The sequence below is a fragment of the Oryctolagus cuniculus genome, chromosome 18 (genome assembly GCF_964237555.1).
Source record: "Oryctolagus cuniculus chromosome 18, mOryCun1.1, whole genome shotgun sequence".
NCBI lineage: Eukaryota > Metazoa > Chordata > Mammalia > Lagomorpha > Leporidae > Oryctolagus > Oryctolagus cuniculus.
Window position 1 is genome coordinate 46,167,537 of NC_091449.1, and position 72,089 is coordinate 46,239,625.

Genomic DNA, 72,089 nt, shown 5'->3' on the forward strand with positions numbered 1-72,089 from the left:
ATCAGTTTAGTATATATTAAGTAAAGATTTCAACAGTTTGCACCCCCATAGAAACACAAAGTGAAATATATTGTTTGAATACTCGTTATAGCATTAAATCTCAATACACAGCACATTAAGGACAGAGATCCTACATGAGGAGTAAGTGCACAGTGACTCCTGTTGTTGACTTTACCAATTGACACTCCTGTCTATGGCATCAGTAGTCTCCCTATGCTGCAGTCATGAGTTTCCAAGGCTATGGAAGCCCTCTGAGTTCTCCGATTCTTATCTTGTTTAGACAAGGTCATAGTCAAAGTGGAGGTTCTCTCCTCCCTTCAGAGAAAGGTACCTCCTTCTTTGAAGACCTGTTCTTTCCACTGGGATCTCACTCGCAGAGATCTTTTGCCAGAGTGTCTTGGCTTTCCATGCCTGAAATACTCTCATGGGCTTTTCAGCCAGATCCGAATGCCTTTAGGGCTGATTCTGAGGCCAGAGTGCTATTTAGGACATCTGCCATTCTATGAGTCTGCTGAGTATCTCACTTCCCATGTTGGATCACTCTCCCCCTTATTTATTCTATCGGTTAGTGGTAGCAGGTACTGGACTTGTTTATGTGCTCCGTTTGACTCTTAGTCCTTTCATTATGATCAATTGTGAACTGAAATTGATCACTTGGAATAGTGAGCTGGCATTGGTACATGCCACCTTGATGGGATTGAATTGGAATCCCCTGGTATGTTTCTAAATCTACCATTTGGGGCAAGTCAGCTTGAGCATGTCCCAAATTATACATCTCTTCCCTCTCCCATTCCCACTCTTATGTTTAACAGGGATCACATTTCAGTTAATTTTTAACACTTAAGAATAACTGTGTATTAATTACAGAATTAAACCAGTCATATTAAGTAGAACAGACAAAAAAACTACTAAGAGGGATAATGTATTAAGTTGTTCATTAACAGTCAGGGCTATGCTGATCAAGTCACCGTTTCCCATAGTGTCCATTTCACTTCAGGAGGTTTCCTTTTTGGTGTTCAGTCAGTTGTCACCGATCAGGGAGAACATATGGTATTTGTCCCTTTGGGACTGGCTTATTTCACTCAGCATGATGTGTTCCAGATTCCTCCATTTTGTTGCAAATGACTGGATTTCGTTGTTTCTTACTGCGGTATAGTATTCTAAAGAGTACATATCCCATAATTTCTTTATCCAGTCTACCGTTGATGGGCATTTAGGTTGGTTCCAGGTCTTAGCTATTGTGAATTGAGCTGCAATAAACATTAGGGTGCAGACCGCTTTTTTGTTTGCCAATTTAAATTCCTTTGGGTAAATTCCAAGGAGTGGGATGGCTGGGTCGAATGGTAGGGTTATCTTCAGGTTTCTGAGGAATCTCCAGACTGACTTCCATAGTGGCTTGACCAGTTTGCATTCCCACCAACAGTGGGTTAGTGTCCATTATATGTCTTAAAAGTTATACAATCTACTTTCTTTCTTAGAACCTGGGGCTAGCTGTGTTGAGTGTTTTTCTGTCATGTCCAGTTTTTCACTGGAAGAGTGGGATTGCTATGATTTTGTATTCCCTATTTGAATATAACTGTCTTATATTGCCAATGTTTTTTCTTAGCTCTTCTTTTGAATAATAATAACTATTTCAAAATAGCAGTAGTATCATCTATGAAACTATTGTTATGTTCAAGACTTGGGCTTTGTGTTGTATTCATTCTCTTATGCAATCCTCACAACAATGTTGGAAGTTGTTATAAATATTTACAGATGAGTAAACTGGTTCTTAAAGAGATGCAAGAGGATCTTGGTATGGATTCAGTGGGAGTTTGCTCTTTCTCCCACCTGTTTGCTTCATGCTATTTGTTTCTTGCCTATAGCATTATGTCCTTTAAAACTATTGTTCAAATGGAAATTTCTATATTGAGAAAAGGCAAAACTAAAACTGTCTCTAGTGCTTATACTAGAATGAGAGGCATGGCAAACCAGCTGCAGCTGGATGAGTAGAGATGTTTTGCCCTGTCTAATTATCCCTTAAAATATAGATAAAAAGGGATAGACCTCAAGGTGACAGTGGTTTTCCCCTTTTCATATTTCACTGAAACTTGACTTTATGACTTTGCTTCCTTTCCCCTTGTATTTTAATAGGAACATACTCAATTCTTTTCCACGAGTATACTATATTTTCTTTTCATTTCATGTTGCAGAGCCTACATCCTTGCCTACATTTTTATTTCCTTAAACAAGGAAGAGAATAGGCCTGAGATAGGATTTGGTATTTCAGTGTGCTCTGCTTTCTGTTAGAGTTGAAGTCCACAGTTTCAGTACTCACAGGAGTCTGCCAGGAGTTTTACGTTGTTTTTGTTGTGTTTACCTCACTGGTTATTTTTGCAAAGTTGTAAGCATTTAGCCTTGACTTTTTCCCCAAGACTATTTAATCCCTCCACAAGTGGTAAAGCCTTCAACATGCTCAGAGGCTGGAGACTTGCTCCACAGGAAGCACCACATATTTGCACAGTCCCTTCACTGACAGGCTTAAAGATTCATTATCAGGTCAGTCTCTCCTTTGCCACTGGCAGATCCTGTGCTAACACACTGGACAGAATTGCTCCCAGCTGACTCTCTCAGTGTCTCCGAGAGTAAGGAACTTTTCTTTATAAATGTAGGGTTTTTCCTGTTATTGGTGTTTTGATTCTTTAAAGCAATAGATTGGGAGCATTTGAAAACACAGGCACAGGCAATTCTTGAAGATGATTTTTATCAGTATTGCTAGTAAGTCTTTTATGACAAGATAGGATTTCACACAATTAAAACAAAAGTACTGCTCTTTTTCCAAGAACATCTCTCCAGAAAATCATAGCAACAATAATCTAATTTCATTAACCTAATTTTCCTAATCAACCCATACTCTTAGTATGCCAGTTATTGTGTTAAGTATTTAACTGCTTTATCTACCTTATGGGAATTCTCAAAATTAGGGGCTCCTATCATCCCTATTTTATAAAAGAAGGCTGGAAAAGGTGAAATAATTTTCCATGGCAACAGGTCTAACAAGTAGCAGAACAAATGCTCTATGGAGTAAGTGAATTTAGTTCACAGTGTGTTTTTTGGTGCATACATGGTTTTTAATCTGAAGCCAGCTTTTATGTTGAATGTGCTGTCCTGACATCTCTGCTTAGCAGACAAAACCCATAAATTTTATGACCACTCTGCACTTGTATATCATCTAAATACTATCAGTTGAGTTTTAGTGTATGCTTTTATTAAGTATTCTTTCAGAAGTTCTCAGGGTTATGAGTGCAGTGCACATGACAGCATAAGTGAAATGCATTTTTAAAAGGTCATGCTCGGGGCCAGAATTGTTCATAGTGGATAAAGCCACCACCCATGATGCTGGCTTCCCATGTGGGCATGGGTCCGTGTCCTAGCTGTTCCACTTCTGATCCAACTCCCTGCTAACGCACCTGGATGATGGCCCAAGTGCATGGCCCCTGCACCAACAATGGAGACTTAGAAGAAGCTCCAGGCTCCTTACTTTGGCCTGGCCTACCCTTGACCATTTGAAGAGTGAACCAGCAGATGGAAGATCTCAATCTCTCTCTCTTCCTTCCTCCTCCCTCCCTCCCTCCCCCTTTCTCCCTCCCTCTTCCCTTCCCTCTCTCCCTCTCCTCTTTGTCTTTCAAATAAATAAAATATTTATTCTAAAAATAAGTCATACTAAGAGGATCTTTCACAGTGTTGTACAGAATATGCCATGGACTCAAGTTTATGCATAATGAAGGATCTCTCTTCTAGTATGCCCTTGATGGCTACTTATTATCAGAAGAGAACAACGGAAAACTTCCCCCTCCCATTAGGGAGAATGTTGCAGATCAGAGATGGCTCTGGTTAGGAAATACTGAGCTGGCATCGAAAAACTAGGAAGAACTTTTTTCCTAGCAGATTAGCATGTTGCTGTGTTTTGAAGAAGGTAACGCTATCAGATATAGGATTAACATTTCTAATATTTCTAATAAAAGGCTGTGTTGGAGGTGAGTATCAAGCAAGTTATATGTCAAATGTAATTGTGTTTTTGAATTAAAAGAAAATCCCTGAAGCTAGTGAAGTTCATCTCAATTCAGGACACGCTCCGTGAAGAGTGTCAGTGATAGAGAAAATGACTATTGAACTCTTATAACACAAAAAAAAAGTTTTTCTACTTTGTCATGTGTGCTAATTAATTTTCATCTATCATTTTGTATGAGAAAATGACAAGATCATATCATAACCACAAATACTACTGCATCTACTTCCTAAAAGTATTTTTATAGGTTTATATATAGAACCAAATGTTTATATTTTTTTTCTTTTGTAGCTTGATGTTGTCAGTGTCAACCAATTAAGTTTTATTCTTTTTCTAAAGATTTATTTATTTATTTGAAAGGCAGAGTTGCAGAGAGAAAGAAAGAGAGAGAGAGAGAGAGATACAGAGAGAGAAAAATGTCTTCCTTCCACTGGTTCACTCCCCAGATGACCTCAATGGCTGGAGCTGGGCCAATCTGAAGCCAGGAGCCAGGAGATTCTTCCGGGTCTCCCATGTGGGTGTGGAGGCACAAGGACTTGGGCCATCTTCTACTGCTTTCCCAGCCTATAGCAGAGAGCTGGCTCAGAAATGGAGCAACCAGGACTTGAACTGGTGCCCATATGTGATGCCAGACCACAAGCGGCAGCTTTAAAATCTTATTCATATTGATTATAAATTGATAGCTGGGAGACTAGTCCCACTCTTTTGAAGTATTATAATCAAGATCCAAATACCCAGATTGGGTAAAATCAGTTTTGTTTTTTCAACATTGTTCATCCTTATGTAATCTGTATTTTTAATGTCTACCATTCCTGTTTTTTTGTTTGTTTGTTTTTTTACAGACAGTGAGAGAGAGAGAGAGAGAGAGAGAGAGAGAAAGGTCTTCCTTCCATTGGTTCACCCCCAAATGGCCGCCATGGTCGGTGCACTGCGGCCGGCGTGCTGCACCAATCCGAAGCCAGGAGCCAGGTGCCTCCTCCTGGTCTCCCATGGGGGTGCAGGGCCCAAGCACTTGGGCCATCCTCCACTGCCTTCCAGGCCACAGCAGAGAGCTGGACTGGAAGAGGAGCAACCAGGACAGAATCCAGTGCCCCAACAGGGACTAGAACCTGGGTGCTGGCGCCGCAGGTGGAGTATTAGCCTAGTGATCCTCGGCGCCAGCCCGTGCTTGGTTTTGACGTGCATTATAAAATTGTAGTTTTCTTTGTTATTAGCATTATAGTAACAATATATAAACATATAATAACAATGTTTATTTATAATATAACAACATCCCATTCTGCCATTGGGCCTATATTGGAGATCCATCGTCATGATCACCAGCATTATAACTTACCACCCAGAAGTCAATGCATGGGCAATGAAGAGAACCAATTTGTTAGGATTGGAACAACCTGTGAATTACTCACTTAGAAGCCAGTGATTTACCTATTTGAAACTTTCATCACATTCTATTGCTTAATTGGAAAACTTTCAGAACTTGAAATTGTTTTTCTGTATATTCTTTTTAGTACCTACAACATGATACTTTAAGAATTCTGAATTTATGTTAGTATTTTCTTTTATATTTTATTCTTCATAAGCACACTGCTGGAGAATCTAGGAAAAATGCTAAAATGCCTCAGTAAATTTTAGTTAGTGTTATTTTAATGAAGAAAATTATTTCATTACTTGTACACTTTTTACACTGTTCTGTCCGCTTTATGACATTGTCAGGGTAATTAGTTTAACATGATGGCTTTTTATTTATTTTTTTTTTTTTTAAATTTTTTTTGACAGGCAGAGTGGACAGTAAGAGAGAGAGACAGAGAGAAAGGTCTTCCTTTGCCGTTGGTTCACCCTCCAATGGCACCATGCTGATCCGAAGGCAGGAGCCAGGTGCTTCTCCTGGTCTCCCATGGGGTGCAGGACCCAAGCACTTGGGCCATCCTCCACTGCACTCCCTGGCCACAGCAGAGAGCTGGCCTGGAAGAGGGGCAACCGGGACAGAATCCGGTGCCCCGACCGGGACTAGAACCCGGTGTGCCGGGACCGTTAGGCAGAGGATTAGCCTAGCGAGCCGTGGCGCCGGCCCACATGATGGCTTTTAAAGACATTTATCCATCACATAAGAAGGATTATTTTGTATTTTCAAATGAAAGAGTTTTCTCTCTAACCCAAACCATACAAGAGGCTTCAAAATATCTATGGGAAATTTCTATTATATTTGAATATTATTTTTACATAAATTTTTTTTGGAGCCCCTTAATATATAAGTCCAGAAACTCCAATAGGCTCATGCCAACCTGTGAGTCTTCATTTAATTTTCCTAAGAGCTGTTTCTTTTTTTCTTTTTCTTTTTTTTTTCTTTTTTTTTTTTTTTTTTTTTTTGACAGGCAGAGTGGACAGTGAGAGAGAGAGACAGAGAGAAAGGTCTTCCTTTGCCGTTGGTTCACCCTCCAATGGCACCGCGCTGATCCGAAGGCAGGAACCAGGTGCTTCTCCTGGTCTCCCATGGGGTGCAGGGCCCAAGGACTTGGGCCCTCCTCCACTGCACTCCTGGGCCACAGCAGAGAGAAGAGCTGTTTCTTAACCCAACATTTCTTTAGCCTTTTTCATACCACAGAGGAAGCACCTTCTTCACTTTTCTCTCATGTTGTACACAAATATTTGAATTATATAACTTTACATATTTTGCTTAGAAAGATCATAAGATTGAGTCTATTAATGAAAACTCTTTGGATAGGGAAAAAGAAACTGTTCTGGAGTTGCTAATGAATAGGCAAGCCTTTTATGACAATATTTCCCACATGAGAAATTGTGGTGCAAGTTATTTCTGCAATTTAGAAAGTTAGTTAGTAGAAAACTACAGATTTGTTCTAATTAAACAAACAAGTGACACCTTAATACACAAACAAATGCCCATGTTATTCTCTATTCTCTCATAGCATTTCCATTTTTTTTTTTTTAAAAACAAACCTGTTGTCAGGTTTAAATTAGCTTTCTTGGTTGAAATCAGCAGTCTTAATTTGCAATTGAAATCCATCCAATTAAACAATAGATTGCCTGGAATTAATGGTAATTGAACAATCTAAATTAAATGGGAGAAATTGTGGACAAGTGAAGAGGAAAATAAACATGGCACAATTTAATCTTGGAAAATCACATACATTAACAAGACCCTGGAACCATGTTTCATGAGATGCCATTTGCCTTCAGATACATCTATAAAAGTCCCTACACTGACCAAAGAAATGAGTACCTTGGCAGACATTGAGACAACTAGAATTGAAGTAGCTCGGCATCCTTATGTTTTCAAAAAATTTACTTTCTCTTGGTTAATAGAACATGGCAAAATATCCCTGTGTTACCATCAACCACATAAATGTGACAAAAAAGAAATTTTCCACTGCATATACTGTAATATAGCTCTACCAAAGGGTCTAAGGCACCTTTCTCAGGCATGATGCAATAGTTAAAACTGGAAACAAGTGTGGTGGTCAGGCACATATTGCTTTGCTGGCAGAGAGACAGAATTATAGAAAGGCAATCTGGTTTTTGCATAGGCACTGCTAAGGATCTGAAAAGCTACCTCAAAAATAGTGGCTTTTGAAAAATGAGTCTCTTAACTGGCTAATAAGAAGCAGTATGTGCAAAATCAAGGCAGCTGATACCTAAATATAATGTATTTATTATTTACAGAAGATGACTGATCACCACTCAAATTTGGTTGGGAAACATTGATGATGCCACAAACACATCAGGAAGGTCTGAAGAGTTTTATTACTTCAATAATCGAGATCTCTGGAAAAACTAATACAAGTCTCTTGAGACAGTCAGAATTGCTTGAGAGAGCAAGGGAAGACTGGAGTGAGTTTTAACTGTGGCTAGGTGTAGAGGCTGTGGGGAGGGTTCTGTAATGTGAGCAGAACCTTCAAGATTTGAACCTTCTCCAGATGCCAAAGGAGTAGCCAGGATTTCCTATCATCTTACCTATATATGAGGAATGGGAAAAGAAGGGTTAGGTTTATGAGCTCTTATCAATCAAGTTTTTTTAAAGTGTTTAAACATTAATTAATTTGTTTGAGAGACATAGAGAGAGAGAGCCATAGTCTGTTGGTTCACTCCCCAAATACAACGGCTGGGAATCAAGAACTTAATCCAGGTTTCCCATGTGAATGGCAGGGATGCAATTACTGGAGCCACACTGCTGTCTCCCAGGATCTGTATCAGCAGGAAGATTGAGTCAGTAGCCAGAATCAGGTATTGAACCTAAGTGCTCCAGTGTGGGACATGGGCATCCTAGCCAAAGCCTTACCCACTGGACCAGATACCAACCCATGATCAATACAAGACTGAACACTGGAAATGAGCATTGTCAAATGAGCACACCTCCTCATCCGCTGTTAATCTTGGAAACTAACCTGACCTAGTGTCATGTTTCATGCCTCCTTGTCCAAGAGGTAAACACCTAATAGTTCCAAGCAAACATTCATAGGGTCCCCAGACATTTGTTTCTTCCAACTCTGACCCAGCTGTCTCATTTCTCTTGAGTTCTCCTGTTTTCCCTGAATCCAGATTTTACACAGCATTTGTAATAGAAACATTATGGAAAGCTAAGTTTGACAACATTCCAAAATCAGTTTCTGCTGTGTATGTCTATTTTATTTCAAAATAGTCATCTGTGCCTATCAAATTCAGCCGTAGTGTTGCCACATTTACTCCACAATTTTTTCCTCTGGTGAAGATTTCCCACTCTATCCACATGGTATGTGGAACATTTCGACCAAGATAGACTCTTCGTTACCCACTATGCTACTTTACTGCAATGGTTTGAATATGTTCCTTATGCTTTAACACTGTTCTACCACTTTGTAAAATAAGACATTTCTTTATTTGAAAGAGTTATGCAGAGAGGGGAAGAGATAGAGAGAGCAAGATCTTCCATCTGCTGGTTCAGTCCCCAGATGGCTACAATAGCCAGAGCTGGGACAGTCCAAAGCCGGGAGTCAGGAGTTTCTTCTGGGTCTCCCATGTGGTTTGCAACGGCCCAGGCATTTGGACTATCTTCTGCTGCTTTTCCCAGGCCATTAGCAGAGAGCTGGATAGGAAATGGAGCAGCCGGGACACAAACTGGTGTCCATATTAGATGCTGTCACTGCAGAGAGCAGCTTTACCTACTAAGGCACAAGGCCAGGCCTTGTTCTACCACTTTAATTCTCTTGTCCCTGGCTTTTTTTGAAAATCCCCAAATAAATAATTCATGTTCCAGTTTCCAGAAAATCTGTCTACCTAATTTGTTTACTCATACAGCAGTTTTAAAGAGGAGTGTCTCAGAAACACTGGGTTCAAAATTGAATTCAGTCATCACCCATTCCAGACATGCGCTTATCCACAAATTCATCCCAATAAATAGAGTCAATATTCTCATAGTTGTCTGAGCCAGAGATGTAGCTGCTTTGTTATTTTTTGTCTAAACTTTTTTTGAAGTATAACTGATGTACAAATAACTGGACCTACTTAGTTTATACAGTTTGTAGAGTTTTGACACCCACGCCTACACCCATGATACCATCACCCCAGTCTTAGTAATAGACATGTCTGGTACCTTTCATCATGTCCATGTGTCCCTTTGTGTTTTGTTTTGTTCTTCTGTTAATAACTCTTAACAAGCTAGCAACTTTCTTAAAAGATTTTAAAGTGCAGGATACCATTTTATTAACTATCTGTAATATATCATACATATCTATAGAATTTACTCATCTAGCATAAATTAAACTGTATAGCCATTGAACAACTTCATATCTACCCTATTGCATAGTCCCTGGCAATCACTATTGCAATCAATGAGTTTGACTAATTCATACATCTCATATAAGTAGAATGATGAAAATATATCCTTCTGTGACTAGAATATTTCACTAAGCATTATATCCTCAATGCTGTCATATATTGCAGTTTCCTTCATTTTAGGCCTGGGTAATAATCCATTCTATATATTTATGGATATGTATTTATATGTGTGTATATATATGTATGTGTATATATTATTTTACCTATTCATTCATTTGCTGATGCACACTATGGTTATTTCCATATATGGCTTCTGTTAAAAATGCTGCAATGATTATCAAAGAGTGAATAATAGAGAAATAGTAGCCACCACAACATTTTGTTGAAATAAAAAAATGAAAAAAATCCATATAAAAAGGCAAATGGAGCCCTATCTTACACTCAAAATGGAATTTGCCTATAAAATAAGACCAGAAACTCTAAAAGACTAGAATAAAACCTAGAGGGAAATCTTAGTGACATTGATCTTGACAATGCTTTCTTGAATAATCACCAAATGCACAGGCAATGGAAGCAAAAATAGACAAGTGAAATCACATCAAAACTAAACAGTTTCAGTCTAGCAAGGAAGACAACAACAGAGTAAAAAGGAAAACTTATAATGGGAGAAATATTTTTAAACCATTTGTGAAAATAGGGGATTTCTAAAATATATGAATATACTTCAAAAAGTTCATAAGAATGTAAGTACAAGATACAAAAATAATTGAAATGCACTCATAGTTTTCTTCATAATATACATTTCCACAAATGTTTTGAAGATACACTTATAAGGAACTGTAACTAATCAATAGGAAAAAAGCTCAAATTGCCCAATATTTGGCGTGGATATTAACTCCTGGGTTTGTTAGAGGCTCAGTTCCTAACTTCAGTTCCCTACCAATTCCCACCCTGGGAACCACAGGTGATAGCAGAGTTGGATCTCTGATACTCACTTGGGAGATACAGGTGGAATTCCTGGCTGACAGATTTGGCCTGGCCTGGTCCAGCCCTGGCCTTCCCAGGCATTTGGGGAGCAAAACTGAGAATGGAAGAACTTTATCTGTCTCACTATTTTACTCTCTCTTTCTCTGTATCTCACTGTCTTTCAAATCAATTAATAATCAATTAGAAAAATAAAGGCAAATGACTTGAACCAAGATTTCTAAAAAACAAAGCAAAAAACCCCAATAGACCTCAATAGACATTTTTCCAAAAGAGGAAATCCAAATGGCCAACAGACACATGAAAAAATGTTCAAGATCACTAGCAATCAGGGAAATGCAAATAAAAACCACAATGAGGTTTCAACTCACCCCAGTTAGAATGGCTCACATTCAGAAATCTACCAACAATAGATGCTGCAGAGGATATGGGGAAAAAGGAACACTAACCCACTGTTGGTGGGAATGCAAATTGGTTAAGACACTATAGAAGTCAGTCCGGAGATTCCTCAGAAACCTGAATATAACCCTACCATTCAACCCAGCCATCCCACTCCTTGGAATTTACCCAAAGGAAATTAAATTGGCAAACAAACAAGCTGTCTGCACATTAATGTTTATTGCAGCTCAATTCACAATAGCTAAGACCTGGAACCAACCCAAATGCCCATCAACAGTAGACTGGATAAAGAAATTATGGGACATGTATACTCTATCGAATACTATACAGCAGTCAAAAACAACGAAACCTGGTCATTTGCAACAAGATGGAGGAATTTGGAAAACATCATGCTGAGTGAATTAAGCCAGTCCCAAAGGGACAAATATCATATGTTCTCCCTGATCGGCAACAACTAACTGAGCACCAAAGGGGAAACTTGTTGAAGTGAAATGGACACTATGAGAAACAGTGACTTGATCAGCTCTTGTCATGACAGTTGATGTACAATGTAATACTTTATCCATTTTAGTATTTTTTTTTGTTCTAGTACCATTGATTGAACTCTGTAATTAACACACAATTATTCTTAGGTGTTTTCATTTTAACTGAAAAGTGATCCCTGTTAGGGATTTGGAAAGCATTATGCTCAGTGAAATAAGCCAATCCCAAAGGGACAAATACCATTTGTTCTCCCTGATAGGTGACAACTAACTGAGTACCAAAAAGGAAACCTGTTAAAGTGAAATGAACACTATGAGAAACGGTGACTTAATCAGCCCTCACCTTGACTGTTGATGAGCAACTTGATATGTTATCCCTCTTAGTATTTTTTTGTTTGTTCTACTTAATACTTTTGGTTGAATACTGTAATCAATACACAACTCTTCTTAAGTGCTGAAACTTAACTTAAAAGTGATCGCTGTTAAATATAAGAGTGGAATAAGAGAGGGAAGAGATGTGCAATTCGGGACATACTCAAGCTGACTTACCTCAAATGGTAGAGTTAGAAACATACCAGGGGATTCCAATTCAATCCCATCAAGGTGGCATATACCAATGCCATCTCACTAGTCCAAGTGATCAATTTCTGTTCACAATTGATCATAATGATAGGACTAAGAACCAAAGGGATCACATAAACAAGAATAGTGTCTGCAAATACTAGCTGATAGAATAAAAAAGGGAGAGAATGATCCAACATGGGAAGCGAGATACACAGCAGACCCATAGAATGGCAGATGTCCTAAACAGCACTCTGGCCTCAGAATCAGCCCTTAAGGCATGCGGATCCAGCTGAAAATGCCATGAGAGTATTTCAGGCATGGAAAGCCAAGACACTCTGGGAAAAAAAAAGCCAAAAAACCCCATAAATGGCAAACAAGTATATAAAAAGATTTTGAACACCAATAATCATGAAAAGACAAATCATAACAAGGAGATATCAATTCATAGTTGTTAAGAGGACTATTATTTAAAAGGCAATATATTATACCATTTAGACATTAAAATATTGGACACATCCATAGGAGTGTTTAATGACTATAGATTTTTTTAAAATTTTATTTTATTTATTTGAAAGACAGAGTTAGAGCGAGAGGTAGAGACAGAGATAGAGAGGTCTTCTATCCTCTGGTTCACTCCTCAATTGGCTACAACAGCCAGGAGCCAGGAACTTCTAGATCTCCCATGTCGGTGTCGGGGTCCAAGGACTTGGGCCATCCTCCACTGCTTTCTCATGCACATAAGCAGGAAATGGAGTATCCAGGACTCAAACTGGCGCCCACATGGGATGTTGGCGCTGTAGACCATGGCTGCTGTGCTGCTGGTCACAGCACAGGCCCCATTTCTTTTTTTTAAGTTCACATGTTCTTGGATACTTCGAAGTTCAAATAATCAACATTATTGACCTACACTCTTAAATACATTAGCCTTGTTATTGTGTCCATATAGTATATTCAAAGTGACTGGTTCTAAAACAGACTCAGCTTTTCTCTCTCCACATTTATTTGATTTAAAGGAAGTCAACTTCTCTGAATCCCAATTTTATCCTCAGTAAAAGGTAAGACTTGTCTAGGTAATTTTAGGTTTGACATCTATATCAGTGTAAAACAGATAGTAGATGTTTCTATCATTATTTAGAAGAGAAATTATTCCTGTATGGAACAGGCTATAGCATGAACTTTGTCTCAGATTATTCATCAAAAAAATGAGTTAGGGGGCCATCTCTAAATGTTCTTACTGCTATTTCTAATGTATAAAAAGACATTGTATCAGTTAAGACATAAACAATAAACACATGATTAACTCAAGAGGGACATTGACAAAACTTTAGTAAATGGACTATTTCTAAAGTGTGGAGAGTTTGGGTAATATCAATAAGAGATGGTGAAGTATCCTAGCGTTAATAATTGGGGAGAAGTTGTTTCCATTAATACAGAGTCAAAGAGGTAATGGATAGATAGTCAAACCTGGAGACAGAATTATATGGACAAAAGATGCCTGACAGAACTATAGCCTTAAAGAAATGAATCAGCCAGTCCACAGTAAACCAGTAAGGGGAAATCAAGTGAGTACTCCCCTCATCTCAATACTTCAGCTGCTGTCTAGTGTCCTAATTGAACATCACAGTGACCTAACTGTAAACTAACTAAAACCAAAGAGCATGGAGTCCACTGATACTGGCTGGCCACAGAGCTCACCCTGGAAGTCACAGTGCAAAGTAAGCATATGGAAGTACTTAGCCTGCACTTTAATGGTAACCATTCTCATGAATGTCTGACATTAAGAAATAATTTAGAAAGGAAAAAAAAGTCAGAAAATGCTAATTACCTTTTACAGGATGCAGTTTTTGATGAACTACAAACTAAATGTTTATAGACAAACTACAAAACTATTTCATAATTTGTCTCCCTACATAGAGATAGAAAGAGTTTAATTTAAGGGGCTGGCACTGTGGCTCTCTGCTATGGCCTGGGTAAGCAGTAGAAGATGGCCCAAATCCTTGGGCCCCTGCACCCATGTGGGAGACCTGGAAGAAGCTCCTGGCTCCTGGCTTTGGATCGGCGCAGCTCTGGCTGTTGTGGCCATCTGGGGAGTAAAACAGCAGATGGAAGACTCTCTCTCTCTCTGCCTCTCCTTCTCTTTCTGTGTAACTGTGACTTTCAAGTAAAAATAAATAAATCTTTTTTAAAAAAGAGTTTAATTGGGAACTGATTACTTTTACATATACAGTATATTCTGACTTCACACTCCAGCTTGCTCTTTAATACGAAGTTTCATGAATCAGAGAAAAGATAATGTTTAATCTGGGTCAGCTACAGCTGAAGGTGAATCAATAAATGAATTTAATTATGTAGAGTTGTGTTGATGGATTCCATTGCATTAGTAATTATATTCCAGTAATGAATATTAGATATTTATTTCTGTTAGGGAAACATCACAATTCTGTTAAATTGAGTCCCAGGAAAATGAAGCATTACATTTTTTTCTGTTTTAATATTTTCAATAGAAGTTCATGTTGGCCTTTTACTCATATTCCTAAGGCACTGAAAATGTAGTCTCACTTATTTAGAGTATCTTGTTTTGAAAGACACACCACAGAGTAAGTGCCAACTGACAAGTGCCATGCATTAGTTTTAATAACATTTTCCTTTGTCATGAGTTCAAAAAGGTCCTATATCTGATTTATGTTTACTTACCATGTCATTTTAAGTTGACAACTATTTTGGTTGGAGTTCTTGGTGAAAACATTGACAGTAGAATTGCATTTGGATTATAGATTACAAGAAGCTATAGTTGAACTTATTTGGATAGATGAAGCAATGAAAAACTATGTACATGGGGCTGGCACTCGGGCAGAGTGGTTTTAGCTGCAGTCTGTGGCGCCAGCATCCCTTATGGGAGCTGGTTTGAGTTTTGGCTGCCCCACTTCTGATCCACCTCCCCGCTAATGCACCTGGGAAAGCAGTGGACGATGGCCAAAGTTCTTGGGCCCCTGCAGCCACATGAGTGACCCAGAAGAAGCTCCTCGTTCCTGTCTCCCGGCTTCAGCCTGGCCCTGCCCAGTCATTGCAGCCATTTGGGGAGTCTTTCAAATAAATGAATAAAAGAAATCTTCAAAAAAATCTATGTAAATATGGCAAGAAAGATGTATTACTCTGAGGATTACCACTAAATGCATGATAGTGATATTATTGTTAGAACTATGTGCACTCACACATGGAATACATTTGAATACAGTTTGGTCTAAAGCAACACATTCTCTGTTGTGTTCATATGCTAAGTATAGTTCTATTGGGGGTGCGGAGTTTCCAAGCTGAATATCCAAAATTTCCTCTCAGGTCCAATGACTGGTTTAGCTCAAAGGAACCTAATAACAAACAGCACAAAAATATTATGGGAACATTTAGAAAAAATAAATTAAGAATTTTTGTGTGTATCCTTCTGAATAAGAAAGGTTAACAGAAGCTGCATTTATTGTAATTCCTTCAATAAAAGTGCAAAAAATAAAAATACATTTATAAGAGTTTTATAAATATTGGACACTAAGCAATAAAGCACTATGATCTTTGAGAAAGAGAGCGAAGGTGAAAAATAAGTTAACACGGTCCTGTCATATCTTACTATCTTGAGAGAACTTCGAGGGTATGGATCAGAAAGGAAGGCTCAAAGCAAGTAAAGAAACCAGAGTTTTTTGAGATGAGATGGAAAGATTGGAGACACTAAAGGCAGCTAGAGTTTGCAAGGTAGAGAAATATACATTGAGAAAAGCCTGTAGACCTATGGAAGATTTCTTTTGAGTATTCAGCAGAATATTGATCAGTGCATGAGTATGAGAAAACAGTCCAAAATTTGGCAAATAATTACCTAAAGGATTGGAGGGGTTGTTACATATCGACCAAACAAGTTTGTAAATATATGCTGTACTTAGTAGCAAGACAAGGACATAGCAAAATAGACAGAGTGGTCAAAGGACTCTTGATGCTCTACTGGCAAAAAAAAAAAAAAAAATAGTTTTGATTAAACATTACGCTTGTTCTATCAACCAAGTCTTAAAGTATATGCCAAAAAAATGAAACTTAATTGTTTCTCAGGAAAAAACTCATTAATATTTGTCAGATTACAAAAATCCCCAACTCACAAGAAGATAAAATTTACAACATCAAACATCAGTGAGAACTATGTATGCTAAACAGAAAAAGATACTACCCTTAGTGCTGAGAAAAACTGTCAACAAAATCAAATTAGAAATTCAACAAATGTTAGAATCCACTTAGAAGAATAGTAGCAGAGTTATTACAACTATATTCTATGTTCAAAAAGTTAAAGAAAATAGTTAAAATATTGACTAGGAACATGGAAAATATATAAAGGACCCAAAATGAACATCTGAATTCAATATCTGAGTTTCAAAAAAAAAAAAAAAAGAGAGAGAGAGAGAGAGAGAAATTGCAGTGTTACCGTATCAGAAGAAAAGATTAATGGACTTGAAGATGCATAAAAACAGATTATTCAAATCCAAAGAAAAGACCTCAGAAATAAGAGAGCATCGATGGTAAATATGAAAATGTCCAGTGGTTCTGTTACCAGAGAAATTGCAGGGTTCTTGTCTTCGCGCAAGAAAGAATTCAGGTGTGAGACAGAGAGTAGTGAGAGGTAAAATAGCAAGGTTTATTAGGGAAGGGACATCCCTAAGGATGGATGGGCACCTCTCCAGATAGAGCCTGAGAGACTGGAGGGGGGGGTGGGGTGGAAGTTACAAGGTTGAGTGGAGAGATTACACCTGGCCAGACCAGGCAGGCGTCTCAGCAGAGAGGCAGAGGGCTGAGCGCACAGTCCGATTGAGGCTGGGGGTTTTTAAGGAGTTGGGTCTTGCTTCCCCACCTCTGCTCCTCTTGGAACAAAGGGCTTTTTGGATGTAAATAGAATCCGGAGCAGGGTGTTTGAAATGCAGATACTGGGCTGCCCCTGGGAGATTATGGAAGATTGTCAGGCAGAAGGGGCAGGAGACCTCCACCTGGCAGGTTATCAGGTAGAAGGGGGCAGGGCAGGATGCGAATACTGGGTTGCCCCTGAAACATTGTCAGGATGACTTTGAGATGCAGATGCATATGCTGGACATAGATGTCTTCTCTTTAAGCCTTTATGTCACACACACATAAGCTCATAATTGACTTCCTACCTAACAGTTCAATATATTGATATTTAGCATATCTGAAGAAAAGTAGACATAAGACACAGAAAGAAGGAAATGGTTGAAAAATGTTCAATTTTATTATAACTACAAACCTATGATACAAGAATCTTAATGAACAGTGAAAACTGCTCTTAGGCAGGGTGAAATCAATTAACACCATTATTAAGGAGAAACAAACACACATCTGGAGGAAAAAAAAAATACCTGATAAATTACTACAAAGACAAGATTGATAGAAAATAGAAAAGTTCTCTAGAAGCCATGTAAATGAAGAAAAACTTCTTTTAAATTAAAAAAAAATAAGCCATACCTAGAATTGTATAACCACAAAAATGTCTTTCAAAAACTAAGGCGCAATGCATTTTCAGACACGTACAAGCTGAAATGATTTGCTACCAGCAGGTCTTCAGCACTGCAACAACTTGTAAAGAAAGTTCCTCAGGCAGAAAGAAAACCACACAAGAAGGAAATATGGATCTACACAAAGAGAAAAAGAGTGTGGGAAATAAAAGCTATAGGTAACTATAGAAGAATTTTTAAAAATTATTTGAATATTTTTAAAAGGTAACTAATAGCTTAAACAAAACAAAACAATGCAATGCCAATAGCAAAATAATATATATATAATATATATACATATAATATAATATATATAATTATATATAATATATAATACATAAATATAAATGAAATATAATATATAATTATATATAATTATATAATATTATATATATAATATAATGTAATATATTGTATATATATATTACAACAATAGCACAAAAACCAGGAAAGGAGTAATAAAAGTTTATTATAATAAAGTTCCTATATTTTGTATAGAGCAGTAAAATATCACTAGAAATAGACTCTGGTAAGTTAGAGATGTATAAAATAAACCTAAATTAGCTACACAAATAACACAACAAAGGATTAGAGCTAGTAAGACATTAACTAAATAAAGGAATTTCTTGGGATGGGTGTTTTGCCTAGTGGTTAAGCCACTTGTAGAGACACCTGCATTCCACATCTCAATGCCTGGTTCCAGGTCCTGGGAGCACCCCCAAACCCAGCTTCCTGCTAATGCACTTCCTGAAATTCAGCAAGAGACACCGCATGTTACAGGATCCCTGCCACCCAGATTGGTGACTTGAATTGAGTTCCTGGTTTCAAGCATTTAGAGAATGAACTAGTACAAAGGCGATATCTCTCTCTCCCTCTCTCTCCACTCTCTTTCTCTCCCACCCCATCTCTTTCTGCTTATCTGTCTCTCAAATAAATAAAATTAAAAAGAAATTAGAGAATTTATTCATAAAAGATCTTAGTTTATCATAGAGAGTTTATAGAATTTAAAAGTAACAAAAAAAAAAAAGAAAACAAATCACAAGTTAATAGATATAAACCTAATTGTACCACTAGTCATACTAAATATAAACAATATGATCACCAATTTAAAGAAAGGGTATCTGGTTGAACTAAACAAGGGCAATCCATCTACATGCTGCCCAAAAGAAATCAATTTTATAAAGATAGAAATAGGGTAAAATAATTAAAGGATGTGGTCTATGCTAAATGCTACTTAAAACAAAGTTCAAATAGCTATATTAGTATCAGACAAAGTATATTTCATAGCAAAAAGATATTTCTATGTAAATAACAATCCATCTTACATAATAGTAGGTACATAGCAATCCATTCTAATTACAGAGCTTCAGAAATGTGAGATATACATGAATAGAACTGTAAGGAGAAATATACATCTCCATAGTACAATTACAGATTTGAACATCTTTCTGTGTGTTTAATAGGTGAATAAAATTGATATAAAAATCCTATAAAACCTTAGATAAAATAATTACTAATATTTGCAAAACTTTTATAGAGCATTCCACCTAAAAATGAGGAAATAAATCTGGTAAGTACAGCAGAAATTTCACTATTCCTGATCCATAAAATAAATTTCACTAAGTTTAAGTATTCAGATAAATAAGTGAATATCTCTGACCACAACATAATTAAATAAAAACAATCACAGACACATGCATACAAGAACTGGCAAATCTACAAATATTTGAAAAGTAAATGCTAGATTTTCTACAAAAGAAAAGTCAAAGGAGAAATGAAAAATAAAACTATAATGCATTTTAAACAGAAACTAAAGACATCAACATTTGTTAGATGCTAATAAAGTAGGAATTTAAAAAAATTATAGCACCAGATTTTCATTGAGAAAGAATAAAGGACTCAAATGACTTCAGAGACTAGCAAAAGCATTTAACCAAAAATAAACACAGAAAGAAGAAATAAACGTTCAAATGAAAACCAATGAAATAGAAGCCAGAAAAACAATAAGAAAACCAATAAATGAGTCAAATTAATAAAGTTGTAGCCTCTTGAATAAAACAAATTCAACACACAAAAATCATACTTTTATATGACAACGGAATAAATTTGAATAAAACATTAATTTATAAAAATATTGAAATATGAAATGATTGGAGGATGAATCTGATTAAATATGTAAAACTTATAGAAAAATATTTTAATAGCTGGTAAATTTTAGGAAAACTTGAGAGATACTGTACTGTCAGAGCATTCAATAGTATTTAGATATTGATGTCCCCAGATAGGTCTCTAGATTCAATGCTATCAAGATGAAAATGTGAAACATTTTTTACACAAAAAGACTTACCTTTTATTCCATTTTCTACAGATTTTTTTGAAGTACATTTAGGACAACTTGATCCAGTATTTACAAGGATATGCAAAGAAAGAAGAGTCTAGACAAATTTGAAAAAGAACAAACTTGAAGGAGTAAACTTTACTGATTTAAAGATATATTATAAAATAACAATAATATAGAATAGTATTAGTGGATCAATAAAAAAATACAGTCCAGAATGAGCTCACATAAGGCCAGTTGACTTTCAACAAAGATATGAATACATTTCAGTGGAGAGTGTCAGTTTTTCAAAAATTGTGCTTGAGCGATTGGATATCCATATGGGAAAATTGAACTGCATACCATATAAAAAAAGCTAACTCAAAAATGCATCTGGATAAGCACATAAAACCTAAGATTATAAAATTAATAGAAGAAAACATTGGAGTGAATATTATGGAATTTTTATAAGTTTTCTTAGATACAACAAAAACATGCCATCCATAAAAAATAAACTTTGCAAAATTGAATTTTATGAAAATTTTAAACCTCTCTTCTGATTACAAAGTAATATTAAATGTTGTTCAAAATTCTGTTAATAGTGTTAAAAGTCATAAAATGTAAGAAATTGGTTGTGGAATATATGCACAGCAAGAGATTTCTATCTAAAATATGGAAAAAACTGGCAAAAGTCACAAATAAACAAACACACAACCCAGTAAAATTGGTAAGCTATTTGAACACTTTAATGACATACAAGCACTTGAAAAGATAATTAACATTATTCTTCATTAAGAAATACAAATGAAACCCATATTCTAACACTACCTCAAACCTAATAGAAGGACTAAAAAGAGAAAGAGCAACTGTAAAAAATATTGGAGAAACTGGAAATCTCATACACTGCTACTAGGAACGTAAAATTTTGCAATGACTTCAAAAGAGACTTCAGCTTTCTCAGAAAGTTAAGTATATTCGGACCACAAGATTCAGTGAATTTCTATATAATAATGAAAATACATGATCATACAGATATTATGCATAAATGTACATGGCAGCCTTATTTGTAATACCTACAGACTGTGAATAGCACAAATGTTCAAAAATCTCATGAAAGGATGACTGAATAGTTCTATATTCATGCAGTGGAATACTGTGAAGTGACCTGATGATTGATAGCCACAAGCGAATGGATCAGTCCCACAATAATTATGCTGACTAAAAGATACTATATAAAACTAAAAACATGCATTCTATTATGATCCAATTTATATACTAATGCAGAGTATCAAAGCAATCTAATAGTGACACAAATGTGAATACTGATAGGCATAAGGAAGCATTTGCAAGTGTGAGGTACTTTCACTATTTTGATTATGGGAATAATTTCATGGATGTGTAACATACTAAAACTTATCAAAATGTGCTCTTTACATTTGTATATTTAAATGTATATAATTTGTCTCTAAAAGTGGTTAAAATAATAATGTTTAATTGCATAAAGAGAAATGTGACAAAGCAGGACCAATGTAAATAGCACGGGTTTGAGAATTAGATGACCCTGAAACCCTAAATTCACATCCTGGAAGGTCACTTATCTATCTGCATGACGGTTTGAATTGGCCACTTTTTTAAAATTTGAGAGACAGAAATACAGATATAGAGAAAGACAGACTGAGAGCTTCCATTAGTTGGTTCACTCCTCAAATGTCTGAATGACATGATCTGGGCCAAGACTGGAGCCAGGAACTCAAATCACAATCCAGGTCTCCCATGTTCATCACAGAAACTCCATTAACTTGAGCAGTCACTGGCTACCTCCCACTCTGAATTGGCTGGCAACTGTAACTGGGAGTCAAAGCATGGAATGGAACACAGTTACTCTAGTTTGAACTATGGACATTTTAATTGCTAGCTAAATGCCTACTCCCTGCAGAAACTGTTTCAAGTATTCTTCAGAAGAATACTTGATTTGGCAGATAAAGGAAGTAGAGCTTGGGAGAGAGGAACTAGCTGACATTATTTTACCCTTTCAAATAATTTAAATCATTAAATGTCTATTAACTATTAGATATGACTGTGCTAAGTTTGATGTAGGAGATATTTGTGCCACCAACTTTGACCTAGATCCCATCATATTAGTCCCTGTTAAATCATTGATTTAGGGTCACATTTTATGGAAAATCCAAAGGACTGATGCTAATTCATAGGAGCCAGAGATTTCTTATATCTTGATAAAGCAAGTTTGAGTGGTTTCTTCACCCTTGCCTCACCCCAGTTCCAATTTGACACTGTTGATTCAACCACAATTTCAGCAATTTTTACATAGGTTTTCATAAAAGCATTAAAATTTATCCAGTCACAGCCAAGGCAACTCTAAGCATTCATTGCACTTTTGTGTTTGTAGACCATTCTCTCTGATAGACCCACATCTAATCTTGCATTTGTTCTGGTGCTTTTGGTGTGTGTGTGTGTGTGTGTGTATTACAACTCTGAAATAAAGAATGACTTACTGAAGCACATTAGGAGTAGGAATTATGAAAAGTGGTTCTTTTTTGGTTATGAAAGGGTGCCTTTCTTATAATATATGGCAAAGCACTTTGAGATATTAAATGCATTGTTAGAGGACACATAAACAAGATTAAAACATAGACATAAAATGGATTACAACAGGCTAAATGGAATGAGAAGAAAAAAAAATCTTAAAATTTGAAATGTGCTGTGCTACGTACATCACATGAGTCTACAATAATTAGAATTTCATATTACTCTAGAAATGTTTGTTTTCTATAAAACTGTCTGCAATAGATCATTCCAAAACATTATGAACCATATATTTCCCTTCCAAACCTGCCTATGTATTAAGCCCACAAGTAATGAAATTGAAAATCTACACATGAAGAAATCTTTTAATTATACACAGTAGTACAAACACTAAACTAGATAATGGATTTTAAAAATCCATTTAGAAATAATACGTGCTACCTTTTCAAAGTTAACTTAGAGCCTGTGTATTTTCCTAGGAGAGTTTCTTTCTCATTATTTTGGTGATAATGGTGTTTACTTGTTGCCTCTTAAGCCTTACTTTCTTCTGCTAAAAATAATTTCCATAAACTTTTCAAGTATCCTTCTGTCTACAGGATATTTTATAATCTTGGCACTTACCTATCACATATGAGGAAGGTATTTCAGAGTGCAAATAGTATGCTCTTTATTATTATTATTATTTGACAGGTAGAGTTACCTGTAGGAGATATTTGTGCCACCAACAGTGAGAGACAGTGAGAGAGACAGAGAGAAAGGTCTTCTTTCCATTGGTTCACTCCCCAAATGGCCATAAAGGCCGGAGCTGCGCCGATAGGAAGCCAAGAGCCAGGTGCCTCTTCCTAGTCTAGCATAAGGGTGCAAGGGCCCAAGCACTTAGGCCGTCTTCTACTGCTCTCCCAGGCCATAGCAGAGAGCTGGACTGGAAGAGGAGCAACCGGGACTAGAACCTGCACTCATATGGGACACTGGTGCTGCAGGCAGAAGAAAAACCCAGTGTGCCATGGCACCAGGCCAATAGTATACTTTTTTAACTTTACCATTGATGTAATATCTATATTCTTTGAATTAAGATTGGTCATTGCATTTTTGGGAATGGCTCCAGTAAAATAGAAATGCAAAAATATATTTGGAGCAACTACACAAATATCCCAACAATTTGAGGAACATGTATGCAATAAGAATTCTCTACACAAGAGAACATTTGTAAATTTATATTAATAACATTACTCATACATAATTAATTTTTTTGACAGGCAGAGTTAGAGAGAGAGAGAGAGACAGAGAGAAAGGTCTTCCTTCCCTTGGTTCACCCCCTAAATGGCCGCTATGGCCGGCATGCTGCGCGGATCTGAAGCCAGGAGCCAGGTGCTTCTTCCTGGTCTCCCATGCGGGTGCAGGGCCCAAGCACCTGGGCCATCCTCCACTGCACTCCCGGGCCACAGCAGAGAGCTGGACTGGAAGAGGAGCGACCAGGACAGAATCTGGCTCCCCAACCGGGACTAGAACCTGGGCTACCGGTGCTGCAGGTGGAGGTTTAGCCTAGTGAGCCGCAGCACTGGCCGTACATAATTAATTTTAAAGTAGAGACATTTGTATAAAGATGTTTTCCTCCAAAATACTTGCTTCACAAAGACAGTTCTGTATTCCTGCTCCAGTGCATAAAAAATGTCCTTGCAATTCTCTCCTTGTCCCTTGTAGCTAACTTAACCAATAGTTAAGAAATTAATCATCTGAGATGTATGTTAATAGTTACAACTGCAAAATAAAAATACATGTGTATTTTAACAAGGGCCACCAAAATTATTTACCTAACAAAAACTTACAGAGGTTCAAGGGTGGAAAAGATCTGGAGAACTTAGCCAGAAAAGAGATTCCTGTAAAACTAAGTTTTAGCATCTTGAAATATTCACTGACGTTCTTGTTAGTCACATGAGATCTGGAGATATGGTGTGTCATGACAGAAGAATACCTTGTTTTTAAGTGGAAACTGAGAACCATACTGCAGAATGAAAGTGGTGTTCTTAAAAGGAGGAGGCTTAGAAATAGAGAAAATTACCCTTTCATACTTGACTTCCCCTCATAATGGGTCTGCTTATGTGAGTATGGAGTACAGGAGGAGAAAGTAAGCTGCAAGATACATCTATGAAGGGTATAACAAAGTGGTTCAGGTATTAGTCAACAGGTAGTATAAGAAACAATCCTTGGGGGAAGATGGTGAGAAATAGGGAGAGATTCTAGGCTTCAGCACAGAAAGAAATTTACTGAACTTAAAAGGCGTAAGAGGAGGAATTGTTGAATGAAATAAGGAGAGGAGAATTAAGTGAACACACTTGCAGTGTGCTGCCGGCAAACTTCAAGCAGACAGACATACGAGAAGGCACTTCAAACTGATCGTGAAAGATGGAAGCCAAAGATAAGTTTTATTGTGCTGCATTTTTAAAAGAAAGTCATGCATAGTTTTTCATAATATACACTTTCATAAAATTTTTGAAGATGTCTCATATGTAACTAGAGTTTCAAGAGGAAAGAAAATGGGGGTGGAAAATGTTTTTAAAGGTATAATGGCCATAATTATGTCAATTTTGCTAAGAATCAATGATTACCAGATTTAAGTTGCTAAATAAACTCTAAAAAGAGAAAAAAAGAAAACTACAACAAAATACACCAGTCATTTATATAACATTCCCAATCAGCAAGAGCAATAATGAAAACATTGATAAAGAATTATCTTTAAAGTGTACAGAAGGAAAAAAAAATGTATAGAAAGTAGTACAGAAATGACAGCAGAATTGCCGCTAGGAGCCATGCAAGCCAGAACACATTGGAGTGGCATCTTTAAACTAGTACAAGAAGGCATTTTTAAGCCTAGATTTCTATCTGCAACAAGATAACTTTTGAAAAGAATGATGAAATAGTTTTTTCCAATAAAAGCAAAAGCTGAGAAAATTTACCATTATAAAAAGAGAATTGTAAGAAAGATTAAAGGATGTCTTTATCATCCACATGTAAGGAAAAATTACACCCCATGGATATGTAAACAAATCATGACCACCCAAGTCAACACAAATAAAAACAGTATGTAGATTCTCCTCAGGAAAGGAATTGTGATGGATTTTATAAGGTGTTTGAGTTGCAGTAAAACACTAATGATTTGAAAAAGGGTTTAAATTGTGGTCTACTTGAACACGGAGCCCTGTAATCAAACGCTGGGAAAAGACACAAATTGTTTTCTCTCCTTTGGGTACACTATAATTCACATACAAGTATTCCTCACCCAATTTTATTTCACTTATGGTAAATTCTGAGTCTGCAAAGAGGAATTTCTGTTGGAAGATAGCTGCACACGCTAAAATTTTGTGTCCATTCTTTCTGTTGTTTTCTGTGACACACACAAAAAACCCACACAAGGTTGCTCTACTCAGCTAGCATGGAGAGAGGATGCCTAGAAATATAGAAATATAGAAAAATATAGAAATATAGAAAAAATGATAAAACTATTGATAATATTAATTAACAATCAAGAAGCAGAGAGCAAGTGTAACTGAGGAAGTATGAGTGAAATCCTTTATTTTTAATAACAATTTCATGAAAATAAGGTTGAAACCTATTTTAGATTATTTCTTCCATAATATTATTGCTTACATTATTTCTGTTTTAATTTAGCAGCTCATGTCATAGAATTATTACTTGGTATGAAATAAGATGTGTCAATAGTTCCATTAACTTTTCTTTTTTGTATTGTTTCATTTTTTTAAATGAAATGAGGTACTAAACAAGGTGTCTTTTAGTACATATACATAAAATTAAATAAAGCATCCATCAATTTGTCCTTCCAGCCTGACTCCAGTCTTTATATTCATTTGGAAAAACATTTGTGTTAAAAAAAATGTGTTTTTCTAAAAAACATTTAGAAAAATATTGTGTGCTAATAATATTATCTCTGGTTATCTCTGGATGTTCAAATTTGTTGAACTCGGTATTTCTTTACCTTACTTCATTGTTTAATATTTAAAAGTAATCATTATATATCATTTTAATTTGACAGTAGTATGTGATATAAAATGTCATTTAATAATTTTCTGAGAATAAACTGGGGCTTACATTTGGAAAGCTCTTCTTTGTATTTTTTATAAAATATAATACAAATTATAATATTTCTTAGGAACAGTGAACAATATTGAATTTATTTCTTTGAATTAATCCAAAGAAAACATATTAAACCTTAAGTGTAAAAATGTCAGTGCACAAAGACATTCATATTTAGAAAAGAATCATTTGAATATAATAAATGATTGATCAAATGATGAAACATTAATTGAGCAAAATATAATAAAATCATATGCATGGGTTATATGAATTAACATAAAAATCTGTGATATGCCTTAAAGAGAATCCAGGAAACCACACCTTATATGCCAAATGTTCACGTTCATGTAACATGTCTGAAATACTGGGTTAGGACATACTCAAATAGGAACATTCCTAGGGTGAGTCAGGTTTTTTTTTTTCTTTTCTCTTTTAATTCTTGGGTTTTATAAATTTGTTCTCATAGCCATTTATTATTGTCAGAGTGTGAATATAAATGATTAGAAGCTATGTATACAAAGTAAAAATTTGGAGTGTATAGTAGATTTTTTCAGTAAATATCTACTGATCATTAATTTTACAAGTTACATTTTATCTCCTTGGAAGAAATATAACAGCCCAAAAACTGTAGGAAGTAAGGCAGGTCCATTTTGATGGCAGGGAAGAATGGAGTAGAAAGACTTTACAATAAGCTCTTCTACTTTAGAAACTTGAGCTATACTCTCCGTGTCACTTTATTTAGCAGGAGTTTAAGAGGATCCACTGTGGTGTATAGAAGCCCAACAGGACATTCTCCTTTATCAGTGATTTCTGAGACATGGTGCTCTCCTACTGCCCTTAGACCATGGGCTCATTCTGCGACCAAAATAAAACAGTCCTGTCCTTGTCTTCTGTTTCCCAATTTCTTTCTTAGGGATTTGGCTAAATGCACTAGACTGGATCTTATTTTTCATTTTAGTTTTTACATAATTTTTATTTCAATTTAAATTAGTTTTTAACAGATTCAGTGTGATTTGTAGATACAATTCTAAGAACATGGTTTTCCCTTCTTTCCTCTCGCCTCCCCTTTCTACCTCTTTCCCTTTTTCCTTTTCCCTGTCTTCTCTTTTTTTTTGAGTTTTTGAGATGACGTATTTTAAAAGTACATTACAGAAATAAAGCTTAAAACTTCACCAAATAAGTGATTTAACAAATAAAAAGCAAAAAGACCTTAGTTTAGTTAATTATATAGAATAATTGCATGGAAAATGACCATTTCACCAATATACATTAAATTGTAAAGTAATCACAGGTAATTAAAACTATAGTAGTATAACTTTCTTAATTAACCATTGTTTTGGCGAAGTTATAAAATAAAGTTTCATAAAGCTATTATTTGCATCATTTTCAAGTGGACAGACCAAGGTAGTGTTTTCTACATTTATGAGATCTGGATTAATCCTCTTTTCATTACCTTTCTATTTCCTGACTTCCGTATCTAGTCTTACAGTATTGAAAACACCATATTTAATCATTGCTTGATCATCCTTTGACCTCTTAAACAATCTGTTCTAACATAATGTAGATATTTTAGAAAATGGCATTTAAGGGAGGGCATGTGGCACAGCAGTCATGATGCATCTTGGGATGACTGCGTCCCATGTAGGAGTGCCTGGGTTCAAGTCCCAGTCAGCCCCCAGTTGATTCCGGCTTCCTGCTAATGAACACAATAAGAGGTATCAGGAAAGGACTCAAATAATTGTGTCCCCGCCATCCTCACCTGAGACGGGTTTGTCTTCCCAGTTCCTGGTGTCAGCTTGTCAAAGCCCCAACAACATTGGACATTTGGGAAGTAAACAGGAGAGAGGAGATCTCTGTATGTCTCTTCCCCTTTGTCTATCTCCTCTTCTCCTTTGTCTGTCTCCATGTCCCTGTCTTTCAAATAAACAAAAACAATAATTAAATAGTAGTTGATGCTGTGGTGTAGTGAGTAAAGCCGCCGCCTGCTGTGCCAGCATCCCATATGGGCGCCAGCTCAAGACCCAGCTGCTCCACTTCTGATTCAGCTCTCTGCTGTAGCCTGGGAAAACAACAGAAGATGGCTCAAGTGCTTGGGCCCCCGCACCTGCATGGGAGACTCAGAGGAAGCTCCTGGGCTCCTGGCTTCGGATCAGCCCAGCTCCAACTTTTGTGGCCAAATGGGGAGTGAACCAACAGATGGAAGACCTCTCTCTCTCTTTCTCTGCCTCTCCTTCTCTCTTTGTGTAACTCTGGCTTTCAAATAAATAAATAAATATTTAAAAATTAAAAAAATAAATAAAAATTATGGGATGGCATTGTGGCATAGTGGGTTAAACTGCTGCCTATCATGCCTGCATCCCTATGGGTACCAGTTCTTGTCCCAGCTGCTCCACTGTTGATTCAGCTCCCTGCTTATGTACCTGGGAAAGCAGCAGAGGGTGGCCGAAGCACTTGGGCCCCTGCCACCTACATGGGAGACCCAGAAGAAGCTTGTGGCTGACTTTCCTGGGAGGAAAGCAACTTTCAAGGTCATAACAAGCTAATTTATTTTTTTAATTTTTTTTCTCCTTGCTTTTTGAAGTCTTTCTACCCCACCTTGATGCAACATTATTGGCATGGAATCCAGATCATACAGTATGTTGGTGCTTATTTTAAACCTAGGAAATCCATACTGGGACTCATGTTGTGGAATTACTACACCCAAATTTCTTACGCAGAGTAAATGTTTGCTCTCCTCCATTGTCTTTCATTTTTTCTTAACATCAGTGACAATTTCCATGAACTTTTCCAGAGGCTGCAAATATAAAAAATATGTGTAAAATAGTCCTCATTAATGATGTGCCATGTGTACCTTTTGGCTACTTTTAAGAATAACATAATTCAGAAACACAGACTTCAGTTTTAGACAATGAATGATGGGAAGCTGTGAAACACTGACATGAATATTGTATCATATATTTCACAAATTCCATAAAAATTCTTAACATCTGATTAGCCTAACTATTTAATTAGTGCTGAAAATGTGATAGAGAAAAATAGTTAACACATGGAATTTTCTGACAGATAATCTATTATCTGCAAAAATTTTTATTGATGTCCCCACAGCTAGAGGGATGATGAACCATTAACCAAATCTAAAGTCTCTATCGCTTCTCAGGAGCAGATGGCAAAGGGTGCCTCAGTTGAGACAATTTCTCATGGCTCATACCATTTGTTTTATAAAATGGCAATTGTTTATGTTTCTACAGCAAAGTCTTTAGATTTTAAATAAGACAAAGAAATATGGTAAGTTTAGTACAGTGCTATTGCTAATGGCTTGCTATTTCTGGCATACTGTGTACATAATTCAAATTTTTTAGGGTTCATTATAAAGTAATATGGTTTAGAGAAGAAAAAATTGGAGTTATTTCCAGAGATTAACAGTTTGTCCTTTAGTAACTGATAAGCAAGTTAGTTGACCTACCTGAGCTTGTTATTTATTCAAATCTACTTGGATAGGAATTAGATGAAATTTAGGAACTTTTTCTATTAAAAATGCATATTGTTGAAAATAGTGAGGTATGATTTTTCTTATGTGAAGAAAAAAATAGCACAATTTTGTTGTAAATAAAAGAATAAAATAGGCAATACAAATGACAACAGTGAAAGTGCTTATGAGATATATTCAAATGTGTCAAGTAAGATGAACCACATTGAGATAAATGGCTTAATGTGAATTATTCTGTCAACAGATTTCTGCCATGAAAGGTCCCATGTAGAAATAGAGAGTTAGCCTCCACTACTTAGGACTTGAATCATCAGATTAATTAGGGAGTTAGATTGTCCTTCTTTGCACTCGGGGGAAAGCTGGTTATGACTGTTAGTAGGAAGATTTCCTGCAGAGAGTGTGAATATTAGAAGAATAATGGGAGGCCAGCGAAATTTCCTGCAGGGGATGACACAAAGAAGAGTCTGCCTTGACACTTTCTAGCAGGGAAACAGGAGTGAAATGAAATACTATTGTTGCATCTTAACCACATCCTGCATGCTATGTTGACATTTCATTTTTCAATGTAATAATAACAGTAACATTATATGAATCATGAAGAGCCTTTAAGCACTATTTCTAAGGCTCTCTTGTAAGAAGCTAATAGAAGTTAGGTTAATATGTCCAATGTCATGTGGCTCAGAAGGGAGGAAATTTGAATTTGAACTCAAAGCTGTCAACCATCAACTCTACTCCCTTTTCCCAACATTCAACTGCCTTGTGAATGTTGAAAGAGAATTTCAGAGCAAACTTTATAAGAATACCACGGTAGTTTCCCAGAGAAGTTTACAAAGACTGAATAAATCCCTTGGCTCTGCCTGCAGGAATACATTGAATTCCTTTAACTCTAAGAAAAAGATAAAAAAAAAAATAAGGATTTTATTCATAGCTGAGTTAAATCAGAATGGAAAGCATAGGTGCAAAGACTTTTGTAGGAAAACAAATATATAAACGTGTAGTTAACATGCTTGCTTTAATTAACTGATTTTAAGAGACTATCATTCTGCCATTCATCCATAACCTAGTTTTTAAAAGTTGTGAACCCCAAGAAGCCTCAGGTGTCATATCCTTCACACTGACTTATCACTCCTATCCCCCAAATTCAGTTCTCCTCTTCTATGACACTCTTCCTATAAAGCCATTCTGCCTGTCATTTTAAGAAGCAACTTTGATATCTTTCTAACCAGAACATTTATTATTTTACACCTTCTCTCCACTTAATCTTTAACACCTGCTGCTTACCTAAGATTATGATTTAGCATGCTAACTAAACTTTTATGTATTGAGTTTTCCTATATAAATACTTGCATCATATTTTTATGGCATTTCTTTCTAATTTAATTCAGATATGAATAAAATCCTAGTACACTTTATCTATGTTAAAGATATTAAAAATCTGATATATGGCCAAGCCATGGAGTTCATTCAGCTGTTTTTTTTTTTTTTTTTTTTTTTTTTTTTTTTTTTTTTTTTTTTTTTTAGCAAGATCGTAGTGCTTGATAAGCCAACTCCCTTTCTTGGAATGTTGATGGATTGAACATCAACCATAGATGTTGATGGTAATGAAGAGATGTTTTCCCCATTTGCAATTATCAGAGTCTCTACACAAGGGCATCTCTCAAAGTCCTACTTGAAAGAAGCTTTCTTTACCTCTTTTTTTTTTTTTTTTAAAGATTTTATGTATTTATTTGAGAGGTAGAGTTACAGACAGTGAGAGGGAGAGACAGAGAGAAAGGTCTTCCGTCCGCTGGTTCACTCCCCGAATGGCCGCAATGGCCAGAGCTGCGCTGATCCGAAGCCAGGAGCCAGGAGCTTCTTCCAGGTCTCCCACATGGGTGCAGGGGCCCAAGGACTTGGGCCATCTTCTACTGCTTTCCCAGGGCATAGCAGAGAGCTGGATGTGAAGTGGAGCAGCTGGGTCTTGAACTGGTGTCCATATGGGATGCAGGCACTGCAGGCGGAGGATTAACCTACTGAGCCACAGCACCAGCCCCCTCTTTACCTCTTAAGTGACTTTGTTAATGCATAATCACTGTGATCAGGATGTTTGTATCAGCAATGCAATCCTTTTGAGGGGGAGCCTTTAGGAGGTGATAGGTCGTGAGGACAGAGCCCTCATGGAATAAGTGCTTCTATGAAAGAAAGAAGTTAGAGGGGTCTTGCTCACTTCCTCAACAATGTGAGGACATATAAGGCAGTGTCTGTGTGTACTAGGCCCTCAATAAACTGTGAGACATCTAGAATTTGCTGGCATTTTGTTCTTGGATTTCCTCATTTCCAGAAAAGCAGTACAGAAATGAGTATAGACGCTCAAACAGACTAAGACAATAATCAAGGGAGAACCCAGGCCGGCGCCAAGGCTCACTAGGCTAATCAACCACCTGCGGTGCCGGCAACCCAGGTTCTAGTCCCGTTTGGGGCGCCTGATTCTGTTCCGGTTGCTCCTCTTCCAGTCTAGCTCTCTGTTGTGGCCCCAGGAAAGCAGTGGAGGATGGCCCGAGTGCTTGGGCCCTGCACCCGCATGGGAGACCAGGAGGAAGTACCTGGCTCCTGGTTTCAGATAGGTGCAGCACGCTGGCGGTAGCAGCCATTTGGGGGGTGAACCAATGGAAGGAAGACCTTTCTCTCTGTCTGTCTGTCGCTCTCTCACTGTCTAACTCTGCCTGTCAAAAAAAAAAAAAAAAAGAGAGAAATAAAAATAAAAAAGGGAGAACCCATCCAACTTATATTCAAATACAGCCAATATTCACACCTAAAATAACTCATTTAAGAATATGTAAGTAATTCTTATTTCTCATCATGGTCCTATCCAGCAGCAAATTACCTGTCCTTGTATTTTCAAAAAACATCATGACCAATACTGAAGTATCAGAATCAGTTTATAGCTTGAAGTCACAATCATGCATATTGTGTGAGATTTAACTTCTTGATGTATAACTTGTTGAGTCACTGATCATATTTAAAATAAACCATATGCCTGATTGCTTTATCAATGACTAAAATTCAGCATGTTCACACACACACATAGCATGTGCTATTCTTCCCCTCAAACACATATTAGTTGAAGCTACCAGGGACAAAATCAGATTGCTTCTCTATTTTCAAGTTACCCATTTTGACTAAGGGTACTAATGGGGCTTGTGAACATGAGTTCAACCACCCAGTTCAGATAAAAGGGCTTTGGTTCACATCAATTCTTTTGACATCACTGATGGGATTGCATTAATGGATTTTTATATAGTTAGAAATGGTGAATACTACTCTGCAAAGACGATACTTCTGCCAGAAAAGGTGATTACTCTAGCTGTCCTAGCTAAAGGATAATGTTAATTTCCCCACTTAGGTAGAAGTGATATATAACAAGAATCATCAATCCATTTCCATATAAATAGTCCTAGATAAAAATCAGTATGACCATGGCGTGTCACATGTGGCATGTGGCCACAGCAGGTTAAGCTGCTTATGACAGTTGACATCCCTTATCAGAGCACCAGTTTGAGTCCCTGTTGTTCCACATCTGACCCAACTTCTTTGTATTGCACCTGAGAAAGCAGCAGAACACAGTCCAATTACTTGGGCTCCTGTGATCCATGTATAAGACTCAGAATGAGTCCCTTGCTCTTGGCTTATGCCTGGCCCATCACTGGCCTTTGCTGTCATTTTAGTGAACCATTGGATGAAGTTCTCTCCCTCCTCCATCACTCTGTCCTTCTAGTAAATAAATAAATCTTTAAAAAGATAGTAGACCAATGAAGCAATGAAACTGTACAGAAATATCTAGAAAAATGCTATGGAAATTGTTGTTTTCACAAGCTCTTAATATTATATTATTTATAATTGTGTGTGTGTGCATGTGTGTGTGTGATAGAGAGAGAGAGGGGGGGGAGGGAGGGAGGGAGGAAAGAGACAGAAGGGATTAAGAATGCTTTACTTATAAACAGAAGAAAATAAAAATATGTGTTTCTTTGAACCATTCTATTCTTGGCTACCGATGATAAAACACATTGGGAAAACAGAGGCAATTTTATAAATGTTTTTTTTGCCAGATCTTTCAGAGGAAGCTAACAAAGGAAATATCTGGAGAGAAAGACCAGAGCATGTAATTTCTGTAACCACAGGAGATCTTTTCATTAGCTTCTTCTCTGGTTCTTAATAGTTTTCCAGATGCATCTGGGGATTGTTGCAATTATTATCTCTGTACAATTGCTCTCTTTATTGATATACAGAATCTCAATCTGAGTAAAGAGGGAAAGGTTAAATATAATCTGTTTTATGTTATGAGGAAGTCAGTGCTGAAGCAATGTTACATAAAAATGAGTTCCAACATCCTTTTAAGCTCTTAAGTTCTAACACCTCAAATGCCATGGAAACCTTAATAATTAGCTCCAACTCTTGCTTACCTACAAGAATTAGTAAATGCTTAGGAAGTCAGAAACTCCGACCATTGGTGCTAATGAGGTATGAAATAAAGTAATTTTGTCTTACTTCTATGCCTGTTTTTTTCTGCCATAGAGTATCAGGCCTGCAGAAAGTGTGTGTCTCACACACAAAAATTAGGCAATATTCTCCTCACCATTTCTTCTTGTGAAACTCAACTGCAGGTAGCAGCACCAAAGCCATCACTTTTACTATCATCAGACTCATTATCATCACTATATACTTACTGAGATTTTCTGCATTCAATCTGGCCTCTTTCTATATGGTCTCTATTTTAAAATAAGCCTGTGTTTTTTCCTAAAGCCCATCAAGACTTTCTCTATGTTTAAAAATGAAACCCATACCATTCCATGACATGCAAGGCTCCATACAGCCTGACCCAGGCGTGTTTTCCCAATACCATGTGCAGCATGTTCAGCTTCTGCTGCAACCACACTGGCTTCCTTCCATTTCCACACCTGTTTCCTGCTCTCTTTTTTGCTGGAGCCCTCTCACGTATCATCATGCCTGTTGAAGCATTCTTTCCTTCCCTCTTAATCGGAATAAGTCTGCTTGTTTTTACATAGATTTCACTCGTTTTTCCCCTTCTCAGGAAAATCTGCCTTTCTTATTAATTTTAATATTTATGAGAGGTCATTCAGCTTAACACCTTTTTATAATTATTGGCTACCATGAATCAATTTTAAACATTTATATATGTTTCTTACCACTATATTAAGTACCTTTATATGTCTACCTATATCATAATACTGGTAAATATCAATTATTTTATTATAATTCTATTTTTGATTTGATACTAGATTAGTATACATCTCTATGTCTACATCAGTGAATGGAAGGCTAAGTGAAATTATTAAATTTTTAAAGCACTATTGTACTTCAATGTTTAAGATATATAATATATATTTTCATTTAATATTCAAAACAAAAGAGTAGTAATTTTTTATATCATTACCTCATTTTGCAGTTTATTAATAAATAGCATACAGAGGTCATCAGATGGAATTAAAAAAAAAGACTCAATTGTATACCATATGTTTCCTGAAACACATGCATTTTACATTAAGGACAGACAGCTTGAATGCAAAAAGAGGAAAAAATAAAAACTGCGTTATAGGCATTGCAAAGCAGAGATAGCTATATTAATTTTAGGGGAGACAAGGAATGCACACACACAAAACAGGCACTATCTCTTAATAACATTAGAGATAGTTCTTAAATTCACTGGGAAGACCACGTAGTTATGAAGATGTCAATACAGAATAACAGAGCTTAACAACACGTGAAAAGCTAGCAGCACTGAATGTTTCTGTAGACATGGACATGATTAGATGTGGAGATGTTTCCATCCCCATCTCAATAATCAGTAGGATAATTTGTCTTTTTCAATTCCTGGGTTATTGTATAACCATAAGTAAATACCTGGAAATTTTGTAAAGATCAGAAACTTATTTTCTTGAATATCTGGAGGCTGAGAAATCCAAGATCAAGGCCCTGGCAGATTAAGTGTCTGTTTCTAAGATTATGTCTCATGTTGAATTTCCATGGTGAAAGGAGAACAGGGATGGATGTTGTTTACTTACACGACAGAAAAGATAGAAAGATAAAAGGTCCTCAACAGCTCTTTCCAGCCCTTTTATAAAGCACTAATTCATCAAGGACTACTGAGCACTCATGACTTAATTGTGTCCTGAAAGCCCCACCTCTTCTTGCTAAAGATTTATTTATTTGTTTGTTTGTTTATTTGAAAGGCAGAGTGACAGAAGTGGGTGGGGGAAGAGGGAAATCTTCCATCTGCTAGTTCACTCCCCAAATTGCCACAACAGCCAGGGATGGGCTAGGTTGAAGTGGAGAAGGGAATTCCAACTGGGTTTCTGACAGAGGTGTCAGGAATCCACTCTTTGGGCCACTATCTGCTGCCTCCCAGACATATGAAAAGGAAACTGGGATGGAAGCCCAGAGTCACCAGGACTCGAATTCTACACTCCAATATGGGATGTGGGTGTCCCCAGTGGCAGGTTAACCAGCTGTGTCACAACACCCCAAGGTCCCACCTGTTAACACAAATGAATTCGGGAGAGAGTTTCGGCAAGAATTTGGGACGTGACATCCATTCAAATCATAGCACAGCTAGACCAAAGTCAGTAAAGATAAACGATATCAACCATGATTACCTAATCAATATTTTATCAATGTAATGTGGGTTTGTATACTTTTCAAATCAACAGAAGCATAACCATAATACTTGGACCATATAATCCATCTTAGCAAATTTCAAAATATTGTAATTACTTAGAGAGTATGCTGTCTAACCAAAATTATATTTGATCAGAAATCTAATAAGATGATAAATGCAAATGCTCCAATATATGAAAAACAAAGGATAATTACAATTTGTTAAAACAGAAGAGGCCCTATTTTTATATTACATGACTGCTTATATAGAAAACACTAGAAATTCTTTAAATTACTTCTAGACCTAATCATTGAATATAGAATTGCTCTAGTTTATAGCATCATTTGGGGTATGTACACCATGGAATACTACATAGTGGTGAACAAAAAATGAAATCCTGTCATTTGCAACAAAATGGATGAAACTGGAAAACAACATAATTAGTGAAACAAGCCAGTCCTAAAAGGACAAATACCACATGTTCTCCCTGACCTGTGATAACTAACAGAGCACCTAAAAGGTAATCTATAGAAGTGAAATTGACACTTTGAGATGAAATGACTTTGAACAGCCCTTGCCTCAACTGTTGAGGAACAGTTTTTATGTTTTTCATGCTCTTTGTTTAACTCTTTACTTAGTATAGAGTTAATCATATGTGTATAAAGTTAATTGAAAATAGATCTTAGTAAACAGTAAGAATGGAAATAGAAGACAGAGGAGGAAGAAAGGTGGGAGTGTGGGTGAGAGGGCAGGTACCATGGAAGGAATCACTATGTTCCTAAAGTTTACTTATGAAATGCATAAAGTATGTATTTCTTAAATAAATGGTTTCTGGTGGAAAAAATAACTATTAGACCCAGAAACCAGAAACAAAACAAACAAAAAAACAAAAAAAACGAGAGAGAGAGAGCTTGACATGACTGTTGTCTGTTTGCCTCTTTGCTGCATTTTGTAACACTTCTCTATTTTCTATTGTGTTTCATGGCAATCTTTTTGTTCCTAGAAAAGATAAAGCTAGTCCTTGACTTTGTCCTTTGTACATGAATTGTTTAATTCACCCGTGTGCTCTGCCTTTTGCCTTGTGGCATCAACCTGACCTTCAAACTATACCCTGAATGTCATTTACATATAGTGACACTGCCCAAGCACTATAATAATTTCCCAGCCACTCTGTCTCATTATCCCAATTTAATTCTCTATATCACACTTATCCTGGTCTAATGCTTGTCATGGACATATATTTATTTTATTGCATGCCTTAATTTTATGTTCTTATTTATTCTGCCAGTCCAGTCTTGAGCATATTGCAGTGGCATAGAGGAGGTATTTAATCAGTATTTACTGAATGAAAAACAGAGCAGAAGAGCAACTCTGAGATCATCTGGAAATGGAGGACATATTTAGAGTTTCTCATACTTAAATGCCACTGTCTTTATAAACATCAAATTTGTCAAGTTTAGTTGTGGTGCCATATGATGCGATCTTTTCAAACTATTTCTTATTGCACAGATGATAAAATTAAGCTTGACATATATTAAATGATGCCAAAATTCATACAATTGTTTAAAACACAACGTATGAATACGGGCAATGTAATAAATAATTGAATAGCAAATTTTTAAGCTAGTGTCAGTGATGTTGTGTCTGGTATGAGACCCTCTCCAAAACACCTCACAAAAAGCAGGCTGGATGCAACAGCAAGAGGATTTTATTACCAGCTGGCTGGGGCTCTTACTGGCACATACGACGTAGTGCAGTGCTTTGTCCCTGTACCTCTCCCTCCCAGCATTTTTATGCACTCGAGTAAAAAAGTACATATGTCACTACATACATAAGCGAATTCCTTATTCCTTACATGGCAATTACCTAAATTTATGCATTTTATTGGTGCATTTGAGCAACTTTGGGACAAAGGGTCAAAGAGGAAGGTGAAAGAATCTCAATTCCAGGAATAGTTTCACTCCCGTACCCTTAGGCCTGTCTTTTCTGGCTTAAAATAAAGCCTGTCATGGAGGAATGGCGGTTCTCACAAAAAGTCCTGAAAGCTCTTAAGACCAAGATTTTAATATATTGCCCCATATTTTATATCATTTAATCTTAACATATTACATACTATTAAGTCTTGATTTCATATGTACTTAATCTAAACTAACTTACGGTTTGAATTAATTACTCGTAACTGAACTTCACAAGTGATCTAGGAAAGAAAAAATAAACAAAAGAGTATCATAGATGTGCATGAAAACTCCATCACCCCTAGGGCTGAGAGAGCCCCTTTGGAATGACCAGATCTAAAGTCTTAAAGGAGGGCTTTTGGGCAGCTGGAATCTGGATCTGTAACAAGGTTGATACTGCGGAGTGGCTTCTGGTACTGTTTATAAGACCAAAAGAAGCTGGTTGTGATGTGCAGGAACAGAAGTTCGTAACAACAACCATTTATTGTTGGAGCCAAATAGCATTAGAGGAGTGCAGTATGCACAGTGGCAAATTGTCATACCGCATGCTCTGTGGAAACTCTTCTTTTCCTTCTCCCACCTTGCTGTCTTTCTAAAGAGTTTTGTGTGTATATCCTAACAGAGTCATATATCAAAGGTAGCAGTAGTCTGCAGACTCCTTGTCCCATCATTAGATGATTGAAGGATGAGTTTGGAGTTGAGAGACAGTAGCTGTAAAATGAATATATAGGAGCTTGTGTTGTGTTGCTGGTTAAGCCACTAGCAGGCTGGCACCCTATGTGGGCATCAATTTGTGTCCCGGTTGCTACACTTCCCATTCAACTCTGCTAATGTGCCTGCCAATGCATCACAAGACAGCTCAAATGCTTGGGCCCATGCCACCCACATGAGAAGACTCAAATGCAGCTCTTGGCTCCTCCTGACTTCAGTCTGGCTAAGCCCTGGCCATTGCAGCCATTTGGGTGTGAACCAGCAGATGGAAGATCCCCACCTCCATTGTTTCTCCATCTCTCTCAGTAACTCTTTCAAATAAATAAATAAATCTTTTTTTAAAAAAACCTGGCATACAATGTAGAACAAAAGTTGGAGAATGACACTTCCACTTTGAGTCTCTCCCTCTATCTCAAGTGTCTAGACAATGAATTGATCATTTTTGTAGGACCTGTTTCATGAACCTTACATTTAAAATTAACATATTAGAGTTTAGTAATAAAATCATTGATGCAGCAATTTCTATATATGCCAATCACTTTCCAAGGAAGTTGGGCATTTAAAGATGTATTCCTGGAACGATATTTTTCATAAAATGTGACAAATACAATGATAAATCTCACCATATAAGAGGAGAACCTAGGAGAAAAAGGGAAAAAAGTATAAATGAGGTAATATGAAAGCATTCTGAAAGAAAAGGAGTTTTGAACTAAATATTAAGTGATAAGGAGGTATTTTCCTGGTGATCGCAGAGAATAGTCAATGCAGGTAGAGGGAAACAGCCATGAATAAAGTAGAGGGAATGTTAATCATAAGAAACTTCTAGAGATTCTGGCATGTTATAATTTCATCTAACACTGAATAGGAGACACTGGCATGGGTTCTGTCAGCAGTGATCAAATAATGGACCGTTTTAGCAGAATGAAATTAATATTGAATGCAATAGACTCGATTGGAATAATTAAATTAAAAAGTATATGGCCAGTGCCGCGGCTCACTAGGCTAATCCTCCGCCTGCAGCGCCGGCACCCCGGGTTCTAGTCCCGGTCGGGGTGCCGGATTCTGTCCCGGTTGCTCCTCTTCCAGGCCAGCTCTCTGCTGTGGCCAGGGAGTACAGTGGAGGATGGCCCAGGTCCTTGGGACCTCCACCTGCATGGGAGACCAGGAAGAAGCACCTGGCTTCTGGCTTCGGATCGGCGCAGTGCACCGGCCGCAACGCACCGGCAGTAGCAGCCACTTGAGTGGTGAACCAACGGAAAAAGAAAGATCTTTTCTGTCTCTCTCTCTCTCATTGTGTAACTCTGCCTGTAAGAAAGAAAGAAAGAAAGAAAGAAAGAAAGAAAGAAAGAAAGAAAGAAAGAAAGAAAGAAAGAAAGAAAGAAAGAAAGAAAGAAGAAAGAAAGGAAGGAAGAAAAACTATATGGTAAGAGTTCTATATTTTGAAATATTCCTTGAGTGGGTATGATGGAGGATGATTTAAAAGAGGAAAAGAGAAACAAGTCGTTATAATAGTATTAGTGAGAAATGATAATGACCTGAAATATGACATTGCTGGTTTTGTGGAGAAGATCAGGTGTAAGAAATTATTTATTTGGCTTGAAATACTGAACTTTTCTGATCTGATTCATATGTGGACTTTGATGGATAAACAGCAGCCCTGCCAATCTGTAGAAAATGATGAAGTTATTGGTTGGTCCTCAAATAATTTTTCTTATATTTCATGTAATATTCCATTTTCTATGTATCATACATGAGCAAAGAATGTATTTAGTGGGCAAGTACTATCAAATAAAAAAATGTTTTGTCCTATCCAACTTTTTGGTGATAGGTTCTAGTGCCCATCACTTGACATTTGCATTCTTCTGGTCCTTGACTTGTTTCTAATCCGTGGTTCCAGGTCTGAGACATCCATAAACCAATAATTAGTTATGACTGTGAAGCATCCATGTGCATGAGCACACACATGCACACATTGATAATAACTATTGGAACCAAATTTATCTCTTGCTGTGTACTGCCTAGCTCTACTCTGAATGAAAGATGCCAGATATTTAGTGAAGCAAGAGAGGTCAATCATTTATTTAAATATTTTTAATTAATATATTTATTTGAAAATTGGAGTCACAGAAAGATAGAGGGAGAACACAGAGAGAGGGACAGGGAGAGAGAGGGAGAGTAAGAGAGAGAGAGAGACACATCGTCCATCTGCTTGTTTACTCCACAGATGGTTGCAATGGAGAGGGTTCAGCCAGGCCAAACCAGGAGCCAGGAGTTTCATCCAGGTCTCCCACAGGGGTGTCTGGGGCCCAGACATTAGGACCATCCTCCACTGCTTTTCTTAGGCCATTAGCAGGGAGTTGTATCAAAAATGGAGTAAGCATGATTCAAATTGGTATCCATATGGGATACCAACATCACAGGTGGTAGCTTTGCCAACCATGCCAAAAATGCTGACCCCCCAATTATTTATTTGATGTCACCTACTCTCTACCATTTAATTTTCTTTCCTCTTCTGCCTCCAAAGGACAATTCCTCTCTGTGTTGACATCCAAGTTATCTTGAAGTACTGACTCAGGATGACGTACTGAACTTAAAGCTGTTTCTTCTCCCCCCATGTCAAACCTCCTTCAGTTTTTTCATTCCAATGCACAATCTGCTTGCTTACTTTATAGGGGCTTGTTTTCAAAACCTCTAAGTGATCAGCTACAGAATCTTTCCTCAACTAGTGCTGCCTCACATGTCATTCCATAACAGTGATTATTTTCACATCATAGTCTCTGAATAACATATTTCATCTTTGTATGCCATTCTATAACTCAACACTATTTCAGGGAAATTTCTGTCTTGCTTCTGATTAGAGGAATTCTAATCCAATTCTCAAGCTCCCTTCTTCAAACTTTTCATGGTTTCTGTCATACAAGACTATTTTTTTAAATTTTTATTTAATGAATATAAATTTCCAAAGTACAGAATATGGATTACAATGGCTCCCCCTGCCATAAGTTCCCTCCTACCCGCAACCCTCCCCTTTCCCGCTCCCTCTCCCCTTCCATTCACATCAAGATTCATTTTCGATTCTCTTTATATACAGAAGATCAGTTTAGTATACATTAAGTAAAGATTTCAACAGTTTGCACCCACATAGAAACATAAAGTGTAAAATACTGTTTGAGTACTAGTTATAGCATTAAATCACAATGTACAGCATATTAAGGACAGAGATCCTACATGAGAAGTAAGTGCACAGTGACTCCTGTTGTTGACTTAACAAATTGACACACCTGTATATGGTATCAGTAATCACCCTAGGCTCTTGTCATGAGTTGCCAAGGCTATGGAAGCCTTTTGAGTTCACCGACTCTTATCTTATTTAGACAAGGCCATAGTCAAAGTGGAAGTTCTCTCCTCCCTTCAGAGAAAGGTACCTCCTTCTTTGAAGACCTGTTCTTTCCACTAGGATCTCACTAGCAGAGATCTTTCATTTAGGTCATTTTTTTTTTTTTTTTGCCAGAGTGTCTTGGCTTTCCATGCCTGAAATACTCTCATGGGCTTTTCAGCCAGATCCACATGCCTTAAGGGCTGATTCTGAGACCAGAGTGCCGTTTAGGACATCCGCCATTCTATGCAAGACTATTTTTTAATTGGTGGCTGATAGCTCTGCACACCTCCATTAGTATCACTAATAACAGAACATTATAGAATGCTATTTTCCATTATAATTATTACTTTTTATTTTGTTTAAGGAATACAACTTCATGCATTTAATATATACAGATTTGGGACCATGATGATTCCCCTCACACCTCCCTCCTACCCACCTTTCTTCCTCCTCACTCTTCATTTCACAGTCTTATTTTTTACAGAGATCAATTTTCAGTTAATTTTTATACTCATAAGATTAACTTTACACTAAGTAGAGAGTTCACCAATTAGTATGAAGAAAAAAAGAAGAAAAGAACAAAACCAAACAATCAAAAAAGAAAAATGTTGTTCCTCAACAGTCAACTCAAGGACTGTTCAAAATAATTGCATCTCATAGTGTTAGTTTCACACCTATAGATTACATTTTTTTCGACAGGAAGAGTTAGACAGTGTGAGACAGAGACAGAGAGAAAGGTTTTCCTTTTTCTGTTGGTTCACCCCCCAAGTAGCTGCTACGGCAGGCACGTTGTGGCCGGTGTGCTGCAGCAATCTGAAGCCAGGAGCCAGGTGCTTCCTCCTGGTCTCCCATTTTAAGTACTCTAGCAGTTACCACAGATCAGAGAGATCATATTTTATTTGTTTTTTGGGGGACTGGCTTATTTCACTAAGTATAATGGTTTCCAGTTGCATCCATTTTATTGCAAATGGCAGGATTTCATTTTTTTTTATCACCGTGTAGTATTCCATAGTGTATATATATATCACAATTTTCTTATTCAGTCTTTAGTTGATGGACATCTGGGTTGATTCCATATCTTAGCTATTGTAAATTGAACTGATATGAACATGGGGCTACAGATCACTCTTTCATATGCTGATTTCATTTCCTTTGGATAAATTCACAGGAGTGGGATGGCTAGGTCAAATGTTAGGTCTATATTCAGCTTTCTGAGATATCTCTAAACTGTCTTCCACAATGGCTGTATTCGTTTACATTCCCACCAACATTGGATTAGGGTACCTTTTTCCCCACATCCTCTCTAGCATTTGTTGTTTGTTGATTTCTGTATGAGAGCTAATCTAACAGGGGTGAAGTGAAACCTCATTGTGATTTTGATTTGCATTTTCCTGATAGCTAGTGATCATTGGCATTTTTTCATGTGTCTATTGACCATTTGAATTTCTTCTGTATTTGCCCATTTCTTGAATAGGTTGTTTGTTTTATGGTTGTTGATTTTCTTGAGCTCTTTACAGATTCTGGAAGTTAGTCCTTTGTCAGTTGCATAGTTTGCAAATGTTTCTCTCCCATTTTGTTGGTTGCCTCTTTACTTTGCTGAGTGTTTCCTTTGCAGTACAGAAACTTCTCAGTTTGATGTAATCCCACTTGTTAATTTTGGCTTTGATTGCTTGTGCTTCTAGGATCTTTTCCAAGAACTCTTTGTCTATGCTAATGTCTTGTAGTATTTCCCCAATGTTCTCTGATAATTTTATGGTATCACATCATAGATTTAGGTCTCTGATCCATTTCAGTGGATTTCTGTTAAGATGTAAGGTAAGGGTCTTTTTTCATACTTCTGCATGTGGAGATCCAGATTTCCCAGCAACGTTTGTTGAAGAGACTGTCTTGCCTCCAGGGGTTGATTTTTGCTCCTTTGTCAAAGATAAGTCAGTTATAAATGCCTGGATTAATTTCTGGAGTTTCTATTCTACTCCATTCATTGGTCCACATGTCTGTTTTTGTGCCAGTCCCAGGAAGTTTGGAATACAACTTCCCTGTAGTAAGTTTTGAGGCCTGGTTTGGTGAGGCCTCCAGCTTTGTTTTTATCATTTAAGATTGCTTCAGCTATTCAGGGTCTCTTGTGTTTCCATATGAATTTTAGCACCATTTTTTCTATGTCTGAGAAGAAAGTTGTTGGTTTTATAATTGGGATCACATTGAATCTATAAATTGCTTTTGGTAGTACGGATATTTTGAAGATGTTTATTCTAATCCACGAACATGGAAGATTTTTACACTTTTTTATGTCTTCTTCTATTTCTTTCTTTAATGTTTTGCAATTTTTATCATAGAGATTTGTTGTCCTTACTTAAATTTATTCCAAGGCATTTAATTTTTTTGTAGCTATTGTGAATGGGATTGATATTAGAAGGTCTTTCTCAGCTATGGCATTGTCTGTGTCTACAAAGTCTATCGATTTTTGTGTGTTGACTTTATATCCTGCTACTTTACCAAACTCTTTTATGCATTCCAGTAGTCACCACATGGAGCCTTTTGTGTTCCCTATTTATAGAATTATGTCATCAGCAAATAAGGATAGTTTGACTTCTTCTTTCCCTATTTGTATCTCTTTGATTTCTTTTTCTTGCCTGACAGCTCTAAAAGTTCCAGGACTATATTGAATAGCAATCGTGAGAGTGGGCATCCTTGTCTGGTTCCAGACCTTAATAGGAATGACTCCAATTTTTCTCTGTTCAATAGGATTCTGGCTGTGGGTTTGTCATAAATTGCTTTGATTAAGTTGAGGATTATTCCTTCTATACCCAATTTGCTTAAGGTTTTCATCATAAAAGAGTGTTGAATTTTGTAAAATGCTTTTTCTCCATATATTGAGATAATCATATGGTTTTTTGTCTTCAATTTGGTAATGTATCTTATCACATTTATTGAAACATCCCTGCATACCAGGTATAAATTCCACTTGGTCCAGGTGAATGATCTTTCTGATCTGTTGTTGAATTTGATTGGCTAGTGTTTTACTGAGGATTTTTGCATCTATGTTCATCAGGGATATTGGTCTATAGTTCTCTTCTCTGCTGTATCTTTTTCTGCCTTATTAGTTAAGGTGATGCAGGCTTCATAGAAGTTTGGGAGGGTTCCCTCCCTTTCAATTGTTTTGAATAACTTGAGAAGATGTGGACTTAGTTGTTCATTTTATTCTGTTGTTACATTTCTTTTTCATCTCTGATTTTGTTGATTTGGGCATTCTCCCCCCATTTTTTTTTTGGGTTAGTTGAGCCAATAGTGTGTCTATTTTGTTTATTTTTTCAAAAAAACTAGCTCTTCATTTCATTGATTTTCATTGATCTTTTGCACATTGTTTTGGTCTCAATTTTGTTTATTTCTTTCTTAATTTTAATTATTTCTTTCCTCCTATTAATTTTGGGTTGGGTTTATTGTTTTTTCTAGTTCCTTGAGATGCATTCACAGCTCACTTATTTGGTGACATTCTAGTTTCTTGATGTAGACACTAACTGCTATAAAATTCCGTTTTTTTTTTTTTTTTAATAGGCAGAGTTAGACAGTGAGAGAGAGAGGAGAGAGACAGAGAGAAAGGTCTGCCTTCCATTGGGTCACCCCCCAAATGGCCGCTAGCCCGGCATGCCACGCCAATCCAAAGCCAGGAGCCAGGTGCTTCCTCCTGGTCTCCCATGTGGGTGCAGGGCCCAAGCACTTGGGATATCCTCCACTGCCTTCCTGGGCCACAGTGAGAGCAGGACTGGAAGAGGAGCAACTGGGTGCCCCAACTGGGACTAGAACCCAGAGTACCAGCACCGCAGGTGGAGAATTAGCCTAGTGAGCTGTGGTACCAGCCAAAATTCCCTCTTAATACTGCTTTTGCTGTTTCCAATTTTCTGTCTGGTTTAACTATCCAGTAATGAAAGTTGGGTGTCAAAGTCCCTCATTACTATTGCATTGGAGTCTAGGTCTTCCTTAAGATCCATTCACAGTTCTTTTAGTAAGCCATGTGCCATGTGATCAGGTACATATACTTTTATTATAGTCATGCCTTCCTGTTGTATTGATTCCTTAATCATTACATAATGTCCTTCTTTGTCTCTTTTTAATAGTTTTTATGTTAAAGTGTACTTTGTCTGATATTAGGATGGCTACACCTACCACTTTTTTTCCTGGTAGCAAGAAATAAATTTTTCCATCCTTTCACTTTCAGTCAGTGTGTATCTTTGTTGGTGAGGTATAGATGGGTCTTGTTTTTTAATTTATTTGGCCAGTCTGTGTGTTTTTTTTAACTGGAAAGTTAAAGAGTTACATTCCAGATAACTATTGATAAGTAACTACTTGGCCCTGCCATTTTTCAGTGAATATTCCTTTTGTTTACTTTAGATTTCTTTTGTACTTTTACCGGGGAATCTTCTGTATTTACATTCTTTCATGCTGATGGCTTTCTTTCTGTCTCTGTGTGTAGCAAATCCTTCAGCATCCTTTGTAATATTGTATGTGTTGGGGCCAGTGCTGTGGCGCAGTGGGTTAACACCCTGACCTGAAGTGCTGGCATTCCATATGGGCTGAGACCTGAGTTTGAGACCTGGCTGCTTCTCTTCCAATCCAGCTCTCTGCTATGGCCTGGGAAATCAGTGGAAGATGGCCCAAGCCCTTGGGCTCCTGCACGCATGTGGGAGACCTAGAAGAAGCTCCTGGTTCCTGGCTTTGGATAGGCACAGCTCCGGCCATTGCAACCAACTGGGGAGTAAGCCATCATATGGAATACCTCTTTCTGCTTCTCCTCTCTCTGTGTAACTCCGACTTTCAAATAAATAAAATCTTTAAAAAAATTTTAAAAAAAGATTGTAAGTTTTGTGACAAATTCTCAATTTCCGTTATGAAAGGTCTTTATTTCACATACAAAAATAAATGAGAGCATTGCAGAGTACAGTATTCTGGGTTGACAGCTTTTTTCTTGAGATTTGTACTGTAGCTTGTCATTATCTTCTAGCCTATATGGTTTCTGATGAGAAGTCAGCTGAGAGTCTAATTGGAGATCTTCTGAAAGTAATTTGGCATTTCTCTCATGCATATTTTCAAGCCTTTTCTTTATGCTCTACTGTAGAAAGTTTGACTGGAATGTGTTATGGTAAAGATTTTTTCTGGTCATGTCTATTAGGAGGTCTGTTATTCCTGTACTTGGACATTCCTTTCTTTCTCCAAATTAGGGAAGTTTTCTATAATTATTTCACTAAGTAGGCCTTCTAGTCCTTTCTTTTTTTCCATACTTTAAGGCACTCCTAATACCTGTATGCTAGGTCATTTCATAGTATCCTATCTATCTTCAACACTGTTTTCTTGAGTTTTCTAATTTCTTCTTGTTATTGTTCTGACTGTAAAATTTCCAGAAATTTGTTTTCTAGCTTGGATATTCTTTCTTCTGATTCACCAACTCTGTTGTTAAAGGTTTCCACTGCATTTTTATTTGATCTATTGAATTCTTCATTTCTAATATTTCATTTGTATTTCTCTTTAATATCTCAATTTCAAGGGAAAAATTTTCATTCATGTCACATATGGTTTTCTTTAGTTCTTGGATTTGCTTCTGATTTCTTTTGAGTAATTCTATGGTTAATTTTTTAAGTTCCATTTCTGGCAATTCCTCAATCTCTTCCTCTTCACATTCTAATATTGAAATATTGTGTTCCTTGGTGGGGAGGTCATAGTGTTTTCCTCATTCTTCGTTCTTGAATTTCCTCACTTATTTTTAGGCATTTGTAGAATTTCATTTTTCATCTCATGGCTTTTATCTTAGAGATATGCCTCTGTGACTTGGTTGAATGTCTACACTTTCAGTGACTGCCAAGAAGTGTGTGTTTTGGGTGTGGCCAGGGAACTCTGTTCTAGGATGGGGTAATATCCAGGCTAATACCCAAGTTGGGTGTGATAGTTCTTCTCTTGTTTACAGGATGGGGAGAAATGGTCACCTCTGTTGATTCAATCACCACTTCTCCAAGCTGAGGAATGCCCAGTCGTTAGCCCCCAGTGTGTTCAACGCTTATCCACACCACTGTATGATCTGTGGTGTCCTTCCTCTGAACACATTTCCCTATGCTATGAGCTGCTCTAGTCAACCAAAGAGCTCTGAGCGTTTGCTGAAGCACTCTGGAATTGACCAGAACCCAGCTACTCCCTGCCTCCTTTCACGCAGTCACAGTGTTTTCTCAGTCTCTGCTCCCAGGTCTCTCAGGGTCAAGGAGTGACACGGGAGCCACTCCACCCCACTAGTCCATCCTGTCTGCAAGGAAACTAAGGAGTTCCCAGAGCCACTCTCCATGTGTGCTCCAGCCTGCTGGATCAAGTATGGTCCTCCCAACCAGAACATGGATTTTTTTCTCTGATTAGATCTCTGGTTCTCAGGCATGCAAAGCACCCACCAGCCTCAGCCTTGCTTACCTCACAATTACACTGGGTGCGTAGGAGAGTCCTGCAGGCAGCTCTTCCATTCTTAGGGATGGCTCTCTCCCCTCCACCCTCCATTGCCAGGTCAGAGCAGCAGGTGTATTGGAGACCTTCTGTGTTGGGCACTCTTGAACTGCTGTGATAACCCCTCTGACTGGGTGGAGGGCTGTCCCAGTAATTGCTGTGTGTGCACACAGGAGCTGGAGCAACCACTACATGTCTGTATCCAAAAATAGCACCAGCCCATCCACCATTGACTACAGGTCGCTGTTGCAGCAGGGAGAGGGGGAACGAGAGATGTGAAGCTTTTCCCCCCATCCCCACCCCAGGTGAGCAGCTGCCCCATCTGTCCTGAGGGGCAGACTCAAAAAGGTGCAGTGCACTAAGCTCTCCCTCCCACTGTATCAAGTGGCGTGGACCCCTGCAGGCCGAGCTCACCTGGTTTGCCAGGGTGGGCACCTTCTTCCTGGATGCAAGCTGCTAAGTGTTTTGTTGTATCATTGCACGTAGCTGTGTGTCTGCAGTTCCAGCACAGGTGCAGGCCATTTCTACTGCTTTCGCAGAATCTCTCTCTGAAGTTCCCCTGCAGCTTTACACTGAGAGTGTACTTTCTCCAAGTTTTTATATTAATTTCTCCCAGCCTAAATCAGACCTCCATGTCACTATTCTGCTCTCTTGGAACCCCCCATTATAATTATTTTTATTGGATATTTTGATAACAGCACTGCTATTATTCTTGGTTTCAATGTCTTATAAAGTATAGAAGGATAAAAATGCACTCTCACTGTCATTTTGAACTGAAAATCCACTGTTTAATGTTTTATAAATGCACTATTTTAGTCTATCCTATTAGAAGCCATAATCAATGATGCAGTTAACATTATTTTAAACATAAGCAAGCTGAGATTAAGAAAGTTAAATTAATATAGCACAGATGGATATATCACTGGGAAAGGGTGGAGATGAGGATGCTAGTAGCTATCAGACTACAAAGTCATAAAGGAACAAACTTAGAGCAAACAGAAAGAAGGAAATAATATACAGATTACAACAGAAATAAAAGAAAGACTAGAGAAGCAATCTTAAAATCAATAAACTAGAGTTGAGTTTTTCAAAAGATAAACAAGATTGACAAAACTTAATCTAGGCTAAGTAAGACAAAGAGATCAGACTCAAACTGGAAAGGAGAAATAAATACAACTGATGTCATAGAAATAAAAAGATTATAGAACTACTAGAAATAATTATTCAATAGTACATTGGATAAACTATAAGAAATGGATATATTCCTAGAAACACAACCTACCAAGATTGAATTATGACGAAATATAAAATATGGACAGGCTCATAACTGGTAAGGAGATTGAATCAGCAATTTAAAAAACACTTTCAAGGACAGGATTGTGGTACAGTGGGTTAAGTTCCTGCTTGATACTGCCACAGCCCATAACAAAGTGCTTGTTCAAGTCCTGTCTTCTCCATTTTTGATTCAGCTTCTTGCTAATGCCTCGGGGAAGGCAGAAGATGATGGCCCAAGTACTTGGGTCCCTGCCACAAACATAAGAACGAGATAGCGTTCCAGGGTCTTAGCTTCAGCCTGGTACAACCCTGGCATTTGGGGGAATGAACTGGTGGCTACACAACATCTTCCCTCCACCCCACAATGCTCATCATCTATTGCTCTATATTCAATCAGATGAAAATAAACTAAACATAAAACTGTCCCAAAAGAGTAGAACCAGATGACTATAGTAGTGAACTCTAGCAAACACTTAAAGCAGAATTAATATGAATTCTTCTCAAACTCTAACAAACAGTTGAGGAGGAAGGATAATTTTAATATTCATTTTATGAAGCCACATTATGCTAAACACACAGAATACATACATACATACATACACAGAGAGACAGAGAGAGAGAGAGTGAGGGAAAACTGCAGGCCAATACTCTTAATGCACACAGATACAAATATCCTCTACAAAAACTAGCCAGCTAAATCCAATATCGTATTAAAAGGATTACGCACAGTGACCAAATCAGATTCATTTCTGTAGTGTGATGATGGTTTAACATACACAAAACATCAAATGTGAGAAATGAAATCAACTGAATGTAGAATAAAAATTTAGCGATCAGCATGATAGATAAAAAGAATACATGACACACAAAATATTTCATGAAAAATCTGATTAAAATAAAAGAAAATTAGATCAATTTAATAAGGCAATATATGAAAATTATACTTAATGGTGAATAATTAAAAGATTTTTTTGGCTAAGACTGAGAATAGTTCAAGTATTTCAACTTCTAGTCAATATAGCTGTGGAAGTCTTAGCCAAATAAATTAGACAATCAAATAAATAAATAAATGAAAAGCATCCAATAGTAAAGGAAGAAGTAAAGTTATGTGTATGCAGATAACATAAATATATACATAGAAAACATTAAAGACTTTTAAAGGGTCTTAGAAATATTTTACTTATACTAAGTAAATTCTAAGTGTTTATAAAAAGTGTTAGAACTATCAAAATAAGTAAAATCAGAAAATACAAAATCAACATATAAAATCAGTGATGTTCTATGCACTAAAAATGAACTACCCAAAAACAGAAGTTAAGGAAGCAACAAAAATAACAACATATTTAATAAGCTTGGGGGCCAGCGCTGTGACGTAGCAGGTAGAACTGCTGCCTGCAGTGCCGGCATCCCATATGGGCACCGGTTTGAGTCCTCACTGCTCCACTTCCTGTCCCGCACTTTGCTATGGCCTGGGAAAGCAGTAGAAGATGGCCCAAGCCCTTGAGCCCCTACACCCACATGGGACACCCGGAAGCTCCTGGCTCCTTGCTTCAGATCGGCTCAGGTCTGGCTGTTGTGGCCAATTGGTGAGTGAACCAGCAGATGGAAGATCTCCCTCTCTCTCTCTCTCTCTGCCTCTCCTCCCTCTGTGTATCTCTGACTTTAAAGTAAAATAAATATATCTTAAAAAAAGAATAAGCTTAAGTAAAAAAGTAAAATAATTCCACATTGAAAATTCTAAAACATTAATGACAATAGTTTAAAAAGACATGGAACAAACAATTTAAAATACATGGAAAGTCCTTCTATATTTGTGGATTAGAAAACTCAATACTGTTAAAATGTTCATACTACCCAAAGAAATCTCCATATTCATTGTAATTCCTTTCAAAGTCCCAATAAGTCTTTTACAGAAAGATTTAAAAATAATATGGAATCACAAAGGATCCTGAATAGTTTTTATTGTTTTATTGATTTTTGGATTATAGCCATTCTAACTGGGGTGAGGTAACACCTCACTGTGGTTTTCATTTGCACTTGCTGATGTGTCTGTTGGCTATTTATATTTCATCCATTGAATAATGCCGGTTCATGTCTATTACCCTTCTCTTAACTGGATTGATTATTGATGTTGAGTTTCTTGAGCTTCTTATGTATTCTGGATATTAACCCTTTATGTGATGCATAGTGTTCAAATATTTCTCCCATTCTGTTGGTTGTCACTTTGTTGAGTGCTTCCTTTGCTGTGCAGAAGCTTCTTGGCTTGATATAATCCACTTTTCTAAGCTTGCTTTTGTTGCCTGTGCTTCTTAACCAAAAAGTCTTTGCCTATGCCAATGTCTTGCAGAGTATCCCCAATGTTTTCCTCTAGTAAGTTGATGGTATCATGTTATAGATTTATATTCTTGGTCCACTGTGAGCTGATTTTTTGTAAAGATCTTGTTCCATACTTCTGCATGCAGGGATCCAATTTTCCTAACAATGTTTGTTGAAGACTGTCCTTTTTCAGAAAGTGATTTTAGCTTGTTTTTCAAAGATTAGTTGGTTGTACAGTATGTATTAAATTCTGGAGTTTCTAGTCTGTTTTTTTGGTCTGTATGTCTATTTTTGTGCAAGTACCAGGCTGTTGAATAACTGCCCCATAGTATGTCTTGAAATCTGGTATTGTGATTCCTCCAGCTTTGCTTTTGTTGATTAAGATTGTTTTAGCTATTTGGGATCTCTCTTGTTTGCATGAGAATTTTAGCATCATTTTTCCTAGATCTGAGAAGAATATTGTAGGCATTTTAAGATTACATTGAATTCCTATATTGCTTTCAGCAGTATGGACATTCTGATAATATTCTTTTCAGATACTAACCCAATATGAGCCATGTTGGAAATGCAGCAACCGGGACTCAAACCAGCACCCACATGGAATACTAGCACTGTAGGCAGAGGCTTAATCCACTATGCCACAATACTGGCCCCAGAATTCTCTCTTGAACTCACTTACTTTCCCATTACTTTTAATAGGGATAGAGTGAGAATGTTCCAGGATTTTACATTCTACTTTTGTTATAACTAAAACTTATGTCTTTAAACCATTTATCTCACATTTTACTATAAGCATTCAAGACAAACCAAGCTCCACTTTGCTCACAAGTTCTACCTTCCACAAAACACAAGGGCACAAACACAAGTCTGCCAAGTCCTCTTCCACCTTGTAACAAGGATCACCTTTTCTTCCGTTTCTGATAAAATGCCTCTCATTTCTGAGACCTCATCATGATGGCTTTTCCTCCATACAGCTACCAACACTGTGCTCACAGTCACTCAGCTGTTCTCTTTGAAGACTGACACTTTCTCTGCAGCTCTCCTGTTTTTTTCTACTGGATACTCACAAAAATCACTCTGAACAGTCTGTCTAAAGCAATACAGGTTTTTTCTAAAACTTCAAAACTGTTTCAGCTTCTACAGTCACCCAGTTCCAAAGTTGTTTCCAAATTTTAAGGTATTTATTACAGTAACACTCCCACTTCTTAGTACCAATTTTCTATCTTGGTGTATATGTCCCTCTGTAACAATACACCAAAATAGGTAGCTTTATAAACAACAGAGATTTATTTCTCAGTGTTCTAGAGACTGGGTGGTGCAGGGAGAAGGTGCTGACATATTGGGTGTCTGGTGAAGACTCATTTTCTGATTTATAGGTACTATCATCTAGCTGCTAGAGGAGGTGACAGAGCTGTACTGGATGCATTTTTTAGGGTACAAGTCCCATTTATAAGGGCTCTGCTCTCATGACCTAAACAGCTCCCCAAAGCCCTTACCCAATATCATCAGATTAGGGGCCAGGTTTCACATATAAATCACAGGGAAACAAATATTCTGACCTTAGCTGTGCTTGTGAATATAAATAAGCAAAAATTTTTGATCCATAGAATCCCTAAAAGTCTATAATCTGGTCTCTGTTCTGTTTTATGTGTGGGTGTTTTTTTTTTGTTTTGTTTTCTTACTTTCTTTCTTTCTTTCTTTCTGGGTAATTTGAAGGGAATTCAATGAAGGGGCAAATAGGATTAAATATATGACTAGAGGGATTTGACTTAGGTGAATATTGGGAAGTTTTTTCAGATAACTGAGGGCATGAACATTATTTCCACTTATTTGTGGACATATATTAAATATTCACTAAATTTGTGGATAGCATTGCTCTAGGCTATAAAGGGGGAAGACAATTTCTTCAAAGAGCAGTCAATCCACGTAAAACAGACAAGCAAATCATATACAGTGACATATTCATTGAAAAAAATCATGTTTTGGGGGAAAGGACAAGATTTAAAAAGTTGTAAATGTTATTTCATGTAATCTTCACCACTCTCCTATGAATGTACAATTTTTTTCTTTTTGACGTTGCAAAAATTAACTAAATTAAACATTAAGTAACTAAACCATAAGTTGACAAGTGTCCCAATCAGATCAGACCCAGTTCATACTCACATTCCTGTCATATAAACACCTTCTTCTGTATCAGGCAACAAAAGTGTATGATTTTCTAATACCCAGAAAACTGGAATAGACTATGCTTGGGGGTTGAGTCAATGCCATGATTCTTAAACAGATCATCATGTTTTCTCAGTCATGTTGTTATGTTCCAATTCTGTGGTAAATTATTGACATTTTCTGGTAAAAAGGTATGATGTCCAGTGTAATTCAGGTTTCACTAAAGATATATGTGCTTATGTTCTGTCCTGTTGAAATAGTTTCATGGCCGGCTGCCTTCCTGCTAGGCTCAGTCTTCACATTAGAAGTTATTTATGTTTCTTGAACATCATATATTATCCACTATGAATAGATGGATGTACACAATCCTCATCTCTTGGCTCTGTATGCCTTAATCTTTCATCTGCAGCTCTCTCCACTTTCACTAAATAACAACAAAAAATCATAATTGTAACTCTCCTTAAGGATAATTTTCTCCCCTCCAATATGAAGGAATATTCCATAGATGAGTAGTGTGGGGAATATTAAGTCCATACTACAGTATAGACTGAGCAGAGTATGGAAAATTATCAATTCTTGGTTTGTCTGTTGTGAGCTTAATCACAATATCATATTAATGTCATTTAGTCTCTGAAAACTTCTAACAGAATAGTAAGTAACTGTTACAATATGGTTAAGAAAGACTTTAGCAGTACATATTTAACTTAAAGTTAGGGCAATATCCGTGTAGCCTTATTAAATTTCTAGTCTCTCCTTCACGTTGTTTCCCTTTGAAACAGGATATATTGGCCAGTGCCGCAGCTCACTAGGCTAATCGTCCACCTGCGGTGCTGGTACTCTGGGTTCTAGTCCCAGTTGGGGCTCCAGATTCTGTCCTGGTCACTCTTCTTCCGGTCCAGCTCTCTGCTGTGGCCTGGGAGTGCAGTGGAGGATGGCCCAAGTCCTTGGGCCCTGCACCCGAATGGGAGACCAGGAAGAAGCACCTGGCTCCTGGCTTCAGATCGGCGCACTGTGCCAGCCGTAGTGGCCATTTGGAGGGTGAACCAACAGAAGGAAGACATTTCTTTCTGTCTCTCTCTCTCACTGTCTGTCAAAACAAAAACAAAAACAAAAACAAAACAAAACACACAAAAAACAAACAAACAAACAAAACAAAAAACAAAAAAAAAACAAAAAAACCAGGATGTGTTGAGGTCCCAAATTCCTTGTCAGAATAATCAGTCAGAATCAGTGAGACCCAATATGGATGGCTGAGCAACCTCCAGAACACTTCACACTTCAGTACAATCTGATTTCCGCGCTACATGACACATCTGCCTATTGGCATGACAGGAAATATCAGATGATGAAGCAAAAAAGGATGACCCAAGAGTTCTGAGAAATCATCTATTCTGGAAGAAGAAATGAATATTCCTCCTCCTAATTTCTGTTGCCCTGTGTTCACAGCTTCTCAGCCCTTAACAGGTCGAGAAATGGATTTGTGTAGTAGGCTCTCACTTTGCGAATTTTGGCCACTGAATAAACTCTTGCTGCTGATGTTCAACTTCGGTATAATTTTTTCCTCCATAACACTAAATGAATCAAGAACTCTGTAGTTTGGGTCTCTTTCCACGAAGTGAAGACATAAGTGTTGCATTGGTAACAGTGATAACAGAATTACCTTATAATTTTACAAAGCACAAATGACTATTGAAAAAAAACTACACAGAGTCAGGAAAAAAGAAAAAATATTTTATTTTATTTAAAAGCAAATTTTACTCAGTACATATTATGAAAAACATCAAACTCTTGTTACAAAACTATAGTTTTGAAATGATACAAAATTTAAACCACATTTTTTTTTTTACCATTTTTTGTTTTCTTCTGCATTTCCTAACTAATGAATCTGGTTTCCTTTTCACCAAGCCATATGGGTAACCCATCAGAAACCCAGAGATGATTCCGAAAAGATATAAAGGCTTTTTCTTAGATTACCTAGCTCCTTTTATTTATTTATTTATTTATTTTTCTTTTTTCTTTTTTGACAGGTAGAGTGGACAGTGAGAGAGAGAGACAGAGAGAAAGGTCTTCCTTTGCCATTGGTTCACCCTCCAGTGGCTGCTGAGGCCGGTGCTCTGCGGCTGGCACACTGCACTGATCCAAAGACAGGAGCCAGGTGCTTCTCCTGGTCTCGCATAGGGTGCAGGGACCAAGGACTTGGGCCATCTTTCACTGCACTCCCGGGCTACAGCAGAGAGCTGGCCTAGAAGAGGGGCATCTGGGACAGAATCCGGCGCCCCGACCGGGACTAGAACCTGGTGTGCTGGCGCTGTAAGGTAGAGGATTAGCCTATTGAGCTGCGGCGCCGGCCCCTAGCTCCTTTTAATGTAGAATTTCTTAATATACCTCCTAGAATTACTCTGAGAATTCCACAAGGTTATAGTATTCTGACTGCCTTCCATTCTATACCACAAATGCAGTATGAATTTCTTAATGAACACTCACTGCGAGCTTTTAAAAGCATGACATGATGCCAGTCCCAGTGTTTATACTGATAGACCTTTTGAAAAACCTTGCTGTTTTATTTTCAGTATTATTTTTATTCTTTATTGAGGTTTAAATTCTGTGCTTCTGATTTTATTCATTCATAATGGGAATAAAAAGACCTGAATAACTATACAACATTAGTAATTAATTAATACTACATGATTTTTAACACCAAGTTTCATATTGGTTATATGCCACCTTAATTTGGTGATTTAAGTTGTGTTTCTCTAATTTTTTATGGTTATGCTCCAAATGTGCCCCTTGTTTGCGTGACTAGAATTAGGGGAATGTAAGCTTTGAGATGTGCAGATGAGGACATTCAAAAATAGCCAAGGTCTTTTTTTTTAATTTGAAGGACAGAGAAACAGAGACACACACACACACAGAGAGGAGAAAAAGAGAGAGAGAGAGAGAGAGAGAGAGAGAGAGAGAGAGAGGAGATCCCCCACCCTCTTACCCATCATTTTATTCCCCAAATGCCCTCAACAGGCAGGGCAGGGCTAATACAGGAGCTAAGAACTCAATCTAAGAAAACCATGTGGGTGGTGGGGACCAGGGTTACTTGAAGCATCATCTTCTGCCTCCCTCAGATACACACTAGGAAGAAGCTGGAATGGAAGGTGGAGTCAGGACTCAAATCCAGAAAATCAGATATGGGACACAGGCTTCTCAAGTGACATCTGGGTGCCCTTGAAGGGGCTGTGATTTAATGTGGAGTCTGCAATTTAAGACAATTAACACAGCCACATGGATTAAAATAATTTGAATTGTGACTGATTTTTCCCCAAGGAACCCTTTAGTCAGCAGGTTTTGTAAGTACCTAATTTTAAATTGTGGCAGTAATGGCTGAGAGGAAATCATATTCATGACAAACAGGTAAACATGAAAGAAATTATCATGCACTAAGATAAGTAATTGGCACATGAAAATGTGTCACAGAAATAAAAACATATGTAGACTAATGGATTCAGATCAGAATGTGGAGAACATCAGCTAAACAATTATCATGCACTAAGAGAAGATTTTTAGTTAAATCAAAACTTCACTGTTTACCCTTATCTTAAAGGCTACATGAAAAGTATTAGGGGTTGGTGTTTGTCCTAATGATTAGGACTAGGTTAAGATGCCATGTCTCATATTGAAATGCTTGGGATGGATACCTGCCTTGACCTCCTGACCCCAACATCCTGCTAGAGCATACCTTGGCAGTGAATACTCAAGTAATTGGGTTCCTGCCACCCAAACGGGCCACCTTGATTGGGTTTCTGGCTCCAGACTTGAATCTTGGCCAGCTGCAGGCACCATGGGTATTTGTGGAATGAACCAGCAAATGGGAATTCTCTCTTTTTGTCTCTATTTTCCACTGATTCTCAAAGAAATAACTAAAATATTTTAAAACAGTATTTACAATGAATAAATTAAAAATAAGAAGCTATCCTGCATAAGTTTGCACATCCAAGGTGTGAGAGAGTTGGGTTTCGTTAAACCCAGTCCTCTCTTGCAGCTCTTTTTCTATTTTCTGGCATCCCTCCAGAAGCACTGCCAGATTTTGAATAAATTAAAATCTTAAGAATTTGCCTAAGCTGTCAGGAGTATGGCAGCAAAATAGGTTTCTGAAGGGCCTCCAATTTAACAGAAAGTTTATTTTATCAGAGCATAGGATATCTTCCACACACTATACTTTACATTTCATCACACGAATCTTGCTTATACTATAACATGTAATCATTGTTTGAGTAATCTTCATTTTATATTTTCTACTCTTACTCCATCTTGCTTTTATTTCTATAAACTATTTGAATAGTCTCCAGATTGGTGCTAAAAGCATTCTCTGTAGAAGATATGGCTAGAACATACATCTTAGCATTTCTTCCCCTTATGGAAATGCAGATTCTCCCTTGTGCAGCAAACTAATTAAAGTCCCTTCTCAACACAATATACAAATGACACATAAATATTTAAAGGCCTGGTTTAGCATTTTTATTAGATCCTATGATACATCAAACTATGTGCTGTTTAAGAGCTGAATCTAAATGATATAGTGCTTCTGAAAATCCCATCATGCATGATGTATTTTACCAATAAAATTTAAAGAAAACATCAGGCTGCACTGAGAATAAACTATTATTCTTTACTTATTCTATGACTTGAACTATGACATTCAACAATAACTCTTTAACTTTTTATTAGTAGTACAAACTAATAGTTGAGCTATACATGGTTGAAGATTACTGATGGATTATCCCAAATGGTAAGTCCACTCTTGTCATATATTTGCAGTCTTCTGTCATTACCTTTTCAGGTTCTATCTCATTTATGGTAGCTATCTCTAACTGCTGACCTTCCCATGGTTTATTCTTCTCCACTAGTCTTCCCTTATTCCTGCATCTGTTTTGTTTTTGTTTTTAATTTCTGGCTTAGTGGTCTGCCTTCAGGAATTACAAATTTCTTCTGCTGAGATGACTTGATCCTATATTTGGTGAACCAAAAGACTCCATTAAAAGACTATTGGAACTTAGAGTTTGGCAAAGTTTGAGTTTATAATATCAACAAACAAAAACAATAACATTTGTATACACATCCAATGTCATATCTTAGAAAGAACTTAAAAGACCAGTCCCATTCACAATAGCTACAAAACTACTTAAATACCTTGGAAAAAATTTAACCAAGGATGTGAAATTCTCTACAATATAAATTACAAGACATTAAGGAAAGAAGTAGAAGACACAAAAAAATAGAAAAAAATAGAGAACTCTGTTCTCTCCAGATCACTCTCTGATCTGCAAATAAATGAAAATAAATACAAATTTATAAGTTTTTATGTAGAGATATAAAAATTAAACATATTAGCTTCATTTAGACAATAGATACTTAACTAACATGTTCTTAATTTTCAAAATTATTAGAATTTTCTATTATTTCTGAATAAGTCACACTATTATGTCTTGTAATCCTAAATACACACATTAGTCTCATTTAAAATATCTATGGAATGCATGATTATACACTGAACTGATATGAATATTTGTGTATAGGCTAATTAGAAAGCAATCATAGAACTACCAAAGGAAGGTGAAAATTAATTTAGACTCAATAATATCATCAAAAATTAAAAAATAAATCAGTGATGCTAATCTCTGGATTACAGAGAAATTTATTGAACTCAAAATGTTGGGCTAATCCAGATATAAGGTATTGAGGAAGATAAGAGGTTGAACATTTATAGTAAAAGAGGCTTTGCTTTTACCCTAAACTGAAATAAATCTACTAGATCTATCTCTGAATATCAGTGTCTAATAAACAGTACCTGCTTGTTTTCATGCATATGGCAAGTGGTTTGGGTCTTCTAAATGTTGAGAAAAAATGAAAAAAATTAAAATGTTCACTCATAGTGATGTGAATGGGCAAGAAACACTGGAGGCATTAGTAGACACTGTGCTAAGTCAGTGGTTCCTAACATTTTGATATTAAATGTGGAAGTGAGCCAGAACAGAGCTTTAAATATACTTTCTTTAAAAAGTGTGACATAGAATAAAATAATTAATTAAAATGAGTTCTTTCCTACCATGACTGTTTATGATGTTTGTAAAGAAATTTATGAGACAGATTCTCTTTCCAGTAAAATTTACTGATTGGTTTATTCTTCAACAAAAGATTTGACCAGAACAGTTTTGCAATTGCCTGCAAATAATGCTGGATTTATAGCCTGGTGAGAATATAAGGGGAATTTAATCATTCAGAACAGGTAGAAGTGATGTAGTCAGCAAAACCTCTTAAAAAGCTACCTCACTAGAGAGACATCACCTTAAAACATGGCAGAGACTTGGAAGCAAGGAATGAGAGATAAAGCAGAAAACAGCCAGAAGATAAGGAATTGATAGAATGGGGTGGGTTTGCAATGGTGAGATGAGGCTTTACCACACGTAGAATTTTTTAGTTTAAAATTCAACTTCTAATATGAAATCAAGATGCAAATAAAGAGCTGAGATAAAAGAGTGCTCATCTATAAATTGTCCTGTTACTTTTGAATTATCCCCCAAACCATGAATTTCATATGTTGAAATCTTAACCCTCAATCCCTTGAATTGTGACCTTATTTGAAAGCAGGAGAATGGCATATATATATATATATATATATATAGTCATTAGAATGGGTCCTAATCTGATAGGACCTAAACTGTTGTCCTTGTGAAAGGAACGAAGTCAGGAGCAGGCATTAAGGTGTGGGGCTTAACATGCTGCTTGAGACATACACATCCCATACTGAAATGCCTGATTTGAGTTGCAGGTAATCTGCTTCCTATCAGATTCCTGCTAATTGGCACCCTGTGAGGCAGACAATGATGGTTCCAGTAGTTGGGCACCTGTCACCCATGAGGGAGATCCTTGATTGAATTCTAGACTCTTAGCTCTTATCTAGCCTAACCCTACTTTTGTGAACATATTTGGGAGTGAACCAGCAAATAGAACAGCTCTCTCACGTGCTCGCTCTTGCTTTCTCTCTCTCTCTTTCTCTTTCTGATTTTCAAATAAAGTGAAAATAAACACCTTTAAAAAAAGAAGAATGTTAGACACACAGACACATATTTAGGAAGAACGCACAAGAAGATGAGGAAGAAAGTGAAATGAGGCTTCTAGGACAAAGTTGACCAACACCACCACAAGCTACGTCAAAGGCAGCACACACAGCACTCAGAGGGACGAACCCTGTAAATACTTGGATCATAGAGAGTCAGCTTACAGAACTGTGAAAATATATCCCTTGTTAGAGATATTCTAGGAAGGTAATACATGTTCAGAATTTCCACTCTTGAATATTTTCTAAAGAAAGCTACCAATACAAATCTCGAAAATATCCAAATGCCCCAATCTGTGTTAAGGTCAAGAAGAAAGATCTCTTCAAGAAGGATAACCTTATTAAAAACCATACTCACATACATTTGGAGAACACTGTTTTATGTTCTACAGCGAACCCAGTAGCTCCTGAAATTGAATTTTAGTTGGTTCTCTAATACCTTTAAAATTCTATTTTCAAAAACCTTAGCATGTGTCTAGGAATAGGTTCATGTTAAGGTCTTTGAAAATAGAAAATTTCTCCCTGTTAGCATTTAGGAATAGACCAAATCTGCAAACACGCTCAATTTGTATCCTGTATGGATTGTATCCTATGTAATCTGACTCTAAAATTTAGCTCTGTCACATTTAATACACACTTTGCCTTAGGATGATTATAAAGATGTAAGATAATAGAGATCGAATATTGGCTTTAGCAATAATATACAGAATATATTAAAGAGAAGGTAGCTATTGGTAAAAGGCAAAAGGTAGGGGAAGGATTATATATATATATATATATATATAATGTATAGATCGTGTGTTTTTATATATATATGTTATATATATATATATATATATGGAATATAGTCACAAAGTTGCATTGAATGGTAGAATCTGATCATGCGAAGATATTTCACTAACAGTAACCTTGGTTCCTGATCTCAATTAAATAAGAAGAGTATATAGAGTATATAGTCTGATTATTAAATAAATTTACCTGGAAACTGACATGAACATTTAACAAGTCGTAAGTACTCCTCAAATATTAGTTACTTCTTCCTAGATATATAGAATAATTAGAAAATTGCAGTTCGTTATATGAGTTTCATACTATTCCCTTTTGATGGATGATACTATATATGCATCCCCAACTCATTGCTCTGCTGATTTGTCCTTTTAGTGACAATCTTAATTTTTATTTCAGCTATAATTTTCTAATTAAGCCCCAAATCCAAAGTAGGTGACCCTACACAAATGTGAATTGAATAAATGCTTATTTTCCAACTAAATTAAAGTCTCAGATATTTCCATCTATATATTTGGCTATATAGCAAGTCAAATCTTAACTCCAATGAACAAAACTGATGAATTGAGATCTATCCTACTTTCTCCGTGATCTGTCTTCCTGTGTACTAGATACTTTTTGAAACTTACATATTTTTCTTATGAAAAAATGTGGAGTGAAATATATTATAATAATCCATGATATCCTATGGTATTCATATTTGTGTTTAAAAGAAAACCAGTCAGATGTTTCAATGCCATGAAAAACCTGTCTTTACTCTCTACTTCCTGCCTCATGGCTGTTTTGTTCCTTATTATTGAGACTCGCTTTTGTTTGCTTCTCTGTTTTGTATTGTATAATTTATGCACACACGTAGTCTTCAGTTTACATGTTGGACATCTAGCCACTCAAACATAGAAAATAACGTTACTCATGCAATTTCCAAATTATCAGTGGAAGAATTCTGACTGGGCTAGCAAGTATTAGGTCCCCAAGTCTAATTTAATTGATTGAATATGTAGGATTGGATTTTTTTTATGAATACCTTCAGCATCCCTCTGAGTAGACTATGTGTAAGGAAAGTAGCAGGGGTAAGGATTTCATGATAGAAGGTTCTGGAACCAATCGAAAAGGCATCTGCTATCCCTAATCTCTTTCCATGTTAGCGACCTTGCCCTTAAGAGAATTGGAGGAATAGTTCCCATGGTAACACCTACTCTTCATGACTTGAATGATTGACTTGTCTCACTTTCCAGTAACTTCTTTGTTTTTGCAGATTTGTGAGAGTTATGATTTATTCCTGGTTAATTCTAGGAGTTCAAAGGATACCCGAACTGACCATTGACATGCATTGTCTTCTTAAAATCAGCTTTTGATTTCCCATGTTAGCTTTTAAATGGCTTTTGACATGTCAAGACATGCCACGGGTTTCAATGACTAATTTATATTGCTATTTTTATTTCACTTTCAGTGTTGTCTTTCTCTGATGTCTGTTGTCTATTTTTCCAACCTCAGTCTGTCTGATACCATACACTTCCTTTATAAGGTACTAGAGAATCATTCACATTTTGACAGCTCTCTCCTCTGAGTAGCCTTTTGAAATACTTTCGTCTTCCTTGACACAATCTGTTGATGTGCAAGAAGAGACATGATTCTTCTGTCTCGTGAAATACCAATATGTTGGAATGGCCTTCCTGCTTGACAAACCTTATGGCGGAGACCAAATTCTTCATATGTTCACTGGTCAGCATCAGTTATTAACTTGTTAACTCAATTCTAAAGCCAGAGGAAACACAACCAGAGCTTTATTGGGGCAATAAACATTGAGTATAACCTTGGACTAAAAGTTGTTATATCTGTGAAAGATTTATGCTTATAGTAACCATAAATTAACTGTCCAAAGAAAATGAAAACTATATATGTCTTCATAATTTACTAGCAGACCTCCTTGCAAAGTTTCAAAATACACTGATGTGATTTTTACTGGAACTCTGGTGATGACAGCATGTTTAGATTCACAGGGAGGATATTATTGCTTCCTACAGCAATGAGTGAAAATATAAATAATATGATCTCAAGAGCAAACTCTTCTCTTTTGGCATCAAATATATGCCAATCAGAGTTGGCATTGTGGCATTGTGGCAAGCCACTACCTGCAACACCAGCATCCCATATGAGTGCCGGTTCAAGTCCGGGCTGCTCCACTTCTGATCCAGCTCACTGCTATTGCACCTGGGCAAGTAGCAGAGGATGGCTCAAGTGTTTGGCTCCCTGCACCCATGTGGCAGACAGGAAAGAGGTGGCAGACCTGGTGACCTTGAAGCACAGGTGTGAGATTGCCCTCATTAGAGCCATGGAGGATGCCATCGTCCAGGTGTTGTATCCTGGACTCTGTTGCCTGCTCCGTTACTGGCTCTGCCACTTCTCTGAGAGTTAGGGTGGAGAAGGACTCTAGTGCCAAAGAGAAGCATCTCTTCAGAGACAGGGAGCAGGAGCTGTGGTCCTGCTCCTCAGAAAGAGGTGGATTTTACAGCTCAGGGAGAGGAAGGCACCTGGCTTCCCACACCCCACAGTTTCGAAGGAAATAGCTGATAAGGGAGCCTGTTCCGAAAGAGAGAAAAAGAGAGACCACACCGACACAATTGTCATTTTCTGATTCAATTATATACTTTACCCAAATGGCTATATCAAGGGATCAAGCCTGATTAAATATCATCACTGGGGCCAGCGATGTGGTGTAGGGGGTTAAGGCCCTGGCCCGAAGCACCGGCATCCCATATGGACGCTGGTTCTAGTCCCAGCTGCTCCTCTTCTGATCCAGCTCTCTGCTATGGCCTGGGAAAGCAGTAGAAGATGGCCCAAGTGCTTGGGCCCCTGAACCCGCGTAGCAGTCCCAGAGGAAGCTCCTGGCTCCTGGCTTCAGATCAGCGCAGCTCCAGCCATTGCGGCCATCTGGGGAGTGAACCAGTGGATAGAAGACTTCTCTCTCTGTCTCTACCTCTCTCTGTACTCTGCCTTTCAAATAAATAAAATAAATCTTTAAAAACATAATCACCTATAAATAAATAATTAATAAACAGGCAAGTAGTGCTTGCATTTTGGAATCACAGAGGTAAGGCATGACACACTCAAAACTAAAATCTGGGCATCACCTAAAAGGAAACCTGTAGAAGTGAAACTGACACTATGAGAAGTAATGACTTGATCAGCCCTTGTCCTGACTTCAAGGAACAGCTCACCATTTAATTATTTTTAGTATTTATTTATTTATATATATAAATATTATATATTATATTATAAATATCATATATAAATAGATATAGATCTATAGATATATCTATCTATATCTATATCTATATCTATATCTATATCTATATCTATATCTATATCTATCCAGCAGGAGCTTCACCTGAGTCTCCCATGTGAATGCAGGAGCCCAAAAGTATTGGGTGGCAAGTTTGTGTGACTTTAGGCTTGAAAGACAATTAATACTCACTTTGCCTCCTTATAGTTTTTTTTTTTTCTTTTTCTTCTGGGTTGGACTGTGAACACAATGGCTAGATTTAGATCAGCCCTATTGAGTAAAGAGTTTGTGATAGAAATGGAATTCAGGAATTGTGGGAAAACAAGCTAAAAGGTTCCTGGTAACAGGAGAAGATTCTCCAGAATGTCCTTGGGTTACTTGCCGCTAGCATCGTCTTTGAAAAGAGAGTTCACGACTGTGTACTGAGAGTGGAATGGTGACTGTGGAGACCACAGTCAGCTGGGAGACTTGCTTTGCTGCAGTCAGTTGCCTAGGGAGCGTGACATTGCAACAAGCCCTGTGACCCGGAACACATCTGTTGTGCCTTTAAAAAGAGTAAACTTTACATTTTAAGGTCATTACAGGAAAAAAAAAAAAGATTAATGACCCCATTGACTGTATCATTAAGCACCCATTTTATGCCTTTCCCTGCATATAGATAACATGGAGTGTGGGAGTGTAATGTGCCTCCATCAGTTAACCAAAACTTAATTACCAGGCATCCTTGATTTTTAATGTGATTGACAACTACATATAAATCCATTTCTTTTTAATATTTTATTTGCCTATTTGAGATGTAGAGTTACAGAGAGGGAGAGGCAGAGAGAGTGGCTATAACATTTTGCACTCTCATCTTCAAAGGATGAGAGCTGCAATTACTCCATATCCTTGGCTGCACTTGGTATTATCAAAGTGTATCTGTTGCATTTTATTTTATCGATTTTAACAGGTGTGTATTTCTGTATCATTCTGTTTTTAATTTGCATCTCCTTAATGACTAATTAATATTGAAGCATCTATTCATGTGCATATTCATTACCAATGTGCCCTCTTCAGTGAAGTGCCTGTTCACATATTTGCCTGTTTATTGAGGAGTAATTTGTTTTGCTATACATATATATGTGTGTATATATATATGTATTTTTTTTTTTTGACAGGCAGAGTGGACAGTGAGAGAGAGAGAGAGAGAGAGAGACAGAGAGAAAGGTCTTCCTTTGCCATTGGTTCACCCTCCAATGGCCGCCGCGGCCTGCGCGCTGTGGCTGGCGCACCGCGCCTATCCGAAGGCAAGAGCCAGGTGCTTCTCCTGGTCTCCCATGGGGTGCAGGGCCCCAGCACTTGGGCCATCCTCCACTGCACTCCCTGGCCACAGCAGAGAGCTGGCCTGGAAGAGGGGCAACCGGGACAGAATCCGGTGCCCTGACCGGGACTAGAACCCGGTGTGCCGGCGCCGCAAGGCGGAGAATTAGCCTACTGAGCCGCGGCGCCGGCCTATATATATCTTTTTTAATAGTGATGCACAGAGACAGACACAGAGAGATGTTCTATCTGCTGGTTCACTTCCCAGATGTCTGCAACAGCTGGGGCTGGGCCAGTCTGAAGCCAGGAGACAGGAGCCCAATCTGGGTCTTGCATGTGGGTGGCAGGAACACATTAATTGAGCTATCATCTGTTGTCACCCAAGGTGTGCATTAGCAGGAAGCTGGAATCAGAAACAGAGCCAGGACTGAAACTCAGGTGCTTGTATATATGCTGTGGGCATCCCAAGTGGTGCTTGTACCAAGTATCTTCCCCTATTTTTTCTTTGTGTGTACTGGACACAAGTTTTCTGATGTGATTTGTATCCTTTTTTTTTTCTTTTAATCTGTGCCTTGTATTTTGTGTTCTTAACAGTCTCCCCCCCCACACAGAATAAACATGTTTAAAATTTTTATGAAGAGGTGGTATGTTGTGGCATAACAGGTAAAGCAGCCACCTGTAATGTTGGCATCCCATGCAGGCACTGATTCATGCCCTGGCTGCTCCACCACAGATCCTGATCCCTGCTAATTGCCTGGGAAAAGCAGATGAAGATGGCACATGTCCTTGGGCCTCTTCCACCCACTTGGGAGACCTGGAAGATGTTACTGGCCCCTGGCTTCAGCCTGGCCAAGCTCCGGCCAATGCAGCCATCAGGAGTGAAGCAATGGATGGGAGATTCTCTCTCCCCCAACTCCTGACACAGAGCTGTTTCTCCCTTTCTGTCTGTAATTCTGACTTTGAAGTAAGTAAATAAATCTTTAAAAAAAAACTTTTATGAAGTTCAATCACTATTTTTTCTTTCAATAATCTTAATTTTGGTGTAATAAATAAAATATTTTTCCAAACACAAGATAAACAAAGTTTTTTCCTATATTTTATTCTCAAAGGTTTTCAAATAGGTTTATTTTTCAAAATCTAAGTCCATAATCCATTTAGAGTTTATTTTTATATACAGTGTGAAATTTAGGTCTGTAACTGTTTTTGCATATGGATGTCCAATTACTCCAGAAATATTTATTGAAAAGATTAGACTATCCCTGTGAAGTGCTTTTACAACTTTTTCAAAAATTACTTTCCATATTATTTCTATTTCTGCACTGTTGATTCTGTTCTGTTGTTCTGTCTGTTCAATGACACCATATAGTCTTTATTAGTGAAGTTTTAAGTCTTAGAATTAAGAAATATGCATCTTTTAACTTTGTGCTCTACTCAAATCATTTTGACCTTTCTAGTTCATATATCTTCCCTTTCAATTATAGAATCCATTTGTTCACATTTACAAATATACCTTCAGAGATTTTGATGGCGATACTATTATATATATATATATATATATATATATATATATATATATATATATCAGTTTGGAGAGGATTAAAACCCTAACTACATTGTCTCTTATCCAAGCACACATTTTTTTTTTTAATCTCTGCAGAAAAAAAGCTTGTTTCTTGCAAAGTAACTTTAAGTGAAATATAAAAACCATTCAGCCTTGGGGTGTGCATTAGGCTTGATGGTGAAGATGCTGTGTCCTATACTGGAGTACTGGGTTGGATGCCCTGCTCTGTTGCTGACTCCAGCTTCTTACTAATGCAGACACTGTGATGCAGCAGGCGATGGCTCAAGTAACTGGGATCCCTGCCTGGTGGGAGATCTGGATTACATTTCCTGCTTCTGACCTCAGGCTTGGCCCAGCCCAGGCTGTTGTGGGTATTTGAAGAGTAAGCTCCAGAATTAGGAGTTTACAGCTGCAGAACAATCACGTTCTAGAAATGTGAGTTACAGGAGTTGCTGTGTAAGAAGGGGAATGGTGAACTTCTAGTAATAGTGGCCCTATTGGTGACACTGATGGTTTTTCCATTAGCATGGCTCCTTTGAGGCACTGAGTAGGATGAGATTGGAGACATTTTCTTTGTCAGTGCTAGGGACACAAAGAGTGTCTCAGTAAGTTTTGATTACAATTCATTTTCTTTCTTTCTTTCTTTCTTTCTTTCTTTTTTTTTTTTGACAGGCAGAGTTAGTGAGAGAGAGAGACAAAGAGAAAGGTCTTCCTTTTTCCATTGGTTCACCCCCCAAGTGACCGCTATGGCGAGTGTGCTGCGGCCGGTGCGCTGCGCCGATGCAAAGCCAGGAGCCAGGTGCCTCTTCCTGGTCTCCCATGCGGGTGCAGGGCCCAAGCACTTGGGCCATCCTCCATTGCCTTCCGGTCCACAGCAGAGAGATGGACTGGAAGAGGAGCAACCGGGACAGAATCCGGCGCCCCAACCAGGACTAGAACCCGGTGTGCCGGCACCACAGGTGAAGGATTAGCCTAGTGAGCCACAATGCTGGCCTGGCCTGGTTACAATTCATTTTCTAGTACTTCTCATCCATCTTAGGTCATCTACAAGAGAGTAAGTAGAGAGCTAAGGTAACAAGAAGAATATTGTGAGAAATTTTATCTTTTGAAAAAAGTGTCCAGAAATGTGAAGACATATATTTCTTGTTTTTTTTTTTTTTTTTTGGTTTGGTTTGGTTTTTTTTTTTTTTACAGGCAGAGTGGACAGTGAGAGAGAGAGACAGAGAGAAAGGTCTTCCTTTGCCATTGGTTCACCCTCCAATGGCTGCCACTGCTGGCGCGCTGCGGCCGGTGCACTGCGCTGATCCGATGGCAGGAGCCAGGTACTTATCCTGGTCTCCCATGGGGTGCAGGGCCCAAGCACTTGGGCCATCCTCCACTGCACTCCCTGGCCATAGCAGAGAGCTGGCCTGGAGGAGGGGCAACCAGGACAGAATCCGGCACCCCGTCCGGGACTAGAACCCGGTGTGCCAGCGCTGCAAGGCGGAGGATTAGCCTAGTGAGCCGCAGCGCCGGCTGAAGACATATATTTCTTAAAAAGGAAATTTAAAATGGGAAAATGAGAGGAAGAATTTTTACTTAGACCTTTAATCTTATATTTTTACTTACAACAAACTTAATTGCAAGTTTTCATTTCTACATAAAACCTTGAATTTTAGTTCTTATCAAGGCAAATCAGATAATGTCTTTAAAATCTGAACCACAAAAGCACACTGAATTATTTCTCCCTGAATTATGCAGCTGCTTAATTACTTTTGTATTCAATACTACAAGTGCACTAAGTCCCATTCAAATCTAGTATGGATTTTAAGTAAATTTTCACCACAGAATCAGTATTCTACTTCTCTATTTTGAAAAGAAAGTTGGGTAGAGAACAGAAAATTGTCTACAAATGAGCCTATTATTGACAAAATTCTAATGAAAGAATGTAAGATAAGTCCTTCTTTAATACCTGAGCTGAATCTAGTGTATGAATATCAAGCCAATTACTGCTGCTGGAGGATTTTGTCAACAAAATAGTTTAGGAGGAAGCAAGGTGACAATTTCCACTATAAGCTTGGGGAAATGCTGAGTAATTTAAGGCACAAAATTGTTTTATTATCTCAGAAGCCCCATGACTTTGGGCTCCTTGGCTTGAAGTGCTGAAAGGAAATGCAGAAATGATTAATACCATCAGCTGGCACTTGAGGAGCTCGATGATAAGAAACCATTTTTGCAGGGATAAAAATTCAATTGATTACCTTTTAGTCAGAAAAAGGATGTGACTATAGTACTTGGTATTTCATACATTTTGATTAAGCTTTTTTTCTCTTTAGAGAAAATACGAAGTTACCATACATATTAATATATACATACTCTCTCTTCATCTCTCTACCTTTCTAATAAAATGTATAAAGGAATGAATAAAATTTTAGAATATTGAATGTATTTATCAGAATACCTGGTACACAAAGCAATACATAGTCATTGTTTTTGTAGGACTACTGTGTTGCTTTGATTGTTGTTATCTGAATAACACTGCAGTAATCTAGTAGCAATCTTTTTGTGTCTGTGAACTGCTGGTGAAAACTTAACAGATGTCACAGTAAAGACTGTATTTAGTGAAATCCAGGCTGGTACAATGACTGTCATGTCACTGTGCCCAGGTTATGGTGGAGGTCAGTGATCACCAGAGAGTAAGTCAAAGTCCCTGAGGGTTGTTACCTGGAAGTGGACCAGACTGATAAGAGAGGTAGGCATTTTATCTCTCCTTAGTTCTTCCAAACTCCTCCTAACCCAAAGAGAAGTAGGTTAGAAAAGAAAGCCTCGTGATGGCTGCACCAATGATTGACGTGTTAAAAACATCATTCTAGATGTCAGCTTGATACAGATTTATAAGGTGAGTTGGGAAAGAAGAAATGACTTTTTGAAACA